This window comes from Engystomops pustulosus, chromosome 3 (assembly GCF_040894005.1).
Source record: "Engystomops pustulosus chromosome 3, aEngPut4.maternal, whole genome shotgun sequence".
NCBI lineage: Eukaryota > Metazoa > Chordata > Amphibia > Anura > Leptodactylidae > Engystomops > Engystomops pustulosus.
The window spans coordinates 191,317,963-191,390,051 of record NC_092413.1 but is presented as its reverse complement, the minus strand read 5'-3'; the positions used below and the strand labels follow the sequence as shown (position 1 = coordinate 191,390,051).

Here is a 72,089-nt window from a genome sequence, read left to right as displayed (position 1 = left end):
TATAAGCAGTGAGACAAGATTCTAGCATCACATAAAATGACATGGCATCCTTTCCTCAGAGCTTCTTAGAGTTTACACTTGACCAAGCTTGTATTCTGTCTGCTTATATCTGGTATCTCCCGACCCCTTGGCTTGTCTTCTGGTTGTAATCTGTTTGTTTTGTCTTGTGTCTGTGTTTTGCACTTTGGTGCAGGGAGGGATCATCTAGTTGTCTACTTACTGCCTAGGGTGGAGCTGGCAACAGGAAGGGAGAGCTAAGATGGGGATTTGTCTCAGGGCTCACTGCCTCTGTCTGTGTCTCCAAAACAATCAACCCTCCAAGAAAATCCCATCAACAGTTAAGTATGGATGTAATTGGATCCCAGTAGCTTCATGTTATTATATGTAACATTCACAGTGACATTTAAAACGAGTTAGATGGTAATTATTGTATCTGAAACATATCACATATTCACATGATAAATAGAGGAAAACCGGTAGTAACCAAACAAGTTTATAGGACTTCAGCAAATGCCAAACCTTCATTTATGCCATTTGGACTAAGGCTCTTTAACTTCTGCATCCACAAGGCTTCTAATTGGAGGATTTTTTTGTCCAAATCACACTAGGGCCATAATGCAGTTAAATTAAACCACAGACTAATATATTTGAATAATGTATATAATATATATAATATGTTTCAAATTTGCATTATGTACAAATGTACATATTTCGAGAAGACCCTGATTTGTGATTGCTATGAGCTAAGACATCCCTTATATTTCTCAGTGGAATGTTACTGTTGGGTGGCTGCCAATAGGTGTAAAAGAGTCAAAAATTCCAATGTACCTTATGATCTAATGTTTTTATTAGGGCTTTCTCCCCATGAATGATTCAGTTGGTCCTTTTTATTTTCAAGGCTCCTTTATAGGTATTATTTAGGGTCTTCTTAGGATAGCTTCTGTTTGCAATTCTACCATACAGTTCATGACACTCTTTCAGAAATTCCTGTTCCGTGGAGCAGTTGTGTATTTCGCTCAAATGCTGTCTAACAGTTTTACTTTTCTGTAGGCGAGGTAGATGCTTTGAATGTCGGTTAAGAAAACTATTGGTAGAATTGAGGTTTTCTTAACTGCTAGTCTGGATGGGGCCTGTTCCATCCACAGCAATAGTAAGATCAAGAAAGTGAATATGAATGGAATGGATTTTGGATGTAAATTTTATTCCGATCTGGTTGTTTTTTTACCATTGTAACAAAATTATCAGATACCTTTCTCACATTAGCCCAAAGAGTTTGAACACTGACAATGTCATGACTCCAGAAAGGTATGTGGCTAGTATAAAAATATACATCTTCCTACCAACCAATAAATAACTTTGAGTAATGGGTATGGTAAGTGCACCGATGGTGGTCCCTTTCATCTGCTGATAGAAGGAACCCCCAGAAGTAAAATAATTGTGAGTTAACTTTAACCAAAGAAGTTATAAAGAGATGTTTTTGTGAATTTGGAGGCCCAAAATAAAAAAGGTCTCTGCAGACTACGTCTCTTCTTAAAGTCTTGAGGCCCATCAATAGGTCCACTGACAGAGTGTGGCTTTTGAACAGAAATGATACAGTTTACTTAAGCTGATTACTAGGAAAAATCTCCCTGAGCATCAGAGAAGCAAGAGATTATATAAGTAATGATGAGCATTGGACGAATTGGAAGAGGTTTCTCATGCAGCCAGAGTCTCCCATTACACCTGATATGATAGGACAGTAAGGTACTTATTAGTAAAAGTAGGGCCTCATGCACATGACCTGTGCTGTTATCAAGGCTCAAACAATGGGCCTCGAACAATTGTGACTCCTCTATTAAAGGCAATGAAAATGTAAAAAAAGACTGCCTAGGCAGGGATAGGTCCTGCTAAATAATTAACAGTCTGGGTCATGGGCTCAGACATGGGCCATGTGCATGATGCCATAGAAGTGTGGTGAAATTGACAAAAACATGCAATTACATGGGCTCTGTTTTTACAGCTTTCTTTGTGCACTCAAAACCACAACCTCCCCTTCATTCTTTGGGTTGGTCTGATCACAGGGTCATCTGATTTCTATAGGTTTTGTTATGTTTTAGTAGATTTAATAAATGGAAATCTTTTGTTCAAAAAATTGCCATTTTGCCAAATTCTGAGGCCAATAGCATTTTCATACTTCAGTGTACAGACCCTTATACGGTGTCATTTTTTGTGGGACATGACAATTATTCATATCAACTCGGGACCTACGTGGCCTTTTGATACATTTTTATTCAAATATTAATGGATGCCAAAAATGACAAAAAAGTAGTGAATCGGACATTTGGGCGCTATTATCCGTTATGTTCATGGCTTGGAAAAATCTTTTTATATTTCTATAGAACAGGCATTTTGGGTTGTGGTGATACCTAACATGTTCATGATTTTTACTGTTTATTTATTTTAGTGAAAAGGGGGGAGTTAACAATGGAGGGTCTTGTCACTTATATAATATATATATATATATATATATATATATATATATACTGCAATACTACTCTATTGCAGTATATTGTAATTTTACTGCTGATCTGTAATAGCCTGACATCGGCCCCTCTCTTAGTGCCAGGCATCAGGGGCCACCGGTGGGCCAGTCTGACCCTTTCCGCAGCCTCACAACTTGGTACAGTTGTAGACATTCCCCTTTCATATGAAAGGAGACCTATGAGAGGGCCAGGTCAGTGATGCCAAGAGAATGTAGTGTCTGCAGCAGGAGATAATGGTCAACAGTGTCAAAGGCAGATGACAGAACAAGATGGAGAATAGTGTTTTTCCTTGGCAACCAGTAGAAAGTTGGTGACTTTCAACAGAGCAGTGTCAATGGAGTGATTGGGTCTGAAACCAGAATGTAGTTTGTAAACGAGGGAATTGGAGGGAAGGTATACTTCTGCACATAATATCACCCCAGCCTTAATCCAGAACACTAGTGAATGTCTCTCTGCTGTCTCTAACATCACATCTAGAGATGAGCGAGCACTAAAATGCTCGGGTACTCGTTATTCGAGACGAACTTTTCCCGATGCTCGAGTGCTCGTTTCGAGTAACGAGCCCCATTGAAGTCAATGGGAGACTCGAGCATTTTTCAAGGGGACCAAGGCTCTGCACAGGGAAGCTTGGCCAAACACCTGGGAACCTCAGAAAAGGATGGAAACACCACGGAAATGGACAGGAAACAGCAGGGGCAGCATGCATGGATGCCTCTGAGGCTGCTTAATCGCACCATTATGCCAAAATTATGGGCAACAGCATGGCCATGACAGAGTGACAGAATGAAGCTAGATAGCATCTAAAACATCCAATAATTGACCCTGACACTATAGGGGACGGCATGCAGAGGCAGCGGCAGCAGCTGCAGGCTAGAGAGTGGCATGGCGACATACCCTAAATGGACTCAGGCTTCAAACCAATGGGTAGCAGAGAGGAACCAAAGAAGGTGAGCAAGAAGCGCTCAAATAATATTGGTACATGATAAAAGTTTGCCAGTATATTTTGTGGATTACACAGCAGGGTGGCGACAAAGTTAACATGGAAGCCATGAAAACAATCCAAAATTCTGCCTGACACAGCTCGTTTGATAAGGGGACGATGTATGGAGGCAGTGAACTAGTAGTAGATTAAAGGTACTGCAGTTCAAACTATGTTAGTTGGTTCTTGGCATGGAGCTGGCGCTCCGCTGCCAGGCGAGCTTTCGCCAATCCAAGCCCCTGTCTCTAGGCTACTCCCCAAACAGCACTTCTAAGAACCTTTCGGATAAGATCAAGTGTAGTAGCGTTCTTATAAGTTTGGGATATGGCGGGTGAGGGGAATGTAAACATCTGCGCAAGAAGCGCTGAAATAATATCCGTAAATGAAAAAAGTTTTCCAGTATATTTTGTGGCTTACACAGCAGGGTGGCGACAAAGTTAACAAGTTTGATGTGGAATGCCCTGCAATAGCTCTTGGGCGGTGTGCCTTTTATCACCTAGGCTCAGCAGTTTGAGCACCGCCTGCTGTCGCTTAGCAACGGCACTGCTGCTGTGCCTAGAGCTACCGACTGATGGCGCCATGCCCACGGATGGTAATTCGGAGGAGGAGGAGGTGGAGGAGGGGTGGGAGGATTTGGAGGTATAGTAGGCCTTTGAGACCTGGACCGAGGTAGGCCCCGCAATCCTCTGCGTCGGCAGTATATGACCAGCCCCAGGGTCAGACTCGGTCCCAGCCTGCACCAAGTTAAGTGTAGTAGCGTTCTTATAAGTTTGGGATATGGCGGGTGAGGGGAATGTAAACAGATGCGCAAGAAGCGCATGATGCGCATGGAGCTGGCGCTCCGCTGCTAGGCGAGCTTTCGCCAATCCAAGCCCCTGTCTCTAGGCTACTCCCCAAACAGCACTTCTAAGAACCTTTTGTATAAGATCAAGTGTAGTAGCGTTCTTATAAGTTTAGGATATGGCGGGTGAGGGGAATGTAAACAGATGCGCAAGAAGCGCATGATGCGCATGGAGCTGGCGCTCCGCTGCTAGGCGAGCTTTCGCCAATCCAAGCCCCTGTCTCTAGGCTACTCCCCAAACAGCACTTCTAAGAACCTTTTGTATAAGATCAAGTGTAGTAGCGTTCTTATAAGTTTAGGATATGGCGGGTGAGGGGAATGTAAACAGATGCGCAAGAAGCGCTGAAATAATATCCGTAAATGGTAAAAGTTTGCCAGTGTATTTTGTGGATAACACAGCAGGGTGGCGACAAAGTTAACAACTTTGATGTGGAATCCATGAAAACAACCCAAATTTCGGCCTGACAAACCTCGTTTGATAAAGGGACGATGTATGGAGGCAGCTATATGGACGACTTTTGGAGGTAGCAATGGAGACAACGTGTGGAGGCTGCTATGGAGACAATTCAATTTGGATAGTGCCTGTATGTGGCAGTCCAAAAAATTTTTCAAACCAGAGGAGCAGGTAGGTGGCCCTCCAGAAAAATGGAATAGATTGAGTGCCTGTATGTGGCAGTCCCAAAAAATTGTTTAAAACAGAGGACCGGAAAGGTGGCCCTCCAGAAAAATTGAATAGATTGAGTGCCTGTATGTGGCACTCCCAAAAATTGTTTAAAACAGAGGACCGTGTCGGTGGCCCTCCAGAAAAATTAAATGCATAAAGTACTATACCTAGAGCCAGTGGGCCCTGTCAAAAAACAGCCAGTTTCCTCTGCTTTACTGTAGAAAGAGGAGGAGAAGGAGGAAAATGAGGAGGAGGAGGAGTGGATAAATTATTCAGGTTGAGCTTCCTTCACCTGCTGGAGATTTGAAATTAGGAGAAATCCATGCTTTATTCATCTTGATAAGCGTCAGCCTGTCAGCGCTGTCAGTCGACAGGCGTGTACGCTTATCGGTGATGATGCCACCAGCTGCACTGAAAACCCGCTCTGACAAGACGCTAGCGGCAGGGCAGGCAAGAACCTCCAAGGCGTAGAGCGCCAGTTCGTGCCACATGTCCAGCTTTGAAACCCAGTAGTTGTAGGGAGCTGTGTGATCATTTAGGACGATGGTATGGTCAGCTACGTACTCCCTCACCATCTTTCTGTAAAGATCAGCCCTACTCTGCCGAGACTGGGGACAGGTGACAGTGTCTTGCTGGGGTGACATAAAGCTGGCAAAAGCCTTGTAAAGCGTACCCTTGCCAGTGCTGGACAAGCTGCCTGCTCGCCTACTCTCCCTCGCTACTTGTCCCGCAGAACTACGCACTCTGCCGCTAGCGCTGTCAGAAGGGAAATACTGTTTCAGCTTGTGCACCAGGGCCTGCTGGTATTCATGCATTCTCACACTCCTTTCCTCTCCAGGGATGAGAGTGGAAAGATTTTGCTTGTACCGTGGGTCCAGGAGAGTGAACACCCAGTAATCGGTGCTGGAATAAATTCTTTGAACGCGAGGGTCACGGGATAGGCAGCCTAGCATGAAATCTGCCATATGCGCCAGAGTACCAACGCGTAAGAATTCACTCCCCTCACTGGCCTGACTGTCCATTTCCTCCTCCTCCAACTCCTCCAACTCCTCTTCTTCTGCCCATACACGCTCAACAGTGTAGGACTCAACAATGGTCCCCTCTTGTGTCTCGCCAACATTCTCCTCCTCTTCCTCCTCATCCTCCTCCACCTCCACCTCCTCCGATATGCGCTGAGAAACAGACCTAAGGGTGCTTTGGCTATCAACAAGGGAATCTTCTTCCCCTGTCTCTTGTGAGGAGCGCAAAGCTTCCGACTTCATGCTGACCAGAGAGTTTTTCAACAGGCCAAGCAGCGGGATGGTGAGGCTGATGATGGCGGCATCGCCACTGACCATCTGTGTTGACTCCTCAAAGTTACTCAGCACCTGACAGATATCAGACATCCACGTCCACTCCTCATTGTAGACTTGAGGAAGCTGACTGACCTGACTACCAGTTCTGGTGGAAGTTGACATCTGGCAGTCTACAATGGCTCGGCGCTGCTGGTAAACTCTGGATAACATGGTCAGTGTTGAATTCCACCTCGTGGGCACGTCGCACAACAGTCGGTGAGCGGGCAGTTGGAGGCGGCGCTGCGCTGCCCTGAGAGTGGCAGCATCTGTGCTGGACTTCCTGAAATGCGCACAGATGCGGCGCACCTTCGTGAGCAAATCAGACAGATTGGGGTATGTCTTGAGGAAACGCTGAACTATCAGATTTAACACATGGGCCAGGCATGGCACATGTGTCAGTCTGCCGAGTTGCAGAGCCGCCACCAGGTTACGGCCGTTGTCACACACAACCATGCCTGGCTTCAGGTTCAGCGGTGCCAGCCACAGATCAGTCTGCGCCGTGATGCCCTGTAATAGTTCTTGGGCGGTGTGCCTTTTATCGCCTAGGCTCAGCAGTTTGAGCACCGCCTGCTGTCGCTTAGCGACGGCACTGCTGCTGTGCCTAGAGCTACCGACTGATGGCGCCATGCCCACGGATGGTCGTTCGGAGGAGGAGGTGGAGGAGGGGTGGGAGGAGGAGGAGGCATAGTAGGCCTCAAACACCTGGACCGAGGTAGGCCCCGCAATCCTCGGCGTCGGCAGTATATGACCAGCCGCAGGGTCACACTCGGTCCCAGCCTCCACCAAGTTAACCCAATGTGCCGTCAGAGATATATAGTGGCCCTGCCCGGCAGCACTCGTCCACGTGTCCGTGGTCAGGTGGACCTTGTCAGAAACGGCGTTGGTCAGGGCACGGATTATGTTGTCTGACACGTGCTGGTGCAGGGCTGGGACGGCACATCGGGAAAAGTAGTGGCGGCTGGGGACCGAATACCGAGGGGCGGCCGCCGCCATGAGGCTGCGAAAGGCCTCGGTCTCTACTAGCCTATAGGGCAGCATCTCCAGGCTTAGCAATCTGGAGATGTGCACATTAAGGGCTTGGGCGTGCGGGTGGGTTGCACTATATTTGCGTTTCCGCTCCAGCGTCTGGGGTAAGAAGAGCTGAACGCTGGTGGATGCTGTGGAGGATCGTGGAGGTGACGATGGGGTTTTTGTGGCAGGGTCCTGGGCAGGGGGCTGACTATCAGCTGACACAGGGGAAGGAGCAGTGGTGTGCACGGCCGGAGGTGAACGCGCTTGTTGCCACTGAGTGGGGTGTTTAGCATTCATATGCCTGCGCATACTGGTGGTAGTTAAGCTAGTAGTGGTGGAACCCCTGCTGATCCTGGTTTGGCAAATGTGGCACACCACAGTCCGTCGGTCATCCGGTGTTTCCTTAAAGAACCTCCAGACTTCTGAAAATCTAGCCCTCGCCGCAGGAGCCCTCGCCACGGGAGCTTCACTAGTTGACACATTTGGCGCTGATGCACCAGCTCTGGCCCTGCCTCTCCGTCTGGCCCCACCACTGCCTCTTCCAACCTGTTCTGGTCGAGGACTCTCCTCCGTCTCAGAAGCACTGTGTTCACCCGGCCTCTCAACCCAGCTTGGGTCTGTCACCTCATCATCCTCCGATCCCTCAGTCTGCTCCCCCCTCGGACTTCCTGCCCTGACAACAACTTCCCCACTGTCTGACAACCGTGTCTCCTCATCGTCGGACACCTCTTTACACACTTCTTCCACTACGTCAACAAGGTCATCATCACCCACAGACTGCGACTGGTGGAAAACCTGGGCATCAGAAAATTGCTCATCAGCAACCGGACAAGTGGTTTGTGACTGTGGGAAGGGTCCAGAAAACAGTTCCTCAGAGTATGCCGGTTCAAATGGCAAATTTTGCTGGGAGGGGGCAGACTGGGGGGGAGGAGGCTGAGGTGCAGGAGCTGGAGGAGTGCCGATTTCGGTGACATGGGTGGACTGCGTGGAAGACTGACTGGTGGACAAATTGCTCGAAGCATTGTCGGCAATCCACGACATCACCTGTTCGCACTGTTCTGGCCTCAACAGTGCTCTACCACAAGTCCCAGTAACTTCAGACATGAACCTAGGGAGTGTAGCTCTGCGGCGTTCCCCTGCTCCCTCATAAGCAGGTGGTGTCTCACCCCGCCCAGGACCACGGCCTCTGACCCCTGCAGTAGTTGGATGCCCACGTCCCCGCCCTCGTCCTCTACCCCTAGCCCTCGGGTTAAACATTTTGAAAATGAGAGTTATAACTTGTATTTTTTTTTTAACTTTTAACTTTTTTTTTTTTTTTTTTTTTTTGTGTTTTTTAGTTTTTAAAACCAAACGATGCTATCCTATTGCTATGGCTATTTTCTAGCCAAGTATTACAGCACACTACTATGCCAGATGAGATGACGCTGAGTTATGAAAAAAATAAACGTAAAATAAAAAAGGAAATGGCAGACTGTGCCTAGTTGAAATACAACCCCGGGCCCTAATAAATTTTCCCACTTCGGTCTTTGCGATGGATATGTGCGTCACTAAAACACAGTGGTCGCAAGTCTGACTCCAAATTGCTCCCAATTTGATAGTAGATGCACTGCAGCAAGTACAGCCACCAGCAGATCAACCAGAAATCAAATATATATAACGCTACTGTAGGCGTAATTAAGACGTTTGTATTCTCCTATGGCTATTTTCTAGCCAAGTATTACAGCACACTACTATGCCAGATGAGATGACGCTGAGTTATGAAAAAAATAAACGTAAAATAAAAAAGGAAATGGCAGACTGTGCCTAGTTGAAATACAACCCCGGGCCCTAATAAATTTTCCCACTTCGGTCTTTGCGATGGATATGTGCGTCACTAAAACACAGTGGTCGCAAGTCTGACTCCAAATTGCTCCCAATTTGATAGTAGATGCACTGCAGCAAGTACAGCCACCAGCAGATCAACCAGAAATCAAATATATATAACGCTACTGCAGGCGTAATTAAGACGTTTGTATTCTCCTATGGCTATTTTCTAGCCAAGTATTACAGCACACTACTATGCCAGATGAGATGACGCTGAGTTATGAAAAAAATAAAAGTAAAATAAAAAGAAACTGGCAGACTGTGCCTAATTGAAATACAACCCCGGGCCCTAATAAATTTTCCCACTTCGGTCTTTGCGATGGATATGTGCGTCACTAAAACACAGTGGTCGCAAGTCTGACTCCAAATTGCTCCCAATTTGATAGTAGATGCACTGCAGCAAGTACAGCCACCAGCAGATCAACCAGAAATCAAATATATATAACGCTACTGTAGGCGTAATTAAGACGTTTGTATTCTCCTATGGCTATTTTCTAGCCAAGTATAACAGCACACTACTATGCCAGATGAGATGACGCTGAGTTATGAAAAAAATAAACGTAAAATAAAAAGAAACTGGCAGACTGTGCCTAATTGAAATACAACCCCGGGCCCTAATAAATTTTCCCACTTCGGTCTTTGCGATGGATATGTGCGTCACTAAAACACAGTGGTCGCAAGTCTGACTCCAAATTGCTCCCAATTTGATAGTAGATGCACTGCAGCAAGTACAGCCACCAGCAGATCAACCAGAAATCAAATATATATAACGCTACTGTAGGCGTAATTAAGACGTTTGTATTCTCCTATGGCTATTTTCTAGCCAAGTATTACAGCACACTACTATGCCAGATGAGATGACGCTGAGTTATGAAAAAAATAAACGTAAAATAAAAAGAAACTGGCAGACTGTGCCTAATTGAAATACAACCCCGGGCCCTAATAAATTTTCCCACTTCGGTCTTTGCGATGGATATGTGCGTCACTAAAACACAGTGGTCGCAAGTCTGACTCCAAATTGCTCCCAATTTGATAGTAGATGCACTGCAGCAAGTACAGCCACCAGCAGATCAACCAGAAATCAAATATATATAACGCTACTGCAGGCGTAATTAAGACGTTTGTATTCTCCTATGGCTATTTTCTAGCCAAGTATTACAGCACACTACTATGCCAGATGAGATGACGCTGAGTTATGAAAAAAATAAACGTAAAATAAAAAGAAACTGGCAGACTGTGCCTAATTCTACTCAAACCCCTAATAAATTTTCCCACTTTGGTGTTTGAGGTGGATATGTGTGTCACTAAGAGCTAAACACAACGGTAGCAAGTCCCCCTGCTAATTCCTCACAATATGGTACTAGCTGCAAATAAAAAAAAAAAAAAATTATAACGTTATTGTAGCCCTAAGAAGGGCTGTTGGGTTCTTTAAGAATCACTCCTGCCTAACAGTAAGCTAATAGAACACCCTAACGCTTTCCCTGAGCAGCAGCAGCTCTCTCCCTAGCGGCATCCAGACAGAGAATGATCCGAGCAGCGCGGGCAGCGGCTAGTCTATCCCAGGGTCACCTGATCTGGCCAGCCAACCACTGCTATCTACGTGTAAGGGTACCACGTCATGCTGGGTGGAGTGCAGAGTCTCCTGGCTTGTGATTGGCTCTGTTTCTGGCCGCCAAAAAGCAAAACGGCGGGAGCTGCCATTTTCTCGAGCGGGCGAAATACTCGTCCGAGCAACGAGCAGTTACGAGTACGCTAATGCCCGATCGAGCATCAAGCTCGGACGAGTATGTTCGCTCATCTCTAATCACATCCTCTCTGCTTGAAACTTAATCTTTCTAAGACTGAACTTCTTGTCTTTCCACCATCTACTAACCAACCCAACCAACCCTGACCTCTCCATCTCGGTCTGTGGGATCACTATAACCCCCAGATGGCAGGCCCGCTGTCTTGGGGATGTGCTGGACTCTGACCTCTCCTTTGCACCATATATTCAATCTCTTGCTCGCTCTTGCCGGATGCATCTCAGAAATATCTCCAGAATCTGACCATTTCTGACAATTGAAACTTCTAAAATGCTAATTGTTGCGCTTATTCACTCTCTGCTAGACTACTGTAACTCCCTACTAATTGGTCTTCCACTCACTAAACTCTCTCCTCTCCAATCTATTCTTAATGCAGCAGCCAGGCTTGTCTTTCAGACCAAACGCTACACGGACGCCTCCAGTTTGTGCCAATCACTGCACTGGCTGCCTGTTTCCTTCCGTATTCACTTTAAAATAGTAATCCTCATCCACAAAGCTGTAAATAATGCTGCACCTCCATACCTCTCTTCACTCATCTCAGTCTATCGCCCTTACTTTGCTTTTCGATCTGCCAGTGATATTAGACAAATCTATACCTTAATTTGAACCTCTCATGCACTTCTCCAGGACTTCTCCCGAGTTGCTCCAATACTCTTGAATGCCCTTCCCCGGACTCTCAGACTAATACCCATCCTCCAAAACTTCAAACTATCACCCTAGCTAACTACATAAAACTTCAACTCTCCCTTTACTAATCCATCCTATGCCCTCCTCCTGTCTGTTATGAGGCAAACAGCAGATATATACCAAGCTCCAGGCTGCAGTCTGCAGTCTTTTCACCTTGGACCCTGTAAATAAGATGGTGGCTGATGACTGGTTCAAGCAGCAGAACTTTTATTTATTAAATTATTTTATTTACCTCTTGTGTCACCCACTCATCCTCATAGATTGTAAGCTCTTGTGATCAGGGCCCTCACTCGAATTGTTCCATATGACTGTCTCTGTAATGTCTGTATTTGTATATGTGCCATATGATTTGTAAAGTGAAACGGAATATGATGGCGCTATATTAATAAAATTATTATTATTATTATTATTATTAAGGAGGAAGATAGTTCCAGATAGATATTGGTGTTACAGGAGTTTTTAAGCAAATGGAAGTAGTCAGGTAGGGCGATAGTTTAGCAATGAATATGGGTCAAGAGAAGGCTTCTTTCGGATGACAGTTGCATGTTCTTTTGGGTGTGACAGTTGCATGTTTAATGGAAGATGGAACAATTCTGGTGGATAGTGAAAGGTTGAAGAGTTGAGTTATAGCTGGGATGAGCACAATGGAAAAGGTGGATATAAAAAGCAGAATTCGGTCAAGTATGGATGACAGTCAATATGAGCATGACAACAAGGAGCAAAGTTTCTCATAAGGGAAGATAAGTTATTTAATTTGAAGGGGCATAGGATGATCTTGGTACGGGTTGAATATAGTACATAACAGACACTTAGTATTTTGATACATAAATATACATAATAATCTTTCTTCATTCTTTGTCTTCTGTATTCTGTTTTATATATTACTTTTTCTCTTTTTCTGAGCCCCTTAAATCTCTATCTCCAAAAGATATCAATGGATATAAGTGAACTCAAAACATACAGTAGGCCATCATGAATGGCTTACAATTAGCTTGTTTACTGCCTAAGGTAATTACTAGAGATGAGCGAGTATTCATCGTCCGAGCTTGATGCTCGTTCGAGTATTAAGGTACTCAAAACGGCTCGTTGCTCGGATGAGTATTTCCCCTGCTCGAGATCGAGCATTTAATTAAAAAAACACAGTGAAGAACAATGAAGAATAGAAAAAAAACAGTGAACACAGGATCATTTAAGTGAAAAACACAGTGAAAAACACAGTGAAGAATAGATTACAGATGTTCGGCACATCTGCTTACTTGTCGGAAGATACGCGCGGAACAGTGCGAACAAAATAGTATGTGAAGAACAATATATATGTGTGAAGAACACATTGAAGAACACGATGAGCAGGACAGAGACACCGGGGAGCAGCACAGAGACACCGGGGAGCAGCACGGAGACATGGGGCAGCGGCAGCACGGAGACATGGGGCAGCGGCAGCACGGAGACATGGGGCAGCGGCAGCACGGAGACATGGGGCAGCGGCAGCACGGAGACATGGGGCAGCGGCAGCATGGAGACATGGGGCAGCGGCAGCACGGAGACATGGGGCAGCGGCAGCATGGAGACATCGGGCAGCGGCACGGAGCGGCACGGAGAAATCGGGGCACGGAGACATCGGGGAGCGGCACGGAGACATCGGGCAGCGGCACGGAGCAGCACGGAGACATCGGGGAGTGGCACGGAGACATCTTTACAGATTCAGGAGGCCTGAAAGAATATAAAATTACACATACCATCTCTTGTAATACCAGGGCGGTGGTATATCATGCCACATGCCCATGTGGTATGATATATGTAGGCCTGACCACCAGGGAACTGAAAACCAGGGTGCGGGAACACGTACGGGACATTAAGGCGGCAGGTGATCCTGAATTCTGTACAGATGGACTCCCAGTGGCGAGGCATTTTAAAGAACACCATCAAAGCAATCCAAAACTCCTTCAGGTCCGTGGCATAGACCACATTAAGAGCAACATTAGGGGTGGCCCAACAGCACAAAAACTTGCACAATGTGAGACAAGGTGGATCTGGACCCTCAAAACATTGAGACCAGAAGGCCTCAATGAGACCCTGAGCTATGCACCATTCCTCTGACTCCTGACCTGGTTTGCACTGGGTTTTTAAACTTTAAATTTTAAATTTGAATGTCTGTCTGAATTTCTGTTGGTTTTTCCTACGCACCTGTCTTTTTCGTTTGGAATGTGTAAATATTACTGATTTTGGTCTTCTTCTCTTTATAATAGACCCTGTCTATATGTTTAGTAGGTGCTGAAAAACATGATTTGAGGATGATAAGAATGCAAGGACATCGCTTGATATATGATTGATAAATATGAGGATCTCTGACAGTATGGTCGTGATGCCAGAAATTAAAGAGGTGGTGAACCTGTTGAGTTGGGATCCATCTTTTTGGTGTAACGTTTTTTCATATTGATGCGACTCCGTTTAACATTTTAATTTTCAACACTCAGGACTGGTTCCGTGAATCAGACCTATAAACACATTAAAGAAACTTAGGGGTATAATATGGTACAACATTCTGAAGCACATATATATGCAAATATATTGATATCTGATTACCCGATCCTCGATACCTAACCAAGAATGGAGAACATTTTCAATCCATTAAATGACCCCCGCATGCAGTGCCAACATCATTCCCCTCCCCCCCTTCCTTATGAGACACAACTGAGAGTACACCGTACTTAAAGAAATTACAACCATCACAATCAGAAAACATTCTGACACCATATAGTTTTTTGCAGCATAAGATATTTATGTCAAATGGCTTTATGTGCACGTGATATTTTGTCACCAACCTAACACTTCTTTTTCCCCACAGATCTTCCCTTCACAGGTGGACCATACACATGGAGCACTTTTTATTTTTTTGCACTGGCACCTTTGCACATTTTTGAGCACCTTAGTCACTTCCCCCCCCTTCCCCCCCCCCCCCGCTTTTTCCTTTCCCCTGCACTCTCAATGATATACGTGGTTTAACATCACCTTTAATGACATGTATGGCCAATTATTTTTTATGTCACCATTCTGGAACCTGATTTCCTAAGAGTAAAAATAAAAATAAGGTGTACCAGCCCCCTATCCCCCTTTAGAGTAATTATTTTTAATTTTTAGAAATGTATCAATATGCCATCTTTTATAGATATGTTTAATGTATGTATAAACATCGATTAGTGTCACATCATAACTCTATATATTTTTCTGTCTGCTTGTACTTTGTACCCATACTCTGTCAGCCCTCATTTTATAAATGTCCAGTATATGTCCTTATGATATGTGTCTCACCGGCCCGTATAAGCTGATCAATGGGCTTATATGGATGTTTCAAAACAAAAACCCTTTAACTCACTTGTGATTTCAATTCCGGACTATGTGCGTGCGGATGCGGTGGGGCCCCGCCCCCTGGTTCCGTCATCCCGGTCCCGGTCACGTGTCTCGCGATGACGTCAGCGTCATGTGACGGGTCACGTGCGCGGGGCCGGATGCAGCCAAAATGATACCACCCCCAGACGAAGGCTAGCGCCGAAACGCGCGTCGGGGTATCTTTTGTTCATTGTCGATGGGTGTAACATCATCATTATGGGTATGTTGTCACGTTACTAAAACTTATACAACTATAATACTATATGCACTGAAGGCAGTAAGAATGTTATGAGATTTGCACTATAGCACTTTGCACTTTAATGCTGTTTTTTTGCACATAAAAACTGTCTTGAATACGTGACCCACCTTCAATAACTATGCATACTATATACCCCCGCCCCATGAATTTTATGTTTTTAATGTGATATCCTCATCTACCCATTTGTGATAATCATTTATTCCTATTGTTTTGTGCAATTAAGTGTTTAATAAAAGAAAGATATTTTTGTCCAAAATTGGCTTAATGTTTTTGTTTCTAGGTGTTTAATTCTTTACAGCCAATTATACGATTTGACTGTCTATAGAAGGGAATTCTGACAACATTTGGTGTGTCATGAACGAACTATAAGATCCCTTTAATGTATGTAGCCCGTGTTTTGGTGTTACTAATTTTTACTGTGTTACCCACAGAAAAAGGAGCTACTGGTCCAATGGATTTTCAAGCCAGGGAACAGTCCTGGCTTTTACAAGCTAATCAAGTATTTGGGAGTGAGCCTATTGCATCGACAGAGAGTCAGAGGAATGTCTGTGCATCCCAGGGTCTTTTAAAAAACCTACTCCACCGCAAAACGAGGACATGGTGGAACAAAATCTCACTGGAAAAATACATCCAGCAGGGCCTGATTCCAAGAGGCCTGCGTATACAGGTGTTCCCATCTTTTCAACTCGAAGATGAGGAGATGATTACAAAATGGGAGGAAGTCTGTTCGAAATGCTCTAATGACCTAATGAAATTATTGATTGAAGTATACAGGAAAACACTAGTGGAAACGGAAGCAGAAATTGAAACCACTAAATCAATACTGGTGGAAAAAATGTCTAAGGAATCCTTGTCCAACTTCTACCAACAGATGGAGACGGATTTTGTAGAATGGGAGAAAAAGATTCAAGAGGTCAAAGATAAAAAGTACTCAAGAGATTTGAGAGATTACCAACAAAAGCAGATATATCGGTGGCGCAGACCCCGTCCAACACGTTCAAGTAGGAGGCCAATGAGTAGAACATCCTCCTTCTCGTCCACAACATCACAAAGTGACAGCATGGATAGTGGCAACCACAGAGGGCGTATCCAGCAAGACAGAGGTGGCAAAAGGAAGTTTGCCCACGATACATCAGAAAACAAAAGGAAACCTGAGACTAGGAGCGCCACCAACACCACACAATTAAAGGTAATTAATTTAACTGATTATAAGTTAACTGCGGATGAAACTCATGTATTAGAGAAAGGATTAACATTCTCACCATGTGCTCGCTTTAACAATTTTACAGCGATAAAAGACCTCAATATTTTCGCTCGGTCCCTCATTCACAAAAAATGGTTCCATATTGAGGACCCGAAAGACATCTTTCCAACGATTATGGAACAAGAAGCAGTACGTATCCTTGAAGAACTGGAGGAGGAATCGAGGGACATTCAGTCACAAGATGGTAAGATCCCAGCATGTATACGCCCCAAGTCACGCAAGTTTCCCTCCCTGTCCACCTGCCCTACGATTGAATTATTTGTCAAATTGGTCTCCAAGGTATTTGAGAAAATTCCACAAGAAATACGACACGACAATCTAACCCCCGGGATGCGGAAGGCCCTAAAACATCTGGGGGAGTTGGATGATGTAATTATAAAACAGGCGGACAAGGGGGGAAACATTGTCCTATGGCCTAGACACCTGTATGAGGCGGAAGCCCAGAGACAATTACGTGACAAAACGTGTTATAGGAAATTAACCTATAACCCCACCAATAAATTTGTGGAAGAGCTGAATACACTACTTCAAGGGGCTATCAGAAATAAAGTAATCCCAAAAGAATGTGCTGATGCCCTATTCGTAAAAATTCCAAAAACGCCCACTCTATACTTGTTGCCAAAGGTACACAAGAATTCCAACTGCCCACCCGGTCACCCGATTATTTCGGGGAGGAGTGGCCTGACAGAAAACATTGGAAAATTCATTGATTACCATCTGAAAGGCATAGTGGAATGCCTCCCCTCTTATATAAGAGATACGGCAGATCTATTGCAAAAGATTGAAGGCCTACATATTGAGGAGGACATGATACTTGCTACCTTAGACGTAGAATCGTTGTATACAAGTATCAGGCATTCGGACGGGTTAAGGGCTGTACAATTCTTTTTGGGTACCACCATCCTTGAGGATGGCATGAAGGACTTGATCATACAGCTGCTGGAATTCGTTCTCCTCCACAATGTATTTGTGTTTGGGGGATCCTTCTACCTACAGCTCCAGGGAACGGCTATGGGGGCGGCATGTGCCCCCTCATATGCCAATTTGTTCCTGGGGCTGTGGGAGAGGGACCTCCTTACGGGTGGCCGGGATGTCGAGATGGACCGCGTCATATTTTGGGCGCGGTACATAGACGACATCCTGGTCATCTGGAGGGGAACGACCCAGCAGTTGGACACATTCATCCAGAGAGTCAACAAAAATGACACTAACATCAAAATTACTTACAAAAGTGATAAAAATAAAGTCGATTTCTTGGATGTCATTCTAGAGAAAGACAATTCCGGCTACCTCCAATCGGACGTATACAGAAAAGAGACGGCAGTCAATGCCCTATTACACGCCTCATCTTCCCACCCACCACAAACTATCAAAGCTGTTCCCACGGGACAATATCTACGTATGAGAAAAATCTGCTCCACGGAAGAGACCTTTGAATACCGCGCGCAAGAACTTCGGAAAAGATTCATCAACCGTGGATATAGCCAAAGAACCCTAAAAAAAGCCTACCATAGGGCTAAATCGACACCCAGAATTGAATTACTATATCCAGAAAAAGAAAAGAGAAACAAAGAGACCCAAAAGGTAAGATTCATCACAGAATACCATTCACAGTGGCAACCCATGAGACAGATTTTGGAACGTTTCTGGCCTCTATTGAGGTCAGATCCGGTACTACAAAAATACATCCCAGCACATCCAGGGATAGCAGCACGCAGATCGAAGAATCTGCGTGATATATTAGTCAAAAGCCACCATGAAAGAAAGGAGAAACATACTTTTTTAGACAACAAGCGCCCGAAATGGGGATGTAAACCATGCGGCCGTTGTGTGGCATGCCCCAACATCATAAAAACAGATACCTTTACAGATTCAGGAGGCCTGAAAGAATATAAAATTACACATACCATCTCTTGTAATACCAGGGCGGTGGTATATCATGCCACATGCCCATGTGGTATGATATATGTAGGCCTGACCACCAGGGAACTGAAAACCAGGGTGCGGGAACACGTACGGGACATTAAGGCGGCAGGTGATCCTGAATTCTGTACAGATGGACTCCCAGTGGCGAGGCATTTTAAAGAACACCATCAAAGCAATCCAAAACTCCTTCAGGTCCGTGGCATAGACCACATTAAGAGCAACATTAGGGGTGGCCCAACAGCACAAAAACTTGCACAATGTGAGACAAGGTGGATCTGGACCCTCAAAACATTGAGACCAGAAGGCCTCAATGAGACCCTGAGCTATGCACCATTCCTCTGACTCCTGACCTGGTTTGCACTGGGTTTTTAAACTTTAAATTTTAAATTTGAATGTCTGTCTGAATTTCTGTTGGTTTTTCCTACGCACCTGTCTTTTTCGTTTGGAATGTGTAAATATTACTGATTTTGGTCTTCTTCGCTTTATAATAGACCCTGTCTATATGTTTAGTAGGTGCTGAAAAACATGATTTGAGGATGATAAGAATGCAAGGACATCGCTTGATATACGATTGATAAATATGAGGATCTCTGACAGTATGGTCGTGATGCCAGAAATTAAAGAGGTGGTGAACCTGTTGAGTTGGGATCCATCTTTTTGGTGTAACGTTTTTTCATATTGATGCGACTCTGTTTAACATTTTAATTTTCAACACTCAGGACTGGTTCCGTGAATCAGACCTATAAACACATTAAAGAAACTTAGGGGTATAATATGGTACAACATTCTGAAGCACATATATATGCAAATATATCGATATCTGATTACCCGATCCTCGATACCTAACCAAGAATGGAGAACATTTTCAATCCATTAAATGACCCCCGCATGCAGTGCCAACATCATTCCCCTCCCCCCTTCCTTATGAGACACAACTGAGAGTACACCGTACTTAAAGAAATTACAACCATCACAATCAGAAAACATTCTGACACCATATAGTTTTTGCAGCATAAGATATTTATGTCAAATGGCTTTATGTGCACGTGATATTTTGTCACCAACCTAACACTTCTTTTTCCCCACAGATCTTCCCTTCACAGGTGGACCATACACATGGAGCACTTTTTATTATTTTGCACTGGCACCTTTGCACATTTTTGAGCACCTTAGTCACTTCCCCCCCCTCCCCCCCCCCCCGCTTTTTCCTTTCCCCTGCACTCTCAATGATATACGTGGTTTAACATCACTCTCAATGATATACGTGGTTTAACATCACCGTATAAGCTGATCAATGGGCTTATATGGATGTTTCAAAACAAAAACCCTTTAACTCACTTGTGATTTCAATTCCGGACTATGTGCGTGCGGATGCGGTGGGGCCCCGCCCCCTGGTTCCGTCATCCCGGTCCCGGTCACGTGTCTCGCGATGACGTCAGCGTCATGTGACGGGTCACGTGCGCGGGGCCGGATGCGGACCGGAGGATGGTCACTTCCGGGTCCCGCACGCCAAGTAACATGTCTGGATTAACTGTTAATCACCATCAGGGGAGATAACAACCATACTATTGGTGGGACGACACATAAAAACCTAGTGCAGCCAAAATGATACCACCCCCAGACGAAGGCTAGCGCCGAAACGCGCGTCGGGGTACCTTTTGTTCATTGTCGACGGGTGTAACATCATCATTATGGGTATGTTGTCACGTTACTAAAACTTATACAACTATAATACTATATGCACTGAAGGCAGTAAGAATGTTATGAGATTTGCACTATAGCACTTTGCACTTTAATGCTGTTTTTTTGCACATAAAAACTGTCTTGAATACGTGACCCACCTTCAATAACTATGCATACTATATACCCCCGCCCCATGAATTTTATGTTTTTAATGTGATATCCTCTTCTACCCATTTGTGATAATCATTTATTACAATTGTTTTGTGTAATTAATAGAGATGAGCGAACATACTCGTCCGAGCTTGATGCTCGATCGAGCATTAGCGTACTCGTAACTGCTCGTTGCTCGGACGAGTATTTCGCCTGCTCAAGAAAATGGCAGCTCCCGCCGTTTTGCTTTTTGGCGGCCAGAAACAGAGCCAATCACAAGCCAGGAGACTCTGCACTCCACCCAGCATGACGTGGTACCCTTACACGTCGATAGCAGTGGTTGGCTGGCCAGATCAGGTGACCCTGGGATAGACTAGCCGCTGCCTGCTCGGATCATTCTCTGTCTGGATGCCGCTAGGGAGAGAGCTGCTGCTGGTCAGGGAAAGCGTTAGGGTGTTCTATTAGCTTACTGTTAGGCAGGAGTGATTCTACAACAACCCAACAGCCCTTCTTAGGGCTACAATAACGTTATCCTTTTTTTTTTATTTGCTTGTGGCTGGGCTTGCTGGCACTAGTAGTGCAGCTAGTACCATATTGTGAGGAATTAGCAGGGGGACTTGCTAACGTTGTGTTTAGCTCTTAGTGATACACATATCCACCTCAAACACCAAAGTGGGAAAATTTATTAGGGGTTTGATTTCAATTAGGCACAGTCTGGCAGTTTCTTTTTATTTTACATTTATTTTTTCATAACTCAGCGTCATCTCATCTGGCATAGTAGTGTGCTTTCATACTTGGCTAGAAAATAGCCATAGGAGAATCCAAAAGGCTTACTTACGTCTACAATAGCGTTATATATATTTGATTTCTGGTTGATCTGCTGGTGGCTGTAGTTGTTGCAGTGCATCTACTAGCAAATTGTGAGCAATTTGGAGTGAGACTTGCGACCACTGTGTTTTGCGCTTAGTGACGCACATATCCATCGCAAAGACCGAAGTGGGAAAATTTATTAGGGCCCGGGGTTGTATTTCAATTAGGCACAGTCTGCCATTTCCTTTTTTATTTTACGTTTATTTTTTTCATAACTCAGCGTCATCTCATCTGGCATAGTAGTGTGCTTTCATACTTGGCTAGAAAATAGCCATAGGAGAATCCAAAAGGCTTACTTACGTCTACAATAGCGTTACATATATTTGATTTCTGGTTGATCTGCTGGTGGCTGTAGTTGTTGCAGTGCATCTACTAGCAAATTGTGAGCAATTAGGAGTGAGACTTGCGACCACTGTGTTTTGCGCTTAGTGACGCACATATCCATCGCAAAGACCGAAGTGGGAAAATTTATTAGGGCCCGGGGTTGTATTTCAATTAGGCACAGTCTGCCATTTCCTTTTTTATTTTACGTTTATTTTTTTCATAACTCAGCGTCATCTCATCTGGCATAGTAGTGTGCTTTCATACTTGGCTAGAAAATAGCCATAGGAGAATCCAAAAGGCTTACTTACGTCTACAATAGCGTTACATATATTTGATTTCTGGTTGATCTGCTGGTGGCTGTAGTTGTTGCAGTGCATCTACTAGCAAATTGTGAGCAATTTGGAGTGAGACTTGCGACCACTGTGTTTTGCGCTTAGTGACGCCCATATCCATCGCAAAGACCGAAGTGGGAAAATTTATTAGGGCCCGGGGTTAGATTTCAATTAGGCACAGTCTGCCATTTCCTTTTTTATTTTATGTTTATTTTTTTCATAATTCAGCGTCATCTCATCTGGCATAGTAGTGTGCTTTAATACTTGGCTAGAAAATAGCCATAGGAGAATCCAAACGGCTTACTTACGCCTACAGTAGCGTTATATATATTTGATTTCTGGTTGATCTGCTGGGGGCTGTCATTGCTGCAGTGCATCTACTAGCAAATTGTGAGCAATTAGGAGTGAGACTTGCGACCACTGTGTTTTGCGCTTAGTGACGCACATATCCATCGCAAAGACCGAAGTGGGAAAATTTATTAGGGCCCGGGGTTGGATTTCAATTAGGCACAGTCTGCCATTTCCCTTTTTATTTTACGTTTATTTTTTTCATAACTCAGCGTCATCTCATCTGGCATAGTAGTGTGCTTTAATACTTGGCTAGAAAATAGCCATAGGAGAATCCAAACGGCTTACTTACGCCTACAGTAGCGTTATATATATTTGATTTCTGGTTGATCTGCTGGTGGCTGTAGTTGCTGCAGTGCATCTACTAGCAAATTGTGAGCAATTTGGAGTGAGACTTGCGACCACTGTGTTTTGCGCTTAGTGACGCACATATCCATCGCAAAGACCGAAGTGGGAAAATTTATTAGGGCCCGGGGTTGGATTTCAATTAGGCACAGTCTGCCATTTCCCTTTTTATTTTACGTTTATTTTTTTCATAACTCAGCGTCATCTCATCTGGCATAGTAGTGTGCTTTAATACTTGGCTAGAAAATAGCCATAGGAGAATCCAAACGGCTTACTTACGCCTACAGTAGCGTTATATATATTTGATTTCTGGTTGATCTGCTGGTGGCTGTAGTTGCTGCAGTGCATCTACTAGCAAATTGTGAGCAATTTGGAGTGAGACTTGCGACCACTGTGTTTTGCGCTTAGTGACGCACCTCTCCATCGCAAAGACCGAAGTGGGAAAATTTATTAGGGCCCGGGGTTGGATTTCAATTAGGCACAGTCTGCCATTTCCTTTTTTATTTTACGTTTATTTTTTTCATAACTCAGCGTCATCTCATCTGGCATAGTAGTGTGCTTTCATACTTGGCTAGAAAATAGCCATAGGAGAATCCAAAAGGCTTACTTACGTCTACAATAGCGTTACATATATTTGATTTCTGGTTGATCTGCTGGGGGCTGTCATTGCTGCAGTGCATCTACTAGCAAATTGTGAGCAATTAGGAGTGAGACTTGCGACCACTGTGTTTTGCGCTTAGTGACGCACATATCCATCGCAAAGACCGAAGTGGGAAAATTTATTAGGGCCCGGGGTTTGATTTCAATTAGGCACAGTCTGCCATTTCCCTTTTTATTTTACGTTTATTTTTTTCATAACTCAGCGTCATCTCATCTGGCATAGTAGTGTGCTTTAATACTTGGCTAGAAAATAGCCATAGGAGAATCCAAACGGCTTACTTACGCCTACAGTAGCGTTATATATATATGATTTCTGGTTGATCTGCTGGTGGCTGTAGTTGCTGCAGTGCATCTACTAGCAAATTGTGAGCAATTTGGAGTGAGACTTGCGACCACTGTGTTTTGCGCTTAGTGACGCACCTCTCCATCGCAAAGACCGAAGTGGGAAAATTTATTAGGGCCCGGGGTTGGATTTCAATTAGGCACAGTCTGCCATTTCCTTTTTTATTTTACGTTTATTTTTTTCATAACTCAGCGTCATCTCATCTGGCATAGTAGTGTGCTTTCATACTTGGCTAGAAAATAGCCATAGGAGAATCCAAAAGGCTTACTTACGTCTACAATAGCGTTACATATATTTGATTTCTGGTTGATCTGCTGGGGGCTGTCATTGCTGCAGTGCATCTACTAGCAAATTGTGAGCAATTAGGAGTGAGACTTGCGACCACTGTGTTTTGCGCTTAGTGACGCACATATCCATCGCAAAGACCGAAGTGGGAAAATTTATTAGGGCCCGGGGTTGGATTTCAATTAGGCACAGTCTGCCATTTCCCTTTTTATTTTACGTTTATTTTTTTCATAACTCAGCGTCATCTCATCTGGCATAGTAGTGTGCTTTAATACTTGGCTAGAAAATAGCCATAGGAGAATCCAAACGGCTTACTTACGCCTACAGTAGCGTTATATATATATGATTTCTGGTTGATCTGCTGGTGGCTGTAGTTGCTGCAGTGCATCTACTAGCAAATTGTGAGCAATTTGGAGTGAGACTTGCGACCACTGTGTTTTGCGCTTAGTGACGCACCTCTCCATCGCAAAGACCGAAGTGGGAAAATTTATTAGGGCCCGGGGTTGGATTTCAATTAGGCACAGTCTGCCATTTCCCTTTTTATTTTACGTTTATTTTTTTCATAACTCAGCGTCATCTCATCTGGCATAGTAGTGTGCTTTAATACTTGGCTAGAAAATAGCCATAGGAGAATCCAAACGGCTTACTTACGCCTACAGTAGCGTTATATATATTTGATTTCTGGTTGATCTGCTGGTGGCTGTAGTTGCTGCAGTGCATCTACTAGCAAATTGTGAGCAATTTGGAGTGAGACTTGCGACCACTGTGTTTTGCGCTTAGTGACGCACCTCTCCATCGCAAAGACCGAAGTGGGAAAATTTATTAGGGTCCGGGGTTGGATTTCAATTAGGCACAGTCTGCCATTTCCTTTTTTATTTTACGTTTATTTTTTTAATAACTCAGTGTCATCTCATCTGGCATAGCAGTGTGCTTTCATACTTGGCTAGAAAATAGCCATAGCAATAGGATAGCATCGTTTGGTTTTAAAAACTAAAAAACACACAAAAAAAAAAAACACAAAAAAAAGTAAAAAAAAAAATTAAAGTTATACCTCTCATTTTCAAAATGTTTAACCCGAGGGCTAGGGGTAGAGGACGAGGGCGTGGACGTGGGCGTCCAACTACTGCAGGGGTCAGAGGCCGTGGTCCTGGCCGGGGTGAGACACCACCTGCTTATGAGGGAGCAGGGGAACGCCGCAGAGCTACACTCCCTAGGTTCATGTCTGAAGTTACTGGGACTCGTGGTAGAGCACTGTTGAGGCCAGAACAGTGCGAACAGGTGATGTCGTGGATTGCCGACAATGCTTCGAGCAATTTGTCCACCAGTCAGTCTTCCACGCAGTCCACCCATGTCACCGAAATCGGCACTCCTCCAGCTCCTGCACCTCAGCCTCCTCCCCCCCATTCTGCCCCCTCCCAGCAAAATTTGCCATTTGAACCGGCATACTCTGAGGAACTGTTTTTTGGACCCTTCCCACAGTCACAAACCACTTGTCCGGTTGCTGATGAGCAATTTTCCGATGCCCAGGTTTTCCACCAGTTGCAGTCTGTGGGTGATGATGACCTTGTTGACGTACTGGAAGAAGTGTGTAAAGAGATGTCCGACGATGAGGAGACACGGTTGTCAGACAGTGGGGAAGTTGTTGTCAGGGCAGGAAGTCCGAGGGGGGAGAAGACTGAGGGATCGGAGGATGATGAGGTGACAGACCCAAGCTGGGTTGAGAGGCCGGGTGAACACAGTGCTTCTGAGACGGAGGAGAGTCCTCGACCAGAACAGGTTGGAAGAGGCAGTGGTGGGGCCAGACGGAGAGGCAGGGCCAGAGCTGGTGCATCAGCGCCAAATGTGTCAACCAGTGAAGCTCCCGTGGCGAGGGCTCCTGCGGCGAGGGCTAGATTTTCAGAAGTCTGGAGGTTCTTTAAGGAAACACCGGATGACCGACGGACTGTGGTGTGCCACATTTGCCAAACCAGGATCAGCAGGGGTTCCACCACTAATAGCTTAACTACCACCAGTATGCGCAGGCATATGAATGCTAAACACCCGAATCAGTGGCACCAAGCCCGTTCACCTCCGGCCGTGCACACCACTGCTCCTTCCCCTGTGTCAGCTGATAGTCAGCCCCCTGCCCAGGACCCTGCCACAAAAACCCCATCGTCGCCTCCACGATCCTCCACAGCATCCACCAGCGTTCAGCTCTCCATACCCCAGACGCTGGAGCGGAAACGCAAATATAGTGCAACCCACCCGCACGCCCAAGCCCTTAATGTGCACATCTCCAGATTGCTAAGCCTTGAGATGCTGCCCTATAGGCTAGTAGAGACCGAGGCCTTTCGCAGCCTCATGGCGGTGGCCGCCCCTCGGTATTCGGTCCCCAGCCGCCACTACTTTTCCCGATGTGCCGTCCCAGCCCTGCACCAGCACGTGTCAGACAACATAATCCGTGCCCTGACCAACGCCGTTTCTGACAAGGTCCACCTGACCACGGACACGTGGACGAGTGCTGCCGGGCAGGGCCACTATGTATCGCTGACGGCACATTGGGTTAACTTGGTGGAGGCTGGGACCGAGTCTGACCCTGCGGCTGGTCATATACTGCCGACGCCGAGGATTGCGGGGCCTACATCGGTCCAGGTGTTTCAGGCCTACTATGCCTCCTCCTCCTCCCACCCCTCCTCCACCTCCTCCTCCTCCGAATTACCATCCGTGGGCATGGCGCCATCAGTCGGTAGCTCTAGGCACAGCAGCAGTGCCGTCGCTAAGCGACAGCAGGCGGTGCTCAAACTGCTGAGCCTAGGCGATAAAAGGCACACCGCCCAAGAACTATTACAGGGCATCACGGCGCAGACTGATCTGTGGCTGGCACCGCTGAACCTGAAGCCAGGCATGGTTGTGTGTGACAACGGCCGTAACCTGGTGGCGGCTCTGCAACTCGGCAGACTGACACATGTGCCATGCCTGGCCCATGTGTTAAATCTGATAGTTCAGCGTTTCCTCAAGACATACCCCAATCTGTCTCATTTGCTCACGAAGGTGCGCCGCATCTGTGCGCATTTCAGGAAGTCCAGCACAGATGCTGCCACTCTCAGGGCAGCGCAGCGCCGCCTCCAACTGCCCGCTCACCGACTGTTGTGCGACGTGCCCACGAGGTGGAATTCAACACTGACCATGTTATCCAGAGTTTACCAGCAGCGCCGAGCGATTGTAGACTGCCAGATGTCAACTTCCACCAGAACTGGTAGTCAGGTCAGTCAGCTTCCTCAAGTCTACAATGAGGAGTGGACGTGGATGTCTGATATCTGTCAGGTGCTGAGTAACTTTGAGGAGTCAACACAGATGGTCAGTGGCGATGCCGCCATCATCAGCCTCACCATCCCGCTGCTTGGCCTGTTGAAAAACTCTCTGGTCAGCATGAAGTCGGAAGCTTTGCGCTCGTCACAAGAGACGGGGGAAGAAGATTCCCTTGTTGATAGCCAAAGCACCCTTAGGTCTGTTTCTCAGCGCATATCGGAGGAGGTGGAGGTGGAGGAGGATGAGGAGGAGAATGTTGGCGAGACACAAGAGGGGACCATTGTTGAGTCTTCCACTGTTCAGCGTGTATGGGCAGAAGAAGAGGATTTGGAGGAGTTGGAGGAGGAGGAAATGGACAGTCAGGCCAGTGAGGGGAGTGAATTCTTGCGCGTTGGTACTCTGGCGCATATGGCAGATTTCATGCTAGGCTGCCTATCCCGTGACCCTCGCGTTCAAAGAATTTATTCCAGCACCGATTACTGGGTGTTCACTCTCCTGGACCCACGGTACAAGCAAAATCTTTCCACTCTCATCCCTGGAGAGGAAAGGAGTGTGAGAATGCATGAATACCAGCAGGCCCTGGTGCACAAGCTGAAACAGTATTTCCCTTCTGACAGCGCTAGCGGCAGAGTGCGTAGTTCTGCAGGACAAGTAGCGAGGGAGAGTAGGCAAGCAGGCAGCTTGTCCAGCACTGGCAAGGGTACGCTTTACAAGGCTTTTGCCAGCTTTATGTCACCCCAGCAAGACACTGTCACCTGTCCCCAGTCTCGGCAGAGTAGGGCTGATCTTTACAGAAAGATGGTGAGGGAGTACGTAGCTGACCATACCATCGTCCTAAATGATCACACAGCTCCCTACAACTACTGGGTTTCAAAGCTGGACATGTGGCACGAACTGGCGCTGTACGCCTTGGAGGTTCTTGCCTGCCCTGCCGCTAGCGTCTTGTCCGAGCGGGTTTTCAGTGCAGCTGGTGGCATCATCACCGATAAGCGTACACGCCTGTCGACTGACAGCGCTGACAGGCTGACGCTTATTAAGATGAATAAAGCCTGGATTTCTCCTAATTTCCAATCTCCACCAGGTGAAGGAAGCTCAACCTGAATAATTTATCCACTCCTCCTCCTCCTCATTTTCCTCCTTCTCCTCCTCTTTGTACAGTAAAGCAGAGGAAACTGGCTATTTTTTGACAGGGCCCACTGGCTCTAGCTATAGTACTTTATGCATTTAATTTTTATGGAGGGCCACCGACCCGGTCCTCTGTTTTAAACAATTTTTGGGAGTGCCACATACAGGCACTCAATCTATTCAATTTTTCTGGAGGGCCACCTACCTGCTAATCTGGTTTGAAAACTTTTTTGGACTGCCACATACAGGCACTCAATCTATTCAATTTTTCTGGAGGGCCACCTACCTGCTCCTCTGGTTTGAAAACTTTTTTGGACTGCCACATACAGGCACTCAATCTATTCCATTTTTCTGGAGGGCCACCTACCTGCTCCTCTGGTTTGAAAACTTTTTTGGACTGCCACATACAGGCACTCAATCTATTCCATTTTTATGGAGGGCCACCTACCTGCTCCTCTGGTTTGAAAACTTTTTTGGACTGCCACATACAGGAACTCAATCTATTCCATTTTTATGGAGGGCCACCTACCTGCTCCTCTGGTTTGAAAACTTTTTTGGACTGCCACATACAGGCACTCAATCTATTCCATTTTTATGGAGGGCCACCTACCTGCTCCTCTGGTTTGAAAACTTTTTGGACTGCCACATACAGGCACTATCCAAATTGAATTGTCTCCATAGCAGCCTCCACACGTTGTCTCCATTGCTACCTCCAAAAGTCGTCCATATAGCTGCCTCCATACATCGTCCCTTTATCAAACGAGGTGTGTCAGGCCGAAATTTGGGTTGTTTTCATGGATTCCACATCAAAGTTGTTAACTTTGTCGCCACCCTGCTGTGTTATCCACAAAATACACTGGTAAACTTTTACCATTTACGGATATTATTTCAGCGCTTCTTGCGCATCTGTTTACATTCCCCTCACCCGCCATATCCTAAACTTATAAGAACGCTACTACACTTGATCTTATACAAAAGGTTCTTAGAAGTGCTGTTTGGGGAGTAGCCTAGAGACAGGGGCTTGGATTGGCGAAAGCTCGCCTGGCAGCGGAGCGCCAGCTCCATGCCAAGAACCAACTAACATAGTTTTAACTGCAGCACCTTTAATCTACTACTAGTTCACTGCCTCCATACATGGCCGCCTTATCAAACGTGCTGTGTCAGGCAGAATTTTGGGTTGTTTTCATGGCTTCCACAACAAACTTGTTAACTTTGTCGCCACCCTGCTGTGTAATCCTCAAAATATACTGGCAAACTTTTACCATTTACGGATATTATTTCAGCGCTTCTTGCGCATCTGTTTACATTCCCCTCACCCGCCATATTCCAAACTTATAAGAACGCTACTACACTTAACTTGGTGCAGGCTGGGACCGAGTCTGACCCTGGGGCTGGTCATATACTGCCGACGCAGAGGATTGCGGGGCCTACCTCGGTCCAGGTGTTTCAGGCCTACTATGCCTCCTCCTCCTCCCACCCCTCCTCCACCTCCTCCTCCTCCGAATTACCATCCGTGGGCATGGCGCCATCAGTCGGTAGCTCTAGGCACAGCAGCAGTGCCGTCGCTAAGCGACAGCAGGCGGTGCTCAAACTGCTGAGCCTAGGTGATAAAAGGCACACCGCCCAAGAGCTATTACAGGGCATTCCACATCAAACTTGTTAACTTTGTCGCCACCGTGCTGTGTAAGCCACAAAATATACTGGAAAACGTTTTTCATTTACGGATATTATTTCAGCGCTTCTTGCGCAGATGTTTACATTCCCCTCACCCGCCATATCCCAAACTTATAAGAACGCTACTACACTTGATCTTATACAAAAGGTTCTTAGAAGTGCTGTTTGGGGAGTAGCCTAGAGACAGGGGCTTGGATTGGCGAAAGCTCGCCTGGCAGCGGAGCGCCAGCTCCATGCCAAGATCCAACTAACATAGTTTTAACTGCAGCACCTTTAATCTACTACTAGTTCACTGCCTCCATACATGGTCCCCTTATCAAACGAGCTGTGTCAGGCAGAATTTTGGATTGTTTTCATGGCTTCCATGTTAACTTTGTCGCCACCCTGCTGTGTAATCCACAAAATATACTGGCAAACTTTTATCATGTACCGATATTATTTGAGCGCTTCTTGCTCACCTCCTTTGGTCCCTCTCTGCCACCCATTGGTTTGAAGCCTGAGTCCATTTAGGGTATGTCGCCATGACACTCTCTAGCCTGCCACTGCTGCCGCTGCCTCTGCATGCCGTCCCCTATAGTGTCAGGGTCAATTATTGCATGTTTTAGATGCTATCTAGCCTCATTCGGTCACTCTGTCATGGCCATGCTGTTCCCCATAATTTTGGCATAATGGTGCGATTAAGCAGCCTCAGAGGCATCCATGCATGCTGCCCCTGCTGTTTCCTGTCCATTTCCGTGGTGTTTCCATCCTTTTCTGAGGTTCCCAGGTGTTTGGCCAAGCTTCCCTGTGCAGAGCCTTGGTCCCCTTGAAAAATGCTCGAGTCTCCCATTGACTTCAATGGGGCTCGTTACTCGAAATGAGCACTCGAGCATCGGGAAAAGTTCATCTCGAATAACGAGTACCCGAGCATTTTAGTGCTCGCTCATCTCTAGTAATTAAGTGTTTTTGTCCAAAATTGGCTTAATGTTTTTGTTTCTAGGTGTTTAATTCTTTACAGCCAATTATACGATTTGACTGTCTATAGAAGGGAATTCTGACAACATTTGGTGTGTCATGAACGAACTATAAGATCCCTTTAATGTATGTAGCCCGTGTTTTGGTGTTATATATACCAAGCTCCAGGCTGCAGTCTGCAGTCTTTTCACCTTGGACCCTGTAAATAAGATGGTGGCTGATGACTGGTTCAAGCAGCAGAACTTTTATTTATTACATTATTTTATTTACCTCTTGTGTCACCCACTCATCCTCATAGATTGTAAGCTCTTGTGATCAGGGCCCTCACTCGAATTGTTCCATATGACTGTCTCTGTAATGTCTGTATTTGTATATGTGCCATATGATTTGTAAAGTGAAACGGAATATGATGGCGCTATATTAATAAAATTATTATTATTATTATTATTATTAAGGAGGAAGATAGTTCCAGATAGATATTGGTGTTACAGGAGTTTTTAAGCAAATGGAAGTAGTCAGGTAGGGCGATAGTTTAGCAATGAATATGGGTCAAGAGAAGGCTTCTTTAGGATGACAGTTGCATGTTCTTTTGGGTGTGACAGTTGCATGTTTAATGGAAGATGGAACAATTCTGGTGGATAGTGAAAGGTTGAAGAGTTGAGTTATAGCTGGGATGAGCACAATGGAAAAGGTGGATATAAAAAGCAGAATTCGGTCAAGTATGCATGACAGTCAATATGAGCATGACAACAAGGAGCAAAGTTTCTCATAAGGGAAGATAAGTTATTTAATTTGAAGGGGCATAGGATGATCTTGGTACGGGTTGAATATAGTACATAACAGACACTTAGTATTTTGATACATAAATATACATAATAATCTTTCTTCATTCTTTGTCTTCTGTATTCTGTTTTATATATTACTTTTTCTCTTTTTCTGAGCCCCTTAAATCTCTATCTCCAAAAGATATCAATGGATATAAGTGAACTCAAAACATACAGTAGGCCATCATGAATGGCTTAAAATTAGCTTGTTTACTGCCTAAGGTAATTACTAGAGATGAGCGAGTATACTCGTCCGAGCTTGATGCTCGTTCGAGTATTAAGGTACTCAAAACGGCTCGTTGCTCGGATGAGTATTTCCCCTGCTCGAGATCGAGCATTTAATTAAAAAAACACAGTGAAGAACAATGAAGAATAGAATAAAAACAGTGAACACAGTGAACACAGGATCATTTAAGTGAAAAACACAGTGAAAAACACAGTGAAGAATAGATTACAGATGTTCGGCACATCTGCTTACTTGTCGGAAGATACGCGCGGAACAGTGCGAACAATATAGTATGTGAAGAACAATATATATGTGTGAAGAACACATTGAAGAACACGATGAGCAGGACAGAGACACCGGGGAGCAGCACAGAGACACCGGGGAGCAGCACGGAGACATGGGGCAGCGGCAGCACGGAGACATGGGGCAGCGGCAGCACGGAGACATGGGGCAGCGGCAGCACGGAGACATGGGGCAGCGGCAGCACGGAGACATGGGGCAGCGGCAGCATGGAGACATGGGGCAGCGGCAGCACGGAGACATCGGGCAGCAGCAGCATGGAGACATCGGGCAGCGGCACGGAGCGGCACGGAGACATCGGGGCACGGAGACATCGGGGAGCGGCACAGAGACATCGGGGAGCGGCACGGAGACATCGGGGAGCGGCACGGAGCAGCACGGAGACATCGGGGAGTGGCACGGAGACATCGGTGCACAGAGACATCAGCGAGCGGCACGGAGACATCAGGGCACCGAGACATCGGGGCACGGAGACATCGGGGAGCGGCACGGAGACATCGGGGAGCGGCACGGAGACATCGGGGAGCGGCACGGAGACATCGGGCAGCGGCACGGAGACATCGGGCAGCGGCACGGATACATTGGGGAGACTTCAGTGGAAGAAGAGCAGCGGATCCCGGGACAGCGTATCTCCCGACAAGTAAGCGGATGTGCCGAACAACTGCAATCTATTCTTCACTGTGTTTTTCACTTAAATGATCCTGTGTTCACTGTTTTTATTCTATTCTTCACTGTTCTTCACATCTGCTAACTTGTCGGGAGATAATATACGCGCGGAACAGTGAAGAATAGATTGCAGATGTTTGCATACATCTGCTAACTTATCAGAAGACATTCTTTTTCAATTAATTAACACATTTTATTCCCGAACCATGGTCCCTTTGAAAAATGCTCGAGTCTCCCATTGACTTCAATGGGGCTCGTTATTCGAGACGAGCACTCGAGCATCTGGAAAAGTTTGTCTCGAATAACGAGCACTCGAGCATTTTAGTGCTCGCTCATCTCTAATAATTACATAATTTTCTTCTAGCTCTTTTAACAAATCAACATCTGAAAAGATATGTCTGAAATGAAAATCTTGGGGGATTTTAAGACCAAATTGATTTGTGGTAAATTAATATGCATGTATACTGTTTACTATCGAGTAAAAAAAAAATAAACACGGATAAAGGTGGGTGCAGGCATCAAAGAACTAGGCCTCAAGTCCTCCAATAATATGTAAAAAAAAAATGAACGGTTCTCCAATTATAGTGGTAAACCAAGATGTGACCTTCCTAATTCCATAGCAAGTGACAATAGTATACAGGCGGTTCCCTACTTAAGAAAACCTGACTTACAAATGACCCCTAGTTACAAACGGACCTCTGGATTTTGGTAATTTGCTGTACTTTAGTCCGAGGCTACAATAAACAGCTGTAACAGTTATTAATGGTGCCTATAATTAAGATTTATTGTTTATGCCGGTTCTTATGACAACCCAACATTTTTAAAATCCAATTGTCACAGAGACCAAAAAAAGTTTGACTGGGGTTACAATAATAAAGTATACAGTTCTGACTTACATACAAACTCAACTTAAGAACAAACCTACAGACCCTATCTTGTATGTAACCCGGGGACTGCCTGTATTGCTATTGTCACTTGCTTTGGAACAAATTAGACCACATCTTGCTTGGTTTACCACTACAATTGGAATGGTGCTCATTTTCTATATATACACACAAATAAATAAAAATCATGGAGCCACCCCAGTTCCCAAAAAAGTTTATTTTATTCCACTGTAAAAAAAAAAATGATTAAGAGTCACATAGACTAGACAAAGGACAGTGCCATGATAAACATTTAGGGTGCTAATATCAGTAGATGTATACTATTAGCAGTAAGCGACCAATAAATATATAATCCACAGATGAATTGTTCTTTCCAAAATGTCCATATTTTCCAAATGTGACCTTTTTCTAAGGATAGTTTTGGCTCAAAGCTCCAGCAACCAGTCCTGAAACTTCAGTTTTCTCCTGGCATTTGTTTCCCCAAAATTGACAAAAATAAGTTAATGTATCTATACTGGAAACACTTTTTGTTCAAATCAATAATGAAGTGCTGGCAAATATTACAGTGAATTGGAGTGATTCATATTTAATTGCAAAAAGAAAAAAAGTCTTTTACAATTATTTTCAAAATTGTCTAATGAGAGTGAATTTAGGCAGGTTCTGACTAGTTACACAATGGAGGGTGGTCACCTTTCTATCAATACAAAAATGTATGCACAGCGTTAACTGAAAGCCAAAATAGAGAGTCACAGAATGAGTAATGTTCACTAGAAAGATATCTCATTCCTAAGTATTGCATCATATGTGGACGGGCAGTAAGTTTTGTAGAGATGTTCTGCTAACACATTACTACCAGGTACCATCTTTACTTTTCCATTATTCATGTAGTTCCATAAATGCAATCCATAGGAATCATCAAAAGTAGGCAATTTTTTCCAAACCTCGTAATAACTTTTCCATCCCGGGTAAGAGATAGGGTAAAACCGATTGGGCTTGAAGATAGTAATGTTTGCACACAAAGTTTCGTTATTCTCATTAAATTTTGGTAGATCACAAAATGTCTTTATCACACGGGTAAAGAGAACCGGACCTTGGTTTCCCCATGCGTGGCTATTGTAATTCTTAACAAAGCCCTCCATACATTTCTGGGTGAAATTGTGACGAGGAGAGAAGCCAAAAACACCATTGCTGGAAGATTGAGCGTGTTCTGCAGCCAGGAAATTCTGCTTGGGAATGGTTCTTATGGAGATGACATCTGTATCCAAGTATATGCCACCATATTTCCAGACCAGAACTAATCTGCAGCCATCGGAACTGACATGGGTCCAGTAACTCTGCTGTTGTATATTAATCTGTAACTCAAAATCAGAACAAAATCATTCACTAACAATCATTATAACTAAGCAAGTTGTATATATAACTTTAACTTTACCATGATTAGGACTATATTATGAGTATGGACTAAAGTGCTAATGCAGTTTCTCCAGATAATTGTGTTAAAAAACCATTTTGTTGTAGTTTGGTTGATTCCAGGTTTGGAAGAAATAACACTATGTTTTCTCTTCTATGATCAACTGCGAGTGGTGTTATTGAAAAATTGAAACATTTAGGAACTATAACAACATAGCCAGGAGGTGGCAGACCATGTAAAGGTACAGAGTGGGATTGCAGATTAACCATATGAGGATCAGCACAAAAACTATGGGGCAGATTTACTTACCTGGTCCAGTCACGATCCAGCGGCGTGTTCTCTGTGGAGGATTCGGGTCTTCCGGCGATTCACTAAGCTAGTTCTCCTGATGTCCACTAGGTGTCAAGCGACACATTTTTTTTTAAATATGCGATTTTTCCAAATCCGACGGGTTTTCCAACGGGCACGCCCCCCCATTTCCGTTGCGTGCATGCCGGCGCCAATGCGCCACAATCCGATCGTGTGCACCAAAATCCCAGGGCAATTAAGGGAAAATCGGCGCAAAACTGTAAAATTCGGTTAACCCGACATAAAAACGCGATTCGGGCCCTTAGTAAATGAACCCCTATGTGGCAGAATATAGGTTTTCCTGGTCAAGGAACTGCAGACATCACCAAGAACAATGCATAGCAGAGATGTGGCTTTAGTGATTGCAGTTTTTGTGACTGGGCACAAAGTGACTGGGTGACTTTAAAGCCTCTGCATAACACTTTGATCTCCTTTGATGTCTAAGATTTGGGGAACATTTACTAAGAACAGTGCAGTCTGTACTATATGTAGTTTTGTAAGTGGAAAACCAGCTCACCATCGTCGTTTCCCACTTGAGTTCATCCTTGGGCACGGAGAGCTCTGCTGTGAAGAGTCGATAGCAAAATCCAAAAAAGTGTTTTCCAGCCCGAGGATATAAGGTGCAATTAAACTTTATAAGAACATCAAAAACGACATATGGGGGCACATTTACTTACCCATCCGCTCAAGTTCCCCAAAAGTGCATTGTCTGCGATTCACAAAGATTGTGCGCACAATATCCTGCACCTGATATCCCCGGGCTGGATTTTACTGTGTGCAGTTTGCCTGCGCAGTGTGCAGAGAGTGACAGATTCAGAATTTCTGGTGCACGTTCTTCATGAATCTGGTGCCCCCTTTTTTTGGTGCACCTTTAACATGGGGCATGCAACACAATTCTGTTGAACTTTGCATGATAAATCTAGCACACAGTCTGAGCACCAATATGTCAACTTCAGTGCAGAAATGTGTGTTGCGTAAAGAATAGTGCAGTCGCACCATAAAACGGTTGTGTGTGACACAAATGTGGCGGGGACCCTTCTTAATTACCTGTGCAAACAGTTTGCACCTAAAATAATGTGAAAAGTCTGCCAGAAAACTGCTGCACAACCCTTAGTTAATGTGCCCCTTTAAGTATTGTGTGTGCCTCAACCTTACTCTGCACTAAGATCTATGTCTAAAACCTCTTCATGTCATCAGTGACAGTATGCAAATATCTAGAAAGTAACTAAGTCTATAGTGTCTCTCATGCACATGTCAGGTTGTGAATGAGATTTCACCACTAGTCAGTCTAGTATATTATTTAAATGTTACTCGGTGTATATAATCCCCTCTGGGCTGTGTACATAGACCCCTGCAAGGGTCATTTCGGATGTGCTGATCTATTACTCCTTGTACATGTGTTGTAATTTTTTTTCTGGAAAATTGAATAAAAATACAGTTGAAGAACAAACTAAGGCTATAGAGAATTGTGCAGCCACAAATGTTGCAATTTTCTCCTTTTAACATTCTCACTACATTCAGAAATTGAATCAATGGATTTAACTTGAGTATCATTTCTAACATTACAGCCAGTATGTATGTTATATTACAAATGTGTCCCGCATAGGTAGAGCTGAGCTACTGTATCTAAGCTGCCATCATACAGACATCCACCTTACAAAGAACTGAGCTACTGTATCTAAGCTGTGTTGTTAGGAAAGATTTTTTATTTTTATGCTTCTTCTAAAACACATATAGCATTTTTGGGGTTGAGTGGTAAAACATATATTTGGGCCTGGTATCCAAATGTTTTAAGACACTAGCAATCAAACTGATTCTGCCCCTTACGCTAAGTGTCAAATCGAGTAGCGTATAGCACAATGCCGACACGGGACTGTTTGTGATGGGATAAATCTCTACCTGAGATCAGGAAGTTGACCTAGACCTCTAAGAAGTCAATTGATATCTTCCAGTGTGTGAAGCAAAGTCCATTCTTTCTAGACTAAAGCTAAATTAGCTATAAATCGGTAAACAATTGATCAAGAATTGCCAAAATATTATATATTATATTAATCACAAACAGTATTTAAAGCAGGAATATTACTAAAAACAGTATCCCGGTAAGGAAGATTCAGTCTCTCGCGTTGTTTTATGGGTCATGTGTGTTTTTATGGAAACACTAAGAGCACAGTGACAGCCTTTTTTGATAAGCCACATTTTAAACCACTTCCCCATTAAAGCTTTTGTTTGATGTTCTCCCTGTATTTGAAAAAGCAGCTCCAACAAGTCTAGCGATAAACACTTAAGTGGTGATATACAAGTGAACAACTAACTGAATGTAGGTAATGACTAGAGATGAGCGAGCACTAAAATGCTCGGGTACTCGTTATTCGAGACGAACTTTTCCCGATGCTCGAGTGCTCGTCTCGAATAACGAGCCCCATTGAAGTCAATGGGAGACTCGAGCATTTTTCAAGGGGACCAAGGCTCTGCACAGGGAAGCTTGGCCAAACACCTGGGAACCTCAGAAAAGGATGGAAACACCACGGAAATGGACAGGAAACAGCAGGGGCAGCATGCATGGATGCCTCTGAGGCTGCTTAATCGCACCATTATGCCAAAATTATGGGCAACAGCATGGCCATGACAGAGTGACAGAATGAAGCTAGATAGCATCTAAAACATCCAATAATTGACCCTGACACTATAGGGGACGGCATGCAGAGGCAGCGGCAGCAGCTGCAGGCTAGAGAGTGGCATGGCGACATATCCTAAATGGACTCAGGCTTCAAACCAATGGGTGGCAGAGAGGAACCAAAGGAGGTGAGCAAGAAGCGCTCAAATAATATCGGTACATGATAAAAGTTTGCCAGTATATTTTGTGGATTACACAGCAGGGTGGCGACAAAGTTAACATGGAAGCCATGAAAACAACCCAAAATTCTGCCTGACACAGCTCGTTTGATAAGGGGACCATGTATGGAGGCAGTGAACTAGTAGTAGATTAAAGGTGCTGCAGTTAAAACTATGTTAGTTGGATCTTGGCATGGAGCTGGCGCTCCGCTGCCAGGCGAGCTTTCGCCAATCCAAGCCCCTGTCTCTAGGCTACTCCCCAAACAGCACTTCTAAGAACCTTTTGTATAAGATCAAGTGTAGTAGCGTTCTTATAAGTTTGTGATATGGCGGGTGAGGGGAATGTAAACAGATGCGCAAGAAGCGCTGAAATAATATCGGTAAATGATAAAAGTTTGCCAGTATATTTTGTGGATTACACAGCAGGGTGGCGACAAAGTTAACAAGTTTGATGTGGAATGCCCTGTAATAGCTCTTGGGCGGTGTGCCTTTTATCGCCTAGGCTCAGCAGTTTGAGCACCGCCTGCTGTCGCTTAGCGACGGCACTGCTGCTGTGCCTAGAGCTACCGACTGATGGCGCCATGGCCACGGATGGTAATTCGGAGGAGGAGGAGGTGGAGGAGGGGTGGGAGGAGGAGGAGGTATAGTAGGCCTTTGAGACCTGGACCGAGGTAGGCCCCGCAATCCTCTGCGTCGGCAGTATATGACCGTCCCCAGGGTCAGACTCGGTCCCAGCCTGCACCAAGTTAAGTGTAGTAGCGTTCTTATAAGTTTGGAATATGGCGGGTGAGGGGAATGTAAACAGATGCGCAAGAAGCGCATGATGCGCATGGAGCTGGCGCTCCTTTGCCAGGCGAGCTTTCGCCAATCCAAGCCCCTGTCTCTAGGCTACTCCCCAAACAGCACTTCTAAGAACCTTTTGTATAAGATCAAGTGTAGTAGCGTTCTTATAAGTTTGGGATATGGCGGGTGAGGGGAATGTAAACAGATGCGCAAGAAGCACATGATGCGCATGGAGCTGGCGCTCCGCTGCCAGGCGAGCTTTCGCCAATCCAAGCCCCTGTCCCTAGGCTACTCCCCAAATAGCACTTCTAAGAACCTTTTGTATAAGATCAAGTGTAGTAGCGTTCTTATAAGTTTGGGATATGGCGGGTGAGGGGAATGTAAACAGATGCGCAAGAAGCGCATGATGCGCATGGAGCTTGCGCTCCGCTGCCAGGCGAGCTTTCGCCAATCCAAGCCCCTGTCTCTAGGCTACTCCCCAAACAGCACTTCTAAGAGAACCTTTTGTATAAGATCAAGTGTAGTAGCGTTCTTATAAGTTTAGGATATGGCGGGTGAGGGGAATGTAAACAGATGCGCAAGAAGCGCTGAAATAATATTGGTAAATGATAAAAGTGGAGAAGTGGATGACTTTTGGAGGTAGCAATGGAGACAACGTGTGGAGGCTGCTATGGAGACAATTTAATTTGGATAGTGCCTGTATGTGGCAGTCCAAAAAAGTTTTCAAACCAGAGGAGCAGGTAGGTGGCCCTCCAGAAAAATGAAATAGATTGAGTGCCTGTATGTGGCAGTCCAAAAAAGTCTTCAAACCAGAGGAGCAGGTAGGTGGCCCTCCAGAAAAATGAAATAGATTGAGTGCCTGTATGTGGCAGTCCAAAAAAGTTTTCAAACCAGAGGAGCAGGTAGGTGGCCCTCCAGAAAAATGAAATAGATTGAGTGCCTGTATGTGGCAGTCCAAAAAAGTTTTCAAACCAGAGGAGCAGGTAGGTGGCCCTCCAGAAAAATGAAATAGATTGAGTGCCTGTATGTGGCAGTCCAAAAAAGTTTTCAAACCAGAGAAGCAGGTAGGTGGCCCTCCAGAAAAATGAAATAGATTGAGTGCCTGTATGTGGCACTCCCAAAAATTGTTTAAAACAGAGGACCGGGTAGGTGGCCCTCCAGAAAAATTAAATGCATAAAGTACTATAGCTAGAGCCAGTGGGCCCTGGCAAAAAATAGCCAGTTTCCTCTGCTTTAGTGTACAAAGAGGAGGAGAAGGAGGAAAATGAGGAGGAGGAGGAGTGGATAAATTATTCAGGTTGAGCTTCCTTCACCTGGTGGAGATTGGAAATTATGAGAAATCCAGGCTTTATTCATCTTAATAAGCGTCAGCCTGTCAGCGCTGTCAGTCGACAGGCGTGTACGCTTATCGGTGATGATGCCACCAGCTGCACTGAAAACCCGCTCGGACAAGACACTAGCGGCAGGGCAGGCAAGAACCTCCAAGGCGTACAGCGCCAGTTCATGCCACATGTCCAGCTTTGAAACCCAGTAGTTGTAGGGAGCTGTGTGATCATTTAGGACGATGGTATGGTCAGCTACGTACTCCCTCACCATCTTTCTGTAAAGATCAGCCCTACTCTGCCGAGACTGGGGACAGGTGACAGTGTCTTGCTGGGGTGACATAAAGCTGGCAAAAGCCTTGTAAAGCGTACCCTTGCCAGTGCTGGACAAGCTGCCTGCTCGCCTACTCTCCCTCGCTACTTGTCGCGCAGAACTACGCCCTCTGCAGCTAGCGCTGTCAGAAGGGAAATACTGATTCAGCTTGTGCACCAGGGCCTGCTGGTATTCATGCATTCTCACACTCCTTTTCTCTCCAGGGATGAGAGCGGAAAGATTTTGCTTGTACCGTGGGTCCAGGAGAGTGAATACCCAGTAATCGGTGCTGGAATAAATTCTTTGAACGCGAGGGTCACGGGATAGGCAGCCTAGCATGAAATCTGCCATATGCGCCAGAGTACCAATGCGTAAGAATTCACTCCCCTCACTGGCCTGACTGTCCATTTCATCCTCCTCCAACTCCTCCAACTCCTCTTCTTCTGCCCATACACGCTGAACAGTGAAGGACTGAACAATGGTCCCCTCTTGTGTCTCGCCAACATTCTCCTCCTCTTCCTCCTCATTCTCCTCCACCTCCACCTCCTCCGATATGCGCTGAGAAACAGACCTAAGGGTGCTTTGGCTATCAACAAGGGAATCTTCTTCCTCCGTCTCTTGTGACGAGCGCAAAGCTTCCGACTTCATGCTGATCAGAGAGTTTTTCAACAGGCCAAGCAGCGGGATGGTGAGGCTGATGATGGCGGCATCGCCACTGACCATCTGTGTTGACTCCTCGAAGTTACTCAGCACCTGACAGATATCAGACATCCACGTCCACTCCTCATTGTAGACTTGAGGAAGCTGACTGACCTGACTACCAGTTCTGGTGGAAGTTGGCATCTGGCAGTCTACAATTGCTCTGCGCTGCTGGTAAACTCTGGATAACGTGGTTAATGTTGAATTCCACCTCGTGGGCACGTCGCACAACAGTCGGTGAGTGGGCAGTTGGAGGCGGCGCTGCGCTGCCCTGAGAGTGGCAGCATCTGTGCTGGACTTCCTGAAATGCGCACAGATGCGGCGCACCTTTGTGAGCAAATCAGACAGATTGGGGTATGTCTTGAGGAAACGCTTCAAACCAATGGGTGGCAGAGAGGAACCAAAGGAGGTGAGCAAGAAGCGCTCAAATAATATCGGTACATGATAAAAGTTTGCCAGTATATTTTATGGATTACACAGCAGGGTGGCGACAAAGTTAACATGGAAGCCATGAAAACAACCCAAAATTCTGCCTGACACAGCTCGTTTGATAAGGGGACCATGTATGGAGGCAGTGAACTAGTAGTAGATTAAAGGTGCTGCAGTTAAAACTATGTTAGTTGGATCTTGGCATGGAGCTGGCGCTCCGCTGCCAGGCGAGCTTTCGCCAATCCAAGCCCCTGTCTCTAGGCTACTCCCCAAACAGCACTTCTAAGAACCTTTTGTATAAGATCAAGTGTAGTAGCGTTCTTATAAGTTTGGGATATGGCGGGTGAGGGGAATGTAAACAGATGCGCAAGAAGCACTGAAATAATATCGGTAAATGATAAAAGTTTGCCAGTATATTTTGTGGATTACACAGCAGGGTGGCGACAAAGTTAACAAGTTTGATGTGGAATGCCCTGTAATAGCTCTTGGGCCGTGTGCCTTTTATCGCCTAGGCTCAGCAGTTTGAGCACCGCCTGCTGTCGCTTAGCGACGGCACTGCTGCTGTGCCTAGAGCTACCGACTGATGGCGCCATGGCCACGGATGGTAATTCGGAGGAGGAGGAGGTGGAGGAGGGGTGGGAGGAGGAGGAGGTATAGTAGGCCTTTGAGACCTGGACCGAGGTAGGCCCCGCAATCCTCTGCGTCGGCAGTATATGACCAGCCCCAGGGTCAGACTCGGTCCCAGCCTGCACCAAGTTAAGTGCCTCATGTGTCCCACTGACATCTTAGGCACCAAACCGGAGTCCAGGCACTTATGGTCCATGCCAACCATTCTTTGGAACAGACCCTCTTGATCCGGCCACTGCCCTAATTTATCTCAAGATTATTTAACACCATTTTGCTGTCTTCAGCCGAGACATCTATATAGGCTTTTGAAGCAGGTTATTCTGGTCTCCTTTTGCCCCTGACGAGCCCAATTGAAGAGGCGAAACATGACATGTAGGGTTCTCAAGACCAGATGTGACCCTGCAGCTACACATTTTTTACCTGCCTATTGCCATTAATACCCACCATTTTCACAATAGAGGACACATCTATCTTTCCCCTCTAGATAGGTCGGGTACTTGTTGCATCACAAGAGACTCATTTCTGGACACCTCCTTCCCCCCCTCCTCCCCCCTCCCCTGTATTAGGGTCAGAGGGCCGTTGGTAGGGATAGGCTCCAGACGGGGCGGCAGCCATCTAGGGCTGCGGCTCCGTGGCGAGGTTCGAAGGGTCGGACAGGGACCACTCATCTTTAATACTAGGGTCTTATAGGGTACCCCGCACTCTACACCCTGGAGTGCCCCACCCCCACCCCTTCTTACCATTGTCTCATTCTCTCGGAGTTTCCGCACCACACATCTTCTTTAAGCATCGATACAATATCACAGATGGTATCTTTTCTGCATGACATTCGGCATCCCGCAATGGGATAACCTCTGCAGAACCACATATACCCAGAAAATTGTGAGTGCCACTCTGCATCATCGGTGCCTACACCCATTATACGGCATCATCCTCACGAACACTGGTAACTGACACATCTATTTTTGTATTTAACATTTTTAAGGATATTTTGCATTAAAAGCTAAGTTTTATATTGGTCCTCCACTTTCCTTGTACTCTTTGTTAGCCTATAGGGCAGCATCTCCAGGCTAAGCAATCTGGAGATGTGGACATTAAGGGCTTGGGCGTGCGGGTGGGTTGCACTATATTTGCGTTTCCGCTCCAGCGTCTGGGGTATGGAGAGCTGAACGCTGGTGGATGCTGTGGAGGATCGTGGAGGCGACGATGGGGTTTTTGTGCCAGGGTCCTGGGCAGGGGGCTGACTATCAGCTGAAACAGGGGAAGGAGCAGTGGTGTGCACGGCCGGAGGTGAACGGGCTTGGTGCCACTGAGTGGGGTGTTTAGCATTCATATGCCTGCGCATACTGGTGGTAGTTAAGCTAGTAGTGGTGGAACCCCTGCTGATCCTGGTTTGGCAAAGGTTGCACACCACAGTCCGTCGGTCATCCGGTGTTTCCTTAAAGAACCTCCAGACTTCTGAAAATCTAGCCCTCGCCGCGGGAGCCCTCGCCACGGGAGCTTCACTACGTGACACATTTGGCGCTGATTCACCTGCTCTGGCCCTGCCTCTCCGTCTGGCCCCACCACTGCCTCTTCCAACCTGTTCTGGTCGAGGACTCTCCTCCGTCTCAGAAGCACTGTGTTCACCCGGCCTCTCAACCCAGCTTGGGTCTGTCACCTCATCATCCTCCGATCCCTCAGTCTGCTCCCCCCTTGGACTTCCTGCCCTGACAACAACTTCACCACTGTCTGACAAGCGTGTCTCCTCATCGTCGGACACCTCTTTACACACTTCTTCCACTACGTCAAGAAGGTCATCATCACCCACAGACTGCGACTGGTGGAAAACCTGGGCATCGGAAAATTGCTCAGCAGCAACCGGACAAGTGGTTTGTGACTGTGGGAAGGGTCCAGAAAACAGTTCCTCAGAGTATGCCGGTTCAAATGCCAAATTTTCCTGGGAGGGGGCAGACTGGGGGGGAGGAGGCTGAGGTGCAGGAGCTGGAGGAGTGCCGATTTCGGTGACATGGGTGGACTGCGTGGAAGACTGACTGGTGGACAAATTGCTCGAAGCATTGTCGGCAATCCACGACATCACCTGTTCGCACTGTTCTGGCCTCAACAGTGCTCTACCACGAGTCCCAGTAACTTCAGACATGAACCTAGGGAGTGTAGCTCTGCGGCGTTCCCCTGCTCCCTCATCAGCAGGTGGTGTCTCACCCCGCCCAGGACCACGGCCTCTGACCCCTGCAGTAGTTGGACGCCCACGTCCCCGCCCTCGTCCTCTACCCCTAGCCCTCGGGTTAAACATTTTGAAAATGAAAGTTATAACTTTATTTTTTTTTTTACTTTTTTTTGTGTTTTTTAGTTTTTTTTTGGTTTTTTTTTGTGTTTTTTAGTTTTTAAAGCCAAACAATGCTATCCTATTGCTATGGCTATTTTCTAGCCAAGTATGAAAGCACACTGCTATGCTAGATGAGATGACGCTGAGTTATGAAAAAATAAACGTAAAATAAAAAGGAAATGGCAGACTGTGCCTAATTGAAATCCAACCCCTAATAAATTTTCCCACTTCGGTCTTTGCGATGGATATGTGCGTCACTAAGCGCTAAACACAGCGGTCGCAAGTCTCACTCCAAATTCCTGACAATTGGCTAGTATATGCACTGCAGCAAGGACAGCCACCAGCAGATCAACCAGAAATAAAATATATATAACGCTATTGTAGGCGTAAGTAAGCCGTTTGGATTCTCCTTTGGCTATTTTCTAGCCAAGTAGGAAAGCACACTGATGAGATGACGCTGAGTTATGATAAAATAAACGTAAAATAAAAAGAAACTGCCAGACTGTGCCTAATTGAAATCCAACCCCTAATAAATTTTCCCACTTCGGTCTTTGCGATGGATATGTGCGTCACTAAGCGCTAAACACAGCGGTCGCAAGTCTCACTCCAAATTCCTGACAATTGGCTAGTATATGCACTGCAGCAAGGACAGCCACCAGCAGATCAACCAGAAATAAAATATATATAACGCTATTGTAGGCGTAAGTAAGCCGTTTGGATTCTCCTTTGGCTATTTTCTAGCCAAGTAGGAAAGCACACTGATGAGATGACGCTGAGTTATGAAAAAATAAACGTAAAATAAAAAGAAACTGCCAGACTGTGCCTAATTGAAATCCAACCCCTAATAAATTTTCCCACTTCGGTCTTTGCGATGGATATGTGCGTCACAAAGCGTTAAACACAGAGGTCGCAAGTCTCACTCCAAATTCCTGACAATTGGCTAGTATATGCACTGCAGCAAGGACAGCCACCAGCAGATCAACCAGAAATAAAATATATATAACGCTATTGTAGGCGTAAGTAAGCCGTTTGGATTCTCCTTTGGCTATTTTCTAGCCAAGTATGAAAGCACACTGATGAGATGACGCTGAGTTATGAAAAAATAAACGTAAAATAAAAAGTAAATGGCAGACTGTGCCTAATTGAAATCAAACCCCTAATAAATTTTCCCACTTTGGTGTTTGAGGTGGATATGTGTGTCACTAAGAGCTAAACACAACGGTAGCAAGTCCCCCTGCAAATTCCTCACAATATGGTACTAGCTGCAAATAAAAAAAAAAAAAGTATAACGTTATTGTAGCCCTAAGAAGGGCTGTTGGGTTCTTGTTGAATCACTCCTGCCTAACACTATTCTAATAGAACACCCTAACGCTTTCCCTGACCAGCAGCAGCTCTCTCCCTAGCGGCATCCAGACACAGAATGATCCGAGCAGCGCGGGCAGCGGCTAGTCTATCCCAGGGTCACCTGATCTGGCCAGCCAACCACTGCTATCGACGTGTAAGGGTACCACGTCATGCTGGGTGGAGTGCAGAGTCTCCTGGCTTGTGATTGGCTCTGTTTCTGGCCGCCAAAAAGCAAAACGGCGGGAGCTGCCATTTTCTCGAGCGGGCGAAGTATTCGTCCGAGCAACGAGCAGTTTCGAGTACGCTAATGCTCGAACGAGCATCAAGCTCGGACGAGTATGTTCGCTCATCTCTAGTAATGACATGTTAAAGGGGAGTTCCCATTACAGCAAATTAATGTTATTCTTATTGTATTATAAAAAGTTATCCAATTTTCCAATATACTTTCTGTATCAATTCCTCATGGTTTTCTAGATCTCTGCTTGTTGTCGTTCTATAGAAAGCACATGGACCTGTGTAACATTACATGAGTATGGTCGGTTTTCTGTCCACTGGAAGCAAACAATGAAGCTTTCTATAAAATGACAGCAAGCAGAGATCTAGAAAACAGTGAAGAGTTCATACAGTAAGTATATTGGAAAACTGTATAATGTTTTATCATAAAAAACAATAACATTAATTTGCTGAAATGGGAAAGGTGAGGTTTTGTGTGTGTGTATGTTCCTGATGCCAGGGTCATAAGACTGACCTCATGCTTAGTCCGTTTCAGTTACTTTGTGACAAGAAAACGTGTACCATGTTAGCTTGTGGAAAATCCCGCTATGTTTTCAACGGGAAGTGAGAGCCCGTGTTACTAGACCAGGAGTCAAAAAGACAGAGCCTATTTTATATATTTGTCTTGCCTTATTTCATTGCTGTTAACATTTGTGTTTACAAAACGCTATATAAATGCCACATTTATGCATGTGTTAACATTGTGTTTACTATGCGTTTTGTAAATTCAAATGTTAACACTAATGTAATTAAGAAAATCACCTCTCCTCAGCTGTTATAATAGGTTTCAAAATGCATTAAAAATGCAACATGTTAAATCCCAAATTAACAGTAGTGTCCTCTCCTGTATATAACCCCTCACATGGCTTGTATCCTCTCCTGTATATAACCCCTCACATGGCTTGTGTCCTCTCCTGTATATAACCCCTTACATGGCTTGTGTCCTCTCCTGTATATAACCCCTCACATGGCTTGTATCCTCTCCTGTATATAACCCCTCACATGGCTTGTGTCCTCTCCTGTATATAACCCCTTACATGGCTTGTGTCCTCTCCTGTATATAACCCCTCACATGGCTTGTGTCCTCTCCTGCATATAACCCCTCACATGGCTTGTGTCCTCTCCTGTATATAACCCCCTCACATGGCTTGTGTCCTCTCCTGTATATAATCCCCTCACATGGCTTGTGTCCTCTCCTGTATATAATCCCCTCACATGGCTTGTGTCCTCTCCTGTATATAACCCCTCACATGGCTTGTATCCTCTCCTGTATATAACCTCTCACATGGCTTGTATCCTCTCCTGTATATAACCTCTCACATGGCTTGTGTCCTCTCCTGTATATAACCCCTCATATGGCTTGTGTCCTCTCCTGTATGTAACACCCTCACATGGCTTGTATCCTCTCCTGTATATAACCCCTCACATGGCTTGTGTCCTTTCCTGTATATAATCCCCTCACATGGCTTGTGTCCTCTCCTGTATATAATCCCTTACATGGCTTTTATCCTATCCTGTATAAAACCCCTCACATGGCTTGTAACCTCTCCTGTATATAACCCCTCATAAGGCTTGTATCCTCTCCTGTATATAACCCCTCACATGGCTTGTGTCCTCTACTGTATATAACCCACTCACGTGGCTTGTATCCTCTCCTGTATATAACCCCCTCACATGGCTTGTGTCCTCTCCTGTATATAACCCCCTCACATGGCTTGTATACTCTCCTGTATATAACCCCTCACATGGCTTGTATCCTCTCCTGTATATAACCCTCACATGGCTTGTGTCCTCTCCTGTATATAACCCCTCACATGGCTTGTGTCCTCTACTGTATATAACCCACTCACGTGGCTTGTGTCCATGTGGATTTGAGACATTTGCAACAAAAAGTCTCAAAAAGAAGCCAAAATTTGCACCTGCCAGGATAGGAAAAACTGAACATGTATCACAAGTAAAAAGACAGGATCATACATAAGATGCAAAAAAAGAGCCGCCAAATGTCTCTGAAATTCACCTCAGAGAGACAAAACTATGGTGCATGTGGGTCATAAAGTTCCCCCAGTGTTTCTGTCTGAAAACCAGGTCTTATGACCCAAATCCAAAATGTTCAATACCTGAATAGTGGGGTTTGGGTCCAATAATCACTACTTTATGTCACGGGTGCCCCTGCGACCCATGTCTCGGGTCACAAGCACACCCTTGTACTTTTGTGTGTCTCCCCCCCAGACCTGTTGCCTCATTTACCCCTCTGGGTTTGAGCGGCAACTCCTGTGGCTTGGGGTACGTGTCCCCGCCACCTAGGGCTAGCGCGTGCTAGCTCTGTAAAAAGGGCCAGTGCGCTGCTAATTGGTTGTTGCCAGCCACTAACCTGTTAGCCAGCCTCTTCTATGACCCCTACTGGATCTTTGTGCTTTAGAGAAAGCTTGTTCTCTATGTCCTCTGCGTTGATAGTGATTTCCTGTTGTGACCTTGATTCCGTTCCTGACTTTGCTCCTGTGCTGCCTGTCCTGACCTTCCACTACATCCCCGACTCTGTTCCCATGCTGCCTGTCCTGACCTCCTGCCTGTCCATGACTCCGTCTCTGACTCATGACTCTGTACCTCACCTTGTCCGCCACCGCAGAAAAAGTCGTACCTGTGGAGCCACCTGGTGGTACCATGCCGCAGCAAGTTCAACCCGCTTTGCGGCGAGCTCTGGTGAAAACCGGACCAGATGCTGCAACCAACGACCAACTCTAGGCAATAGTCTATTGTGTGTCGACTCTTTCTATATATCCCAGTAGCCAATAGTCACAAAGCCCCCAGTAGCCAATAATCACTGTGTTTCCAGTAAGCAGTTATTACAAAGCCTCCACAAGCCAGTAGTCACAGTGCTCTCAATAGTCTTTAGCCATGGTGTCCCTAGTAGCCTATAGCCATGGTGCCCCAGTAGTTGATAGTCATGCTGCTTCCAGTAGACAATAGTCATGGTGCTCCCAGTAGACAATAGTCATGGTGCTCCCAGTAAGCAATTGTCAACGAACTCCCAGTACCCAAAAATCTCATAGCCGCAGCAGCTGTAACTCAGTATTATGACAGGTAAGTCTCAAAAGATAAGGATGAAGGATGTTGGATGTAAGAAGATGGTTGGCCAAATAATGCCCTACCTAGAGAAAAGCAGACAGCAGTTCCCCAAAAAGACAGGTCAGTGGACCAATAACACGATAGAAAGGGACTTTTTTGGATAAACCCTCTTGTTATCCTATATAATTTTATGGATTTGAGTCCAGCAATCTCTTTGAAGCATTTTAAAACTCTTCTTTTACACAGCCTAATAAAATGGTGCAAACAGGAGGCACAGCAAACATCTGGACAAAGTTTTGCAGCTTTTCTGCCTTATTGGTGGTTAAGAGTCTTGACCATAAATATGATAGTATAGATGGAAGGCTTTGGTTGGATGTTAGCTGTGCCTTCTGTTTGCAACTGTGTTTTTATTACGGAAAATTGATCATAAAAATTTTGCCCATAAAGCCCAGCAAGCATCCGATCAACTGGTTAAACTGCCATATTCATGGTCAAGACTAAGGCAGTATAGTCATAATGTGTTTGTAAAGGGTGCAGCACCTGCTGCCAAGGGTTGTAAAACTACATTTTTGCCATTGTTCTACCGAGTCACTTTATGGTGATTCAACTTGTATAAATGTCGGCAGTGGTGCCATATTTAGCACCCTGACCAAACTTCACTTTCTGCCACGGATTCTACATATTGCCACAGTTGCTCCAGTGACCTGACAAAATATTCCCAAACTTGCTACTGAGGAATTTTACCCCAAACACTATGACTTCCTACAGAAAACCGTCTACTGCAGTTTTTTTTTTTTTTTTTTTTCTGCAGATCTGCCACCACTGCAATCCTGCTGGATGATCCGCATCCTGCCACCTTCACCCCTTGTTGATGATGAAACCACTTCTTGACCTGGTTAACTCAAGCAATTCGCAACAACCTCATAATCATTAAAAACTATTTGGCCGTCACCCTTTACAGGATAGAAGTAGTTGACATAAAATGGTCTTGAGATATCAAAAAAGGTGGGATTTGTCGATGAATTTCAAAACAACTGTTTCTCCTTCATTAGTCTGAAGAATTTCTGCAGGTTCTTTGTACATTGCTCTAGACAAGAATGTAATCAAAATGCATTGACCGTGCATTTTGCCTCCTCCTCGGCCAATAAGCCTTCTTCACAGGGCTGTCAGTCTGTCCCTATACACAGAAAGCAAAGAAACTGACAAAATCATCAAGGGCGACCAGGATCAAAACTGATGTAGAAGACCCGATGTAATCACTAGTGAACTGCCAACAACTACAATTATTCCTCTCTGTGCGCAATCTCCACACCAAGGGGTCTTAGTGGTGCATGGAGGGGGGTACAGCGAGTTGGTAGGTAAAAAAAGGGGTATTCCGGGAATATGAACGTCTGACACAAAAACCCCATGATGATATAAATAAATGAATACAATAATACTCAATGTCATTAGTCACAAAACGGAGCTTAAATAGTTTGATTTTATGATTTACAAAATTTATGGCCTCTCTAAAGTAGGTGGAGTTATCACTAAGATGGCCGCCACTGGAAACTACAAGTTCCATGATCCTTTAGTTCGCAGTAACTCCTCCTCCCTCTTATGCTCTGCTCCCAGTGATGATGTAACAGGTTTTCTTGCTCTGTTACCATAGTAATGATATGTAACTGCCATCACTACACACCAGCCATACTGGATACATTGCAACCAACCGACTACAGCCAAACGTATTGGTGATCAGATGACCTGCCCAGGCAGGTGCAGGACATGTGATGTGGACATGTGACCAGCGGCCATCTTCTATCCTGTGTATGCTCTGCAACGGACTGCGCAGAGGAAATTAACAGACTGATTAAAGGGCCAGTAACATTTTAATTCTTCACTATAGTCTATGTCAGCAGCATTCTCTGCTAAGGGGAGCAACATTTTAAATAACAACTAATTACACATTAGCTTATATTTTGAGTGCCCATTTGTATATGAATTATGCTGATTCCTGGAATACCCTTTTAATGGTCACAAATCAATTGTACAATGCTACACCAGGTAGGACCTCTTCATGTATACTGCGGTGCCGGAGGGTTTATGTCCTCCAGTGTGGTCAAGCCAGTTTGCAGCCTATGAATAAGCTCCATTGAGTGCACTACACTTTAGACACAGAACTATTAATTCAGACAACCATATCATTAATAAACAAGTTAAATAATAGTGGGCTGAGCACAGAACCCTGGGGTTCACCACTAATAACTGGTGACCATTCTGAGTAGGAATCATTGACCACGACTCTTTGGATATGATCCTTCAGCCAGTTTTTAATTCTATTGCAAACATTTCCTGCAAAACCTATATAGCATATTTTGCCCATTAGTTGTCTTTGAAGGACAGTATTTAATGCCTTTGCAAATTCCATTAGGGAATCTCTGAAGATTTTCAACTGGGGATCATCAAAAACAGAATTGAGTTCTTTAACCCCTTAAGGACGCAGCCATTTTACAGCTTAAGGCTCAGCCCCATTTTTTGGATTCTGACTTGCGTCACTTTATATGGTTATAACTTTTGAACACTGTTACTTATCAAAGCGATTCTGAAATTGTTTTTTCCCCACATGTTGTACTGCATTTTAGTGGTAAATGTTGGCTGTTTTGCGTTTATTTTCCAAAAAAAGAAAAAATGATGAATTTTTTGAAAAATCTAAATTTTTTGAAATTCAAAATCATTACATTTTCAGGTAGATAGATTTACCACCTAAATAAGTTGCTGCATAACATTTCCCATGTGTCTACTTTACATTTTCATAATTTTTGAAATGTCTAGATAATATACTTTGATGTCGCTCGGCTTACAAATCGAATAGCGATTTTCCATATTTTCAGAATTTACTCTTTTGCGGATAAATACAGTTTTGAATGAAATGTTACATATTTAGTATCAAAACCCCCGTATATAATCAACCCATTTTCAAATCTGCACCCCTCAAACTATCAGAAACAGCTTTTAGGAAGATTGTTAACCCCTCGAGATCTTCATAGTAATTGAATCAAAATGGAGGTGAAATTTAGATTGGTCAAATTGTTCCGGTTATATGCTCATTTAGCCCTAAAATTTACACATTTCCAAAAGATAAAAATAGAAAACCCACCATACAATTTGTTCTGCAATTTCTCCCGAGTGCAGAGACCCCCCACATGTGGACATTACTTGTTTTATGGGTACACAGCGAGGCGCAGAATGGAAGGAGGGACCTGCAGCTTTTTCGCTTTTTCGTTATTGGGGCCATGTGCTGGCATTTTTTTTTGCGGAATGAGATGCTTTTTCCAGTGTTACCATTTTGGGGTTGGTATCACCTATTGTTGAAAATTTAGGAACTTGTTTTTGAGGGTATGAGTAGAAAAGCATCAATTCTGTACTGGATTTTTGACTTTTTTTTTTTCGTGTTCACCGTTTAGCCTAATAATCATGTTAGTTTTATTCTATGGGATGATACAATTATGGGGATACCAGACTTGAATATATTTTCTTACATTTTACTAAATTTGTCAAATAAAACCGTAATGTGGGAAAAAATCTATCATTTTTGCATTGCCGTCTTCCAAGTGGCATAACATTTTTACTTTTTTGACTTGGGAGCTGGTTGATGGCTTGTTTTTTGCAGGACATGCTGTAATTTGCAGCAGTATCATTATGGAGTACATATGTTTTTTTGATCACTTTTGATGGCATTTTTTGTAAGATTGAATTGGTAAAAATGTTAATTTTTGGTGGGTTTTCAATAGTTTTTTTTAACGGCGTTCATCGTACGGGTTCAATAATGATTTACTTGTATTCTATGGGTTGTTACGGACGCGGTGATACTATATATGTGGGGTTTTTGTTATGATTTAGACTTTTTTGGGGTTATATGTCTCTTTATATGTTATGGGGCTTATGGGCATTTTTATTGATTTATTACTTTATTTTTTATTGAATAACACTTTTTTTTACTTTTTCACTTTTTACACCATGGGAAATGACCAAGCAATCATCTGATTGCTTGTTCATGATAATACGCTGCAATAATCATGTATTGCAGGGTATTATCAGTGTTAGCCTATGCACTTGCATAGGCTGGCACTATGCCAGTAAGATGACGTCACAGACGCCATCTTACTGGCAGTGCCTGCAGGCAGTGCTGGGGACCAGATCGGACCCCCCAGAGACATGTTAGATGCCGCGGTTGTGCTGACTGCGGCATTTAACAGGTTACACACCCGCGATCGGAGCCCACTCCGACCGCGGGTGTTACACTGGGGTGCCGGCTATTAGTTACAGCCGGCACCCCGTGTTTCCCGATGCCGGTTCGGATCTGATCCAGAGCCGAGCCGGCATAAGCGCCGTGGCGGATATATCCGCCACTGAGCGCTAAGTCACTGCGCTCCGTGGCGGATATATCCGCCACGGAGCGTGAAGGGGTTAAGAACTCTGGGGTGTAACCCAACTGGTCCAGAAGCCTTGTACACATTTATGTTATTGAGCTTAGATTGGATCATGTCTACATTTATTCACTGAGCAAAAACGGATATTCATGTCTACATTTAGCCAGTCTAGTATACTACAGAAAGGATCATCCGCACTGGAACCACCCACATCAGATGTTCTTTCTATTGTATAAAAGGAGCTCTTGTTCACTAGTTACCAATCCACCAATTCTAGTATTTAGGGATCCCACTTCCTCTGACCTTTTTTTTTTTTTTTCAAATTTATATACTAAAGAATATTTTAAGTTTTGCTATCTTTGGCCACTTCTCTTTCATTTTGTATTTTAACTAACGGGGTTACTGTACAACTGCTGAGGAAGCTGGGGGTGGGGGGCAAAGAGACTGAGCCACAGGTCGTAAAGCCAGATCACAGAGGCTAGGGGAGCCCCTTAGCTGGAGATAATCAAAAACAAATATAAGAAGTTTACCACAGTCACGATGCCTGAATCCATAGTAAGTGTCCCTGATTTATCATTCTTGATTTTGATGGTAAATTTCCTTTAAGGCTACTCCACTCCACCTACCATCTTTTCTGTTGTTGGCTCCTCCATGGACCATGACAAATAGGTTATCCTCAGCCCCTCACAGTAATTTATCCACCCTTCCCACCACATGCCGAACACTGGCAACAAGGAGACAGCAAACAGCACTTACTTGCTGTGATCTTGGCAACAAATTATTCTATGGTCATCCTTTACTAAGGGTCGTGCGTCGGTTTTCTGTCATACTTTGCAAGTTCTTTTCAGTGCAAACTTCTTGCACAGGTATTAAAATAGTGTCAGCACCACATTTGTGTTGCACTCAACAGTTTTGTGTCACTGCTGCACTAATCTTCATGAGACATAAATTCTGCATTGATATGGGCAATACGTTTCTCAGTCGGACCGTGCGCCACATTTTAAATTTAACGGCCCATGTTGAAGGTTCATAAAAAAGTGGTGCACTTTGTCGGAGCAGTGCAGAAGGAGCCAGATTCATGAAGAATGTGCGCCAGAAATCCCGAATCTGGATCCCTCATCTCACAACACAGGCAAACTGCACATAGTACAGTATTCCTAATTATAGAGTCCCCATGTACAACCAACTGTCTTGCCTTTCCTGCACTACCATCTACCAGACCACTAGCTGTGTTGCTCCCCTGGTTGTTAGGGAGGGTAGTATCTACTGTCACTGACATCCTTACATTGTTGCACAATTTAACAATTTTGCTTTTTTGGACACCTTTCTAACTCCGCTAGCGACAGTAACCCAGCAACCTACTTGGTCCTCCACTTCTATCCTGCTTATTGCTTGCTCAGCATATTCGTCTGAAGATTGTTGAGTTTGTCTTTTACATATCTATTCCACTTCTTGGCACCTTGCTTTTCTTCTTGCTCTATTGCAGTAACTCCTGCACATGTACTTCCGTCTTACACTGCCATTGCACCGTGTTGACTCCACACACTGGTTGCTATTTACATCTCCAGGGATATGACCTAGTTAGCATTCATCCATGGCTTCACTATTACTGGTCTCCGTTGAATATCTAGTCTGAAATCTGGTCTCAGACCATATATTCAAATGTCTGTTAGATACTCCCTCCCGTGTAACATTATGTATGTCATTATGTATGCCGTGTATGTCATTAGTGAACATTATTATTTTATAATCCTTAATTTAAATATTATCTTTCCACCACCGATCTTGATAACAATGGCTTTATGAAATTTGACATGTTTTCAATATTTGCATCCTCATCGATGTACGATGATACCTTTGAAAAAATATTTGTTATATTACTCTATATTTGTAACAGTGTCTGATGAAGGTCCCAGTGACTGAAACTTTAGACTAATAATTTAATTTCGGATTGCATCACTAGTGTTATAAAAACCTACACGCTACAAAAATGTGTTTATGGAATGTACTTTTGTTCACTATATCTAAAGTATATGACTAATAGTGTAAATTACTTTTTGTTGCAACTTACCTTTGAGAACCAGTCGTCAAGTGGTGTTCCAGTAAATAATTCCTTTAAGTTCATGGGGAAAAAGTAAATGTTCCTCAGAGATGAGAGCATCGGGAAATGTTTTTTCACAATTTCTTCGTTGTTGGTTTCATTCAATCCTTTCATGAAGAAGGCCACTGGTCGGTCTTTGTAGACTCGAGCTGCTGACTCTGCTGCACATAAAACTAATGGAGGAAGTTTCATTCGATCTGTTGATTCCAAAAATATGATCCCATTACCTTCTTTTAATACTTCAGATGGCGTCCTGGGAGCAGGGGTCACTGTAGTATTTATCCAACCATTTACTGGGTTACACGTTTCACTCTTAAGTATAAATGAGGTAAATCCATTTAAATGCTTTCCTACTGAGTTCAAAATTGTGTAGGGAATACCATAATAGAAGCCGAATGTGGTCATCATAAGCAAGAAGGCTGCTATCTTTATTGCTTTTAACATCACTGCAGCATATGTTGCCCAACTGCAAAACAAAAGACAATGTTTCTTCTAGAATTATATAGTCATTACAGATTCATCAGTTCAAATTATTAAACACAATACAGTAAGTGACTGAAAGTGTTGAAAGACCCCTTCAAAATAGAGGGAAGATATGAAGATATACACTCACTGGCCACTTTATTAGGTACACCTGTCCAACTGCTCGTTAACACTTAATTTCTAATCAGCCAATCACATGGCGGCAACTCAGTGCATTTAGGCATGGTCAAGACAATCTCCTGCAGTTCAAACCGAGCATCAGTATGGGGAAGAAAGGTGATTTGAGTGCCTTTGAACGTGGCATGGTTGTTGGTGCCAGAAGGGCTGGTCTGAGTATTTCAGAAACTGCTGATCTACTGGGATTTTCACGCACAACAGAGAATGGTCCGAAAAAGAAAAAACATCCAGTGAGCGGCAGTTCTGTGGGCGGAAATGCCTTGTTGATGCCAGAGGTCAAAGGAGAATGGGCAGACTGGTTCGAGCTGATAGAAAGGCAACAGTGACTCAAATCGCCACCCGTTACAACCAAGGTAGGCAGAAGAGCATCTCTGAATCCACAGTACGTCAAACTTTGAGGCGGATGGGCTACAGCAACAGAAGAACACACCGGGTGCCACTCCTTTCAGCTAAGAACAGGAAACTGAGGCTACAATTTGCACAAGCTCATCGAAATTGGACAGTAGAAGATTGGAAAAATGTTGCCTGGTCTGATGAGTCTCGATTTCTGCTGCGACATTCGAATGGTAGGGTCAGAATTTGGCGTCAACAACATGGATCCATCCTGTCTTGTATCAACGGTTCAGGCTGGTGGTGGTGGTGTCATGGTGTGGGGAATATTTTCTTGGCACTATGGTACCAATTGAGCATCGTTGCAACGCCAGAGCCTACCTGAGTATTGTTGCTGACCATGTCCATCCCTTTATGACCACAATGTACCCAACATCTGATGGCTACTTTCAGCAGGATAATGCACCATTTCATAAAGCTGGAATCATCTCAGACTGGTTTCTTGAACATGACAATGAGTTCACTGTACTCAAATGGCCTCCACAGTCACTCAATCAGATCTCAATCCAATAGAGCATCTTTGGGATGTGGTGGAACGGGAGATTCGCATCATGGATGTGCAGCCGACAAATCTGTGGCAACTGTGTGATGCCATCATGTCAATATGGATCAAAATCTCTAAGGAATGCTTCCAGCACCTTGTTGAATCTATGCCACAAAAGGGGGTCCAACCCGTTACTAGCATGTACTAGCATGGTGTACCTAATAAAAAGGCCGGTGAGTGTATGTACCCATAAAATCAAATAAAATAATGAAGGTGGAAAATGAAAGTGTATGTTCACAAAAGTATCAGAGGCAAAATTGGCTTAGGGCCCAGGTATTAGATGAACACATAGATTTAGGCCCCTTCCACACTAGCGAGTGTGATGCGATGAACTCGCATCACACTCGCAACGCAAGCTGCCGGGAACGCACGGCCCGAACCCTGCACCGCGGGAGTGAACTGACATGCTGAGTTCACTCCCGCGGTGCAGGGTTCGGGCCGTGCGTTCCCGGCAGCTTGCGTTGCGAGTGTGATGCGAGTTCATCGCATCACACTCGCTAGTGTGGAAGGGGCCTTAGTTGGTGTAGCTGAGACATGCCTAGATGCATCACATGACTGGGGTGTTAGTCTCCAAGGTTTTCCACTCTTTAGGAAAGATAGGGCAAAGAAGAGAGGAGTTGGTGACAGTAGAGACTTAAAGTGATTGTGATTGAGACAATAGTTAATGAATAGTGTGAGGAGGCTGAAACGTTGTGATCTTTGGGAAAACAAGAGCTAATAGAGGGCCACCTATATAAAGAGATAGAGTGAGCGGCACAAGAGGAGACTGTAGTGATCATGGAAGACTTTAAAGGCAACCTGTCAGCAGAAATTGACCTAATAAACTACTACCAGTATATTGCCAAGCAGCTGAACACCTTCCAGAATGTGTTTCTTTCATAACCCAGTGTGCTGGCACCATCCAGAAATCTATTTTGAAGTGAGATGTAAACTGGTTCTATAAAGTCAAGGAGGCTCAGATTTTAACACTGAAATCAAGCTCATCAGAAAGACCCCTTCACAGCAATTGATGGTCCTACATCCAGAAACATCATTAACTTTGAGAGAGTTCCTTACCTTCAATTCAGTTTTTAACTCTCCACCTCCTTGACTTTATACAACTAATTGTCCAAAAATATCAATAAAACCGCTCCTCAATAGCACTTAGTGTGAATACTGGTCTATTCCGCAAGGCTGTTACGCTTTGCTAACTCCTCGTAATTCAGTTAGAACAAAGACCATCCAAATCTTAATTTTAAATTTTAAAAGTGTGCTTGGCCCACTACTATTTAACTTGCTTATTAATGATATAGAGGTAGGAATTAATAGCACTGTGTCTATTTTTGCAGATGACACTGTCACGGCAGACTGTGACATTATCTTGATATGCTGTGACGTATTCATGATATGTGTCACTATATGGGGTTTGTATTGTTTTACATTTGTATTTGTATATAATCATGTGTGTAACATGGATCTCTGGAAGTTTGTAGTCCTGGAATGTTCTACTCTCCTCCAGAAGTCTCAGTGACTCCACAGCTCCAGTAGGGGTTTGCTGTACCAGGGTAAAAATTCCCACCACCCCCTACTAGCTGATAACCAGATAGCAGAGGAGGTGTGGGTGGATTTGGGTGTGGGACTATTGTTTTGAAACTGGTTTAGAAAGGTGTTGTGGATGAACTTTTGTCTGGAGAGCAAGCTGCGGCGCTCTACCTTAGGACATGGCTTATATGTAACTTGTTGATATACTGGAATAAAACCTGAAGAAATACAGCTCAGTGCTTGTCTTCTCTGATCACGAGGGCCTTTTGTGACAGACACCAAGCTGTGTAGTGTAATACAGTCTATGGAGGATGTTCATAGGCTGCAGGGCACTTGGCAAATGAGGTTCAATGTGGATAAATGTAAGGTTATGTGGGACTGAAAACCTACATGCAACATGTCCTTGGGGGAGTAAATTTGGGAGAGTCTCTCGTTGAGAAGGACCTGGGTGACAAGTAGATCATAAATTAAATAACAGCATAAAATGTCAAGCAGTCCATAAAAAGGATGCCCTGGAGCTGGAGAAAGTACGAAGAAGAGACACACAAATGATAAGGGGTATGGAGGGTCTCAGTTATGAGGAAAAATTAAAACAACTAGATTTATTTAGACTTGAAAAGAGAAAACTAAGAGGGGACATGATTCATTTATAAAAATATATGAATGGTCCATACAAAAAATATGGTGCAAAGTTGTTTTAGGTTAAATTACATCAAAAGACAGTTTCCTCCCATGCTCCTAAAACTTACTGGTAGGATGATTAGATTGTGAGCCCCATTGGGGACAGGGACTGATTTGGTAGACTCTGTGCAGCTCTGTGTAATCTGTGTGCGCTATATAAATAAAGGAATTAATATTATTATTATTATTATTATTATTATTTCTGCACAGCCAACAACGTATGGTGTGCCCCTCTGCCCACTAACTTTCAGTGTACTGGAATGTATAGAACCATTCTTTTTTCAGGATAATACTTCCCACTTTTGCCTTGATATTATTTATTCACCTGATTACAGGCAGTTCCCGGGTTACATACAGGATAGGTTCCGTAGGTTTGTTCTTAAGTTGAATTTGTATATAAGTCGGAACTCTACATTTTATCATTGTAACTCAAGCCAAATTTTTTTTGGTCTCTGTGACAATTGGATTTTAAAAATGTTGGATTGTCATAAGAACCAGGATTTAAAATAAAGCTTCATTACAGACACTTATGATAACTGTTTCAGCTGATCATTGTAGCCTAGGGTTAAAGTACCGTAAATTATCAACATCCAACAGTAGGGGACCTCCCAGTCATTTCTAATACAGTATTAGTGGACATCCATATAAAGTATTTCCCACATTTAGGACATTTATTTAGAGCTTTCCTCTTACATAAGTGCTGAGGGATATTAGAAGGGTAGAATAGCCTACCTATTCATTTCAGATGAGTCTTTCCTTATACATTTGTAGTTTCGTCTTTAAGCCTTTCATCGGCCTGTTATGAATTTCGTTAAGTTAATTTTTTAAATTATATAAAATATTGTATGTTTTCTCTTTAGTGACTAGAGAGGGCTCCGTCCATTGGCCTTCATTATACACCCATTTATGACTGTCAAGAAATGAAAATAATACAAGTAGTACTAAAACTAAGAGAAAGTCATCATTTTGAATCAGTGAACGGCGCAAAATGTAAAACTTACCAATAATGTTAGAATAGTTTTTCACATTTTTCAAATTTAGGGAGAGTTGCTAAAAATAAAACAGGTCACATGTATCCATAAATGGAAGCATTAAAAATTCAGATTAAATGCCGCAGGCCACAGGCCGTATTTAGCCCATGGGCCCTGTGTACTTTTTTATACTGGATTTTCTCGTTATTCCTACTTCTCATGTCAACTATTATGGGACCTGTCTTGAGTGGCTTTAACATACATACCAAAGGAAATTGATGCGTCATAAAAGAATGTTTTTGGACAGCTAAATCTGGTAAATCCAGAAAACAATTGCCTTCCTTTAAGTTTGAGAATGAGGTCATATAGGTGTGCGTACAGAAATATGTCATATAAGGGAGCGGTGTAGCACAGAAATGAATCGGACCTGTGTGTAATAATGATGACCTATAATTGCCTGATACTTTGCCAAGGAGATAAGTCCTAACACAGTTGCACATACACAGACTTACAGTACATAATAAATACTACTGATTTACTGTATATATTGTATATCAACATGTTTCATACACACAGGGGGATCATTTATTAAGTCCTATTGTAACTACAGAATTTTGGATTAAAAAAACAGTTGCAAACAGTTTGTGACATTTTGTATAGTTTTGCCACCCAGAGTCAACATAATGCTAGAGTTATACAACAAAAAACAAATATCCCCCTACATATCAGATTTTATAGGTTCAAAAAAATTCTTTTCAAGACACACTTACCCATAGGAATAATGACGGTTCGACTGGGGACAGTCACACAAGAGCGCCAAATGGATTACCCCGGCGCGCGTTTCACTCAATGCTTCATCCTCCTGACGCCCGTCCTCCGCCCGTCATTATGCCTATGGGTAAGTGTGTCTTGAAAAGAATTTTTTTGAACCTGTAATACAGGAAGGTACCCCCGGCCTACTTTAATTACTGGCTTCACTCTATTGTTGCCACCTTACCTTTATTTGTCCCATTGTTGGGCATTTGTTGATCGTTGGACATTCAGTAAAGAGGAGGGGACCATAAGTACTCTGTGGATGTCCCACCCTCCATCTGGCACTAGCTGTTTCCGCTATGTGAATTTATTTCTTGATTTCCCCATTGTGGGATAGACATGTTTGTATTAGATTTGTATGGAATATTAATAAAGGATATACCTTTTTAACATAATTTTTTGGCAGCTCTTTTCTTTGGTATTTTTTTATATAATGCTGGAGTTACCCTGTTTTGTCAGACTTATTAGAGGACAGACCTAAAAAGAGTTCAACATTTATCAAACTGTTCCTAAATTTAACAGAGTTGGAATTTTAATTTTTTTGTTAGACAAATGGGACTTATGCCTTTCAGGACTCCCCTTTTTCCTTTTTGCATTTTTGTTTTCAACTTTCCTCTCATGGGCTTGTTATCAGCAAGACAAATTGTACATTTTAGTGGCACAATTTAATATCCCATGCAATGTACTGGAAAGTTGGAAAATAACTGCAAATTGGGTGAGATGGTCAAAAAAAAAAATCACATTTGTAGCGTTTTCTTGCAAGCTCTGTTTTTATGGCTTTTTATCGCACTCCAAATGACAACTCCCCTTTATTCTTTGGGTCAGTACGATCATAGGTGTCAGGCTTGCGGGTTGTTGATCCACTGGACCACTGCAGACGATGACTCAAGCCACTACCTAGGACCGGAGTCTAAGTGGTACCCAGTTTTCACCAGAGCCCGCCGCAAAGCGGGCAAGTTTGAGGTGCAAGAACGGCAATCAATCTTGTGGTCAAAGTTCAGGCACAGGGTCAGGGCAGGCGGCAGAGATGCAACGTCAGAGTCCAATCCGGGGTCAGCAACAGGAGGTCCAAGCAGAGGGGAACGGGAACACAGCACACAGGACAGCAGCACAGAGGATCACTGGTACACGGAAACATGGAGGAGCTCAGGTAACACAGGAACACAGAGGGACACAGGAACGCAGGAGATGCAGGAACGCAGGAGACACAGGAATGCAGGTTAATCGCAGTAAAGCTTTGTCTCAGGCTGTGAGGAACAAAGATCCATCAGGGCTTGCAGGAAGAGGCAGGCTTATATAGAATTGGGCAATATGGCCAGCGCCAATTAATGGCACGCTGGCCCTTTAAATCTGGAGAATTTAAAGCGCGTCCCCAACTACTAGGGCGCAGAGGGGAGCAAGCCGGGAGCTGGGCCAGGCTGGCAGCGTGCTGGCGCGGGCAGGGCAGCAGGGGTGAGCCCGCGACCCGTGATATGGGTCACGGGACCACCCATGACAATAGGGATACCAAACTTATATAAGTAGAAAGGTGGAGCTAATAAAAAAGATTTAAAAAATGTTCTTAATTAAAAATAAATGAATAAATAAAAAAAAAAATTATCATAAGCCCCATAAACAGAGACATATAATGCGAAATAGTCAAAATCATAACACAAACCGCACATATGTAGCATCAGCGCAACTGTAACAACCTGAAAGATTATTATTGAACCTGCTAGATGAGGACCATAAAAAAACCTGTTAAAAACCCACCATAAATTATGATTTTTACCAATTTCATCCCACAAAAAATGCAATACAAAGTAATCAAAAAAACATATGTGCTCCAGAATGATACTGTTTTAAAGTACAACATATCCCACAAAACAAGCCATCAACCAGCTCTGTAGCTAAAAAATGAAAATTTTATGCCACTTGAAAGACAGCGAAAATTATAGATTTTATTTCCCACATTAGGTTTTATTTTGCCATCGGGTCGTTGGACATTTAACTGCGATCGGGCCTGATGGGATATGGGCCCGCCATTGTCGCTATTCAATGTGTGTTCCGATCTTTTTTCAGATGGGCTCCATGAACTAGTACTTATTATAGGGGACTGTATATAGTTATTATAGGGGACTGTATATATTTATAGGGAGGTTGTACATAGTTATTATAGAGAGGCTGTAAAAAGTTATTATAAGGAGGATGTATATATTTATTATAGACGACTGTATATAGAAATACGGGGCTGTATATAGTTATTATACGGGGGCTGTAAATAGTTATAGGGAGGCTGTATGAAGTTATTATAGGGGGGCTGTATATAATTATGGTGGGGCTGTATGTAGTTATTATGGGACGCTGTATATAGTTATAATGAAAGGTTGTATATAGTTATTATATGTGGTGCTGTATATAGTTATTATAGGGAGCTGTATATAGTTATTATAGGGTGCTGTATATAGTTAATGCTCTCGGACTGTATATAGGTAATGTTGGGGGGCTGTATATAGTTATAGCTGGGGGTCTGTAAACAGTGATTACTGTGGGGATGTATACAGTGATTGTTTGGGGAGCTCTATATAGTGATTGATGGGGGAGCTGTAACCAGTGATTGCTGGGGGAGCTATATACAGTGATTGCTGGGGGAGCTGTAACCAGTGATTGCTGGGGAAGCTGTATAAAGTGATTACTGGGAGCTATGTACAGTGATTACTAGGGGCTGTATACAGTGATTGTTTGGGGGTTGTATACAGTGATTGCTGCGGGAGCTGTATACAGTGATTACTGGGGGGCTGTATATATTTATTACTGGGATCTGTATTCAGTGATTACTGGGGGCTGTTTAAAGGGATTTCTGGGAGCTGTATACAGTGATTTCTGGGGGCTGTATACAGTGATTGCTGGGGGAGCTGTATACAGTGATTGCTGGTGGGCTTTAAACAGTGATTGATGGGGGAATTGTATGTAGTGATTGCCGGGGGTCTGTAAACAATTATTGCTGGGGGAGCTGTATATAGTGGCTGTCTGTATAAAGTGATTTCTGGGGGGCTGTATATAGTGATTATGGGGCGCTGTATGCAGCAATTGCTGGGAAGGCTGTATATAGTTATTGCTGGGGAACAGTATACAGTGATTTCTGTTCCTTGTCTGGACTACATTCACTGGGGGCCGATTTTTGCGCCTTGGGACCCCCACCAACCTTAATCCGGCCCTGGTGGGAGGTAAGTATTGAGTTTATTCATTTTTTTATACCACAAGCACATGTCTGTGCTACTGCTAATGGATAATTTATTATTGAGTGGAGGCTACAGCTACATTATTAAGTGGAGGCAGGGGCTGCATTATTAAGTGGAGGCTGCTGCTACATTATTAAGCCATTGCTGCTGTGATGCTACTACGTTATGGAGTGGAGGCTGCTACTACATTATGGGATGTAGGCTACTGTTTCTACTTTATTGAGTTGAGGTTGATGCTACTACTTTATTGAACGGTTGCTGCTGGGATATTGTTGAGCGGAGGCTGCTTCTGCTATTTTTATTGATTGGAGGCTGCTGCGATTATTGAGTGGAGGCTGCTGCTGCGATTTTATTAGTAGTGGCTGCTGTTGTACACTTTATTGAGTGTAGGCTGCTGTTGTTATATAATTAAGGGAAGGTTGCTGGAATATGCTGCTGGACATCTTATTAATGAGAGTATCAACCAAAATGTTACAGACAATTGTACGGGGATGGATGACACCAAAGTGTCCCTCCTATCAATCTCTAATGACCAACTCCATGAGCAAACATCCCAAACCAAAAAAACACAAAGAGTATTCAGGTCCAACGAATCAATTCTTTATTATGAAAATTAATGTTAATTTTCATAATAAAGAAGTGATTTGTTGGATCTGAATACTTTTTGTGTTTTTTTGGTTTGGGTTATTAACCCCTTAAGGACGCAGCCATGTTACAGCTCAAGGCTCAGTCCCATTTTTTGGATTCTGACATGCGTCGCTTTATATGGTTATAACTTTTGAACACTGTTACTTATCAAAACGATTCTGAGATTGTTTTTTACCCACATGTTGTACTTCATTTTAGTGGTAAATTTTGGCTGATAAGTTTTGCCTTTATTTACAAAAAAAAAGAAAATATGATGAATTTTCTGAAAAATTTGCCATTTTTGAAATTTGAAATCATTGCGTTTTCAGGCAGATAGATGTACCACCTAAATAAATTGCTGAATAACATTTCCCATTTGTCTACTTTACATTTTCACCATTTTTGAAATGTCTGGATAATTTATTTTGATGTCACGCGGCTTACAAATCGAATAGCGCTTTTCCGGATTTTCAGAATTGACTATTTTGGGGATAAATACAGTTTTGAATGAAAATTTACATATTTAGCATCAAAACCCCCCTATATAATCAACCCAATTTCAAATCTGCACCCCTCAAGCTATCAGAAACAGATTTCACGAAGATTGTTAACCCCTTGAGATCTTCATAGTAATTACATCAAAATGGAGGCGAAATTTAGAATAGTCAAATTGTGCCGGTTATACGTTCATTTAGCCCTAAAATTTACACATTTCCAAAAGATACAAATACAAAACCCACCATACAATTTGTTCTACAATTTCTCCCGAGTACAGAGACCCCCCACATGTGGCCGTGACTTGTTTTATGGGCACACAGTGAGGCGCAGAAGGGAAGGAGCACCCTACAGCTGCCAGGATTTTACTTTCCTCATTGGCCTCTTTTGAAGGCTGTAAAATTTTCGCTTTTGCGCTATTAGGGCCATGTGATGCCATTTTTTTGCGGGATGAGATGCTTTTTCCAATGTTACCATTTTGGGGTTGGTATCACCTATTGTTGAAAATTTAGGAACTTCTTTTTGAGAGCAGGAGTAGAAAAGCATCAATTCTCTACTGGTTTTTTTACTTTTTTTTTTTGTGGTGTTCACCGTATAGACTAATAATCATATTATCTTCATTCTATGGGTCAATACGATAACGGGGATACCAGACACGAATATATTTTCTTGCGTTTTACTAAATTTGTAAAATAAAACCCTATTGTGGGGAAAAATCTATCATTTTTGTATTGCCACCTTCCAAGTGGCATAACTTTGTTCCGTTTTTGGCTACGGAGCTGGTTGATGGCTTGTTATTTGCGGGACACGTTGTACTTTGCACCGGTATCATTCTAGAGTACATATGTTTTTTTGATCACTTTTTATAGCATTTTTTGTGGGATTGAATAGGTAAAAATCATAATTTTTGGAGGGTTTATAACAGTTTTGTTTTACGGCGTTTATCGTGGGGGTTCAATAATTATTTATTTTTATTCTATGGGTTGTTACGGACGCGGTGATACTATATATGTGGGGTTTGTGTTATGATTTAGACTTTTTTTTCAGTTATATGTCTCTTTATATGTTTTGGGGCTTTTGGGCATTTTTGGTGATTTATTACTTTATTTTTTTATTGAATAATTTTTTTTTTTACTTTTTCACTTTTTCCACCATGGGAAATGAACAAGCAATAATCTGATTGCTTGTTCATAATAATACCCTGCAATACTTATGTATTGCAGGGCATTATCAGTGTCAGCCTATGCACTTGCATAGGGTGGCACTCTGCCAGTAAGATGACGTCATAGACGCCATCTTACCGGCAGTTCCTGCAGGTAACACTGGGGTCCAGATCGGACCCCAGTGATACCGTAGCAATGATCGGTGCCCCCCGAAAATGATTCGGGGGGGGCGATCGTGGGGGAAAGACCCCCCAGATGCATGTTAGATGCCGTGGTCACGATGACCGCGGCATTTAACAGGTTAATCACCCGCGATCAGAGACAACTCCGATCGCGGGTGTTACACTGGGGTGCCGGCTATCAGTCACAGCCGGCACCCCGTGTTTCCCGATGTCGGTTCGGCTCAAATCTTGAGCTGAACCGGCATCGGCTCAGCGTCCGATATATCGGACGCTGAGCGTTAAGAGGTTAATGAGAGTAGTTGTACATGGGTGTAGTGTATATGTGTAGTATATGTGTGAGACAGAGGTGTCAGCACGATTTTAGCTATATGGGGGCCACGATCCCAGTCAGCATTGGGGCCCAGTACTTTCTTGTTAAGAAAAAATATCTAAGTAGGATATCCCCATAATAATATTGACCCATAGAATAAAGATAACATGGTTATTAGGCTACACGGTGAACACCAAAAAAAAAGTAAAAAATCCAACACATAACTGACGCTTTTCTTCTCCTGCCCTTAAAAAGTTAATTTTCCACAATAGGGGATACTAGCACCAAAATGATAACATTGGAAAATGTATCTAATCCTGCAAAAAGATGCCGTCACATGGCCCGATAATGAAGAATTTTAAAGCCTACAAAAGGGCACCAATGAGGAAACTAAAATCCTGGCAGCTGCAGGTCCCCCCTTCCCTTCTGCAACTCGCTGTGCAGCCATAAAACAAGTAATAGCCACTTGTGGGGGGTCTCTGTACTCGGAGAAAATTGCATAACAAATTTTAAGACTGGTTTTTTATTTTTACCTTTTGGGAATAGGGAAATTTCATCTTTATTTTGATTTCATTACTAGGAAGATCTCAAGGATTTAAAAAATTTCCCTAAAAGCTGATTCTGATAATGAGAGCTACAGATTTGCAAATGGGTTGAGATATAGGGGGTTTCTAATATTATATATTTAAAATTTTATTAAAAACAGTAATTATCCACAAAAAAAGTCAATTTTGAAATTTCCTTGAAAATACTGAAAACCGATGTTTGATTTGTAAGCTACTTGACATCAAAATAAATTATCCAGACATTTAAAAAATTATGGAAATGTAAAGTAGACATATGGGAAATGTTATTCAGCAACTAATTTAGGTGGGAAAACTATCTGCCTGAAAACGAGATGATTTGGAATTTTTGAAACGGCAAATTCTTTAAAAAAAAAATCATCAGTCAAAATTACCACTAAAATGAAGTACCACATGGGTCGAAAAAGCATTCTCATAATCGCTTTGATAAGTAACAGTGTTCAAACATTCTAACCATATAAAGCGACGCAGGTCAGAATTCAAAAAACGGGACTAAGCCTTAAGCTATAAACAGGCTGCGTCCTAAAGGGGTTAAATGCATTGCAAACACCACGCAGGTGATGCAAGAATCACGTTAACACAAATGCAATGTAAATGCCACGTAAAGGCAAATACAATGTAAACGTGACGAAGCCCGCCGAGTCGGGCGATACGCGTCGGGCATCTCTTTCCCCAGACTGAACCCGGTAATGTAGCTCTGCACTTTATTTTTCTGTGATTTGTTCACATTGGACCTTGCCATCCACTGATTATATCTGAGTTAGTAGGATTTCTGTTACTCTTTGGTCCTGAACATACCTGTATTTGGTTTAGCATGGTGTATGCATCATTTATACATGTGGTTGCTCTGGGGAAACTGTGTGATATGTACCCAATCTTTTCCTTGGGTTTTTAAGTATGTTTTAAATGTTATATTAATAAAGCTTATTTGTGTCATTCATAAACATCTCGTTTCTTGTTTGTTACAATGTAAACGTGATGCAATGTCAAAGCAACGCAAACTGTCACAAAAAACGCAAGCGCCACATACGCGTAAACTCAACACAACCACCACGTAAACATAAGCAAACACCACGTAAACGCAAGCACCATGTCAACAAAAACCCAAACGCAAATGCAATGTAAGTGCAAACACCATGTAAATGTTATGTTTGCTTAAATGTAATGTATACTATTAAATCATGTTTTATATTTGCATCACTTTTGTGGTAACATTGCATTTTAGTTTAAGTTGCATCAGGGTTCCTATGACGTTTACATCACATTGTCATATTTGCATTTACATTGCATTTGCAGTTGCATTTCATTGCAAGCACTTTCCGTTTACATCACAATTTCGGAACATTGTTTTAATATAAAGGTAGTATAAATGCAATAACAGGAGAATATCAATGGAGTGTGTGAACATAGAGAAATCACGACTTTGACAGTTGTACTCAATGTAGACAGGGGATAAGCAACAGAGGCAGCAGCTGCCATGGGGCTCCCAGTGTCAAGGGGCCCTGGTATTGGGTGTCTATTGGGGTGTGTATATGCAAAATGTGTGTGTAGTGTGTATATACTATATGTGTGTATGCTGTATGTCTGTAAGCGGTATGTATGTATGTGTGTGTATATGGGATGTGTATATGCTCTACATGTGTGTGCATATGTGATGTAACTCACATGTGTGAGTATAAAATATTTTTTTAAGGGGAAAGGTGGGCCTCATACAGAAGTCTGCTATGGGGTTACACCCCTGAATGTAGTTTATACTCAGTGATAGGATTCTCCAAGCCCAGCAGGAGTGACCATAACCCATGGCACGTACTTTACATTTCTGTTCAATTATGGTTTATTGCGGATCACCTGTTCATAACAATATCATATTTTACTATCCATCTGCAAACGTCAATGTCAGTAAATTCAAAGAAACCAGACTGACAGAGACACAGCAATGTCGTCCCACCCAGCTCTTTGTTCTGTCCATTGATTTATGCTCTAAGAATGCACCGCGTCTTGTAGAACAATGAGCTAAAACAAACTTTTTTCTTCAAGGATAAATGCTGAAAAGAAATAATGCTTTACAAATAGAAGTGGCAGCAGAACAATGGCTCCCTACATCCAGTCCATTAATGATGTTCACCTAGGAGTCCTGAAAGTGTTAAATTGCCCCTGCAAAGTCCTGACCAAAATATCCAAGACAATATGAAAATTTTAGCAAGCCAACATCCCCAGAAGATCTATGGATGTATGAAATGACCCTTTGCTGAGTATCTTTTAAAACTGTATAAAAGTTTCATGCAGTTTTGTAGACACAAAGTGGTCACTTCAAATGTTCATTGAATTTATATGTCACTTTGTATTTTTGCCAATTGATAAAAATAAACAATTCTAATTTAATTATTTTAAATAAACTGTTCTGTTTAGCATTCTTATGTTGAAACATTTTTTAAAAAAAAATCTGCCTAAAACATTTGCACAATACTGTCTCTTAAAAACTTTGCTATAAGAACCTGTATTATTGCTTTTAACGAAATAACAAGAAGTCTTAGGTACGGAGTCACTGCTTGACAAGTTTCTGTTCCTGTTAAAGTTGAAGTACGGGAACTTGAAGTCAATGCATAGTATATCATATTAACTCTTAATATAAACTAACCTAAAAAAAGACATATACAATGCTTAGAATACAATATGTATGCACACAATCATTACAAATCATATGTTATCATATCTGCAGCACTAACCAGTTTTTCTTTCCTAGCTGTGATGGATTTCTTATCTTCTTTCTTTTCTTCTTGCTTCTGTACTGTGTATATTTCCTCTGTTGTTCATCTTTTTGTTTGAATGTCATTTTTACTGTATTTACACCCTACTAGGCACTAGGTGGCTTTTCCTGATTGGCTGCTTCACAGAAACTATCTGTCAATGATGGAATGTTGACACAAAGTAAGAAAAAACAAATAACGCTAAAATCTTTCAGATTTGTGTCAATACATTACAAACTGATAACTTTCCAGCTCTCCAGGACTAGTTCCTGGAACAATTTGTAGTCTAGCAGAATCCACAACCAGATTTCCATTTATATTGACACTTACATGCATAAATATAGAAAATAAAAACTAAAGAATTTTTAACAGAATTACTATTTAACCTAATCCACACACAGTGGGAGACGATTTGTTAATCTGTCTATGACAAAATTCTGTTGTAGTTTGCACTAAAAAGTGTCTGCACCACAATTATAAAGGGGTTTAAAAAGTTTTCTGGCTCTCCTATGTCTAACTCAACAAAAGGGGCATGGTATATGAAAAGGGGGAGTGGCCTTTTGCCAAAAAATTCTATTGGCCAAAAATACTCCTTACTCAACAGAATTTTGTCCTAACTTGTTTGGTGTAAAGTAAGCCAACTAATCGTAGCTGCAGAGTACGAGTAGACAGTCTTATACTGCACCAGATTTATCACCCAGCACCAGACACTTATATAAATCTGGTGCAGAATAACACTGTCTAGTCTAACTCTGCACTGTCTTACCTTAGGACACTTTTTATAAATCTGTCCCAGTGTTTTCACTTTGCATTTTTTTTTTCACCAAAAATTTGTACAAACATACACACATGCCTTTGCAATTGAAATTAATTATTAAGCACAAAAAGAAACCACAATAAAACACAATAGTAAAGTATGGATCTCTATAATTGCGTATCAGTTTATCAAAGTATAACTCTGTATACTTGGGGGGGGGGATTTATCATAACTGAGGCAAGGTTGATGTGGAGTTTCTCCTAGGTCGAAGATGCCACATTTGGTTGGCCTTTTCATTTATTGTGCATAAATATTGCAGA

The 72,089-nt window shown here is 43.6% G+C and overlaps 1 protein-coding gene across 3 annotated transcripts; it reads right to left on the bottom strand.

Moving 5' to 3' along the window:
- Nucleotides 1-34,022: 34,022 nt before the first annotated feature.
- Nucleotides 34,023-71,127, bottom strand: LOC140122505 (alpha-1,4-N-acetylglucosaminyltransferase-like). 3 transcript variants are annotated; one of them, XM_072143439.1, is made up of 3 exons: nt 70,992-71,127; nt 56,074-56,569; nt 34,023-35,178 (listed from the first exon to the last, which is right to left on the bottom strand). In XM_072143439.1, the coding sequence occupies exons 1-3, from the start codon at nt 71,096-71,098 to the stop codon at nt 34,588-34,590; spliced, it is 1,194 nt and encodes a 397-aa protein (XP_071999540.1). In that variant the 5' UTR covers nt 71,099-71,127; the 3' UTR covers nt 34,023-34,587. The 3 variants fall into 3 exon arrangements, with proteins under 3 accessions (XP_071999540.1, XP_071999541.1, XP_071999542.1); XM_072143440.1 differs by having other exon boundaries at nt 34,023-35,172; XM_072143441.1 differs by lacking the exon at nt 70,992-71,127 and adding an exon at nt 59,968-60,045.
- Nucleotides 71,128-72,089: the final 962 nt, after the last annotated feature.

What these genes read in the sequence shown, in the direction of transcription:
- LOC140122505 (XM_072143439.1), bottom strand. Translation starts at nt 71,098, where the DNA reads ATGACATTCAAACAAAAAGATGAACAACAGAGGAAATATACACAGTAC. An exon ending in CAGCTAGGAAAGAAAAACTG is followed by an intron (nt 56,570 to 70,991) that starts GTTAGTGCTGCA and finishes TTTGTTTTGCAG; the next exon opens with TTGGGCAACATATGCTGCAG. An exon ending in TTGACGACTGGTTCTCAAAG is followed by an intron (nt 35,179 to 56,073) that starts GTAAGTTGCAAC and finishes TCTGATTTTGAG; the next exon opens with TTACAGATTAATATACAACA.